The sequence below is a fragment of the Camellia sinensis genome, chromosome 14 (assembly GCF_055761805.1).
Source record: "Camellia sinensis isolate YWXY chromosome 14, ASM5576180v1, whole genome shotgun sequence".
NCBI lineage: Eukaryota > Viridiplantae > Streptophyta > Magnoliopsida > Ericales > Theaceae > Camellia > Camellia sinensis.
Window position 1 is genome coordinate 132,610,623 of NC_138974.1, and position 72,089 is coordinate 132,682,711.

Here is a 72,089-nt window from a genome sequence, read left to right on the forward strand (position 1 = left end):
CGTCATTAACAAAGATGGCATTTCAGTTGATCCCCAAAAGGTTGCAGCAATCGTGGATTGGCCACAACCTACTAACGTATCAGAAATTCGAAGCTTCTTGGGCCTAGCCGGCTACTACCGGCGCTTTGTGCAAAACTTCTCGAAGATAGCTTCACCATTGACTCAGCTAACTCAAAAGAACACACCCTTTGAATGGACGGAAAAGCAGGAACGTTGCTTCCAAGAATTGAAGGACAGACTCGTAACGGCTCCAATACTAGCGCTTCCCACAGAAGCAGAAGGATTTATAATTTACAGCGATACCTCATACAATGGTTTGGGTTGCGTTCTTATGCAAAACGGGAAGGTCATTGCTTATGCCTCTCGCCAACTAAAGACTCACGAAAGAAACTATCCAACTCATGATCTAGAATTGGCTACGATGATCTTCGCTCTCAAAATTTGGCGTCATTATCTCTACGGAGTAGCCTGCGAAATCTACACTGATCACAAAAGTCTCAAATATCTGTTTACACAGAAGGAATTGAATATGAGGTAACGACGATGGCTAGAATTTATGAAGGACTACGATATAGAGATCCATCATCATCCCGACAAAGCTAATGTAGTAGCAGACGCACTAAGTCGAAAAATGACCAAAAGTTTGGCATGTACCCTCATTCCTCGCAAGATCTATGGATTGCTCGCCAACATAATCGTGGAACCCGAGTTGATTGAAAAAATTAGAGCCCGCCAATGTGAAGATAAACTTTTGAAGAAAAAGTACGAGGAGCAAGGAAAAACACCTGATCCTGACTTTACAATAAGCAATGGGATGCTAAAATTTTGAAATCGAATTTGCGTACCCAACCTTCCAGAACTCAAGAAGAAGATATTAGTAGAAGCTCATAGCTCGAGGGTTGCGATCCATCCTGGCAATGCAAAGATGTATCACGATCTGCGGGAACACTTCTGGTGGACAGGAATGAAGAAAGACATAACAAACTATGTCTCCAAATGCCTGCGTTGTCAACAAGTTAAAGCAGAGCATCAGAGACCTACAGGTATGTTGCAACCACTCCTTATTCCCGAATGAAAATGGGAGCATATTACTATGGATTTTGTGGTCGGGCTACCGCACTCAGTCTCAAAGAATGATGCAATATGGGTTATCATAGATTGATTGACAAAGTCGGTGCATTTTCTACCAATCAGAATCATGTATTCCCTCTCTAAGTTCGCTACTCTCTACATTAAGGAAATCGTTCACTTGCACGGCACCCCAGTTTCAATCGTATCCGATAGAGACCCCCGTTTCGTGTCTCACTTTTGGACCAAATTACAAGAAGCTTTGGGAACCACTTTAAGGTTTAGCACGGCTTACCACCCGCAAACTGATGGGCAATCTGAAAGGACGATCCAGACTTTGGAAGATATGTTACGTTTGTGCATACTAGACCTCAAAGGTAACTGGGATGATCACCTACCCTTAGTGGAGTTCGCATATAATAATAGCTACCATGCAAGTATTGGAATGGCACCGTACGAGGCACTGTATGGAAGAAGATGTCGATCACCTCTGTGTCGGATGGAAGTCGGAGACAGAAAATTATTAGGCCCCAAGATCGTGCAAGTAACGAGTGATAAAATTCAACTCATCCAACAACGAATTCGCACTGCCCAGAGCTGCCAGAAAAGCTATGAGGATACACGAAGACGAGACTTAGAATTTCAAATAGGTTTAGAATTTCAAATAGGAGATCATGTGTTCCTTAAAATCTCACCGACAAGAGGGGTAATCCGATTTGGGAAAATAGGAAAGTTAAGACCACGTTACATCGGCCCATTCGAGATACTCGAAAGGATTGGTCCTGTAGTATATCGTCTTGCGCTTCCATTCGAACTATCCAATGTCCATAATGTGTTTCACGTTTCGATGCTTCGTCGATATCTTCGAGATCCAGAGCATGTTGTCGATCATGAGAACCTAGAAGTTCAAAAAGATCTCTCCTACGAAGAGTAACCTGTACAGATTCTCGATCGTCGTGATCAGATCCTTCGAAATAAAACTATACCCCTCGTAAAGGTCTTATGGAAAAATTATCGTGTCGAAGAAGCAACGTGGGAAACTGAAAGCCAAATGCGAGCCAAATACACACACCTCTTCGAAAACCAAGGTACGTCAAGTTTGGGGACAAACTTCTTTTAAGGAGAGGAGAAATGTGACACTCGAATGTTTTAAATTTAACATTACGATAATAAATAATAATAATAATAAAAAAAAAAGTGTATATATATATACATGTAGTGACAATAATAATAAAAAATAATAATAATAAATAAATGCATAATTTAGGAGATTGAGAATTTTATGATTAAAGAAATACGTTGTGAAATATTACACATTAAATATTTTAGTAAGTGGTAAGTAGTGATTTATAGTTGGGTAGTGAGGTTTTTAGACATGAACCTAACTTATCATTTTACGTAAGTTTTAGGAGTCATCTTGAATTACCAAAGAAGGTAATAACTTTTAAATAAAAAAAAATAGTCAAATGGTCAAAATAAGATGGTCAAAGAAAAAAAGATAAAATCAAACAAGATTATAAATAAAGAGATAAGGATGGACCAGAGACTTACACGCGTCAATTTACGAAACTCTCTGTAGCTTGTTACCTAAGAATTTTTGTCCTATAAATAGAGAAGATTGGTATGTTAAGGCAACGGAAAAACAAATAAATAGAGAGTAGAAAGAGGACGGCACGGGTGAGAATCTTGAGTGGTGGAAAGGAAGAATAAAGGAATTAATTTAAGGTGAGTTATATTATACCTTGAGTTACCAAAAAGTATTTTACTTATGTTTTGACTTACCAAAATCTATTTTATATAATTTATGTTTTATTAATATATTAATAAAAAGTTATGTTTTATAAAAGTTTCAACTACGAGGTTTTATTTCTGAACCCTATTTACTTAAAAGTGAAACACATGGATACGTTTGTTTTACTTTTAAAGAATATTTGGCTATGACCTTATATGAAAATATGTTTTGTGAGTACCACACGGGAGTCCCATGTCTTGGGAGACTTAAAATAATCATTGGCTAGTGTTTGACCACTTTGTGGTCCAGTGTTGTCATCGATCCATTGACCAGTGTAGTGATTGTCACTTAGTGATGTATCGTGGTTACAGTGATTATTTCAGTTTCTGGCACTTAATTAATTTGTGTATTTAACTCAACTCAATTTATGTTAATGTTTTAGCTTAAATAAATATCCATGGCCATTTTGTGCCCCTACACTCATAGTATGATATTTCTCATTCTGCTATGTGCTTATAACTGTTACCCCTTTGAGGTGACGAGGTTTAGCGAGATCAAGTTGGAAAATGAATCGCTATGTTATCTTATTTTCTATCTTTTATTATTAGACTCTTGTAGTACAATGAAGTTCAAGTAACTATGTTTTAATTTCTTTTAAATAAGCAGTTGGTATCTAGTTATTTATTTTAATTTATTTAATTTATCCGCTTGCGCTGTGACTACAGAATTATCCGAATTACATTATTTTTATTTTGTTACGACGCCGAGTCTTTGGATACCGGGTTTGGGTCGTGAAAAATGTTGTTTTGGCTGATAAACATGCTGCCCTGTAAACTAAGGATGAAGTTAAGTCCTAAGATGAAAGAATGATTTTGTGGAGCATTTTCAATCCAAACTTAAGATAAAGGAAACTATTCTATGTGTTGAGTTCGAGAAATGATTTTATAAGATATATATACATATATATTAAATTATAGGGTCATGCTTAAGTGTGCAACCCCCTTAAGGTTGCACACCATATGCAACCCAATTGTTAGCCGTTAGATTACAATAATTGATCAAGACCATTGAATTGTTTAATCCTGAAAAAGTTGAAACCGGGGCAACCGGTTAATGCTTGTATTTGCATGATTGCATCCCACTCACTCTCTGTATTTCGTCTCTATCTCTCTCTGTTCTCCTCTCTGTGTAAGGTTGAGTCAGTGTAACCGTTGATTTCCATTACAGGGAGAAGCCCCTGTTGGGTTCGTTCCATTGACGAAGCTCTGTAGGGAACAGTATAACGGGCGATTTCCAACAACAACGTAACTAGAAGGCTGTGTTGGTTCCATTGCTGAAGTGAAGCCCTTCTCTCGAACTAGATATGAGGTATGGAGCTGTGTCCCTCTCTCTGTCTCCCTCTCTGTCTCTCTGGCCCGTTCACTTCAGCTATTTTCCCTCAACTAAACCCCCATCCTAACTTCAACCGCTCTACGCTTCGCTCCAACGGAAACCCCTCCATTGGCAGCTAACCTTTCTCTTTCTGTTTCTCAAGCGAGTGTTTGTGTTTGCACAAACAGGTAACCCGTGTGAAAATGTCATGTTTGTGTTTGTGTTAACAATTTTCGGTCATCAAGTAATTGTTGGTAGTAATGTCATGTGCAGTATGGCCCCAGCGGAAGTTAAAAGGGAAGGTGATGGTTATGACATTCCAAATGAAGCAGATGACATCCGTTTGATGAATGAAAGTCGGGCAGAACCTGATCATGGTTGCGAAGCTGGTCCGAGCAATGAAGAAGCAACCAACATGAACGTTGAAGATGGCGGAGCCGATGTGAAAAAAGAAATGGTTGACGATGCTCATCGCAATGACATGGTTGGTGATGTTGAACGTGCTATTCTGGAACAGAAATTTGATTCGGTCGAAGATGGAGAAGATTTCTACAATGCGTATGCTAAAGCCAAGGGATTTAGTATACGAAAATCCAGATTTAACACAAATAAAGAGGGAAAGGTCGTTAGTAGGCTGTGGTTGTGTTCAAGGGAAGGTCAGAGATTACCAAAATACTTGGACCGTGTTGCTGAGAAGAGTAGAGCTCCCAAGGCACTAACAAGAGTAGGTTGCAAAGCCCAATTTCGCATACGGTACGATGCGGATGCTGGTGAAGGGGGAAAGTATGTTGTGACTCACTTCGTCGTAGACCACAACCATGAATTGGCGGAACAACACTGTGTGATGTATCTGAGGTCACATCGCAGTTTAAACAGCGGTGACAAAGCTCAAGCAATGGCTATGCGCAATGTCGGTGTGAAGACTAGCCAAATCATGGACTATATGGTAAATCAGTCCGGGTCTTATGAGAATGTTGGTTTCATCCGCACGGATCTGCACAACCATATTCAAGCCGAACGTAGAGCAGAAGTTGAGGATGGTGATGCGCAGGGTGCGTTAGTTTACCTATGCGCAAAACTTGATGTTGATGCACGTTTTTTTTACAAGTATGATGTGTGTAACGATAACAAGTTACAAAATCTGTTCTGGGCAGATTCGAAATCGCGGGCCGACTACGCAAAGTTTGGTGATGTGTTGATATTTGACTCAACTTACAGAACCAATGCATACAAGAAACCGTTTGTCATGTTGGCTGGTGTGACTAGCCACTTTAGGACCACGATATTTGCATGTGTTTTGCTAGCTAATGAGACAATTGAGACATACACATGGGTTTTGGAAACATTTATGGAGGCGATGGGCAATAAAGCACCTGTGTCCGTACTGACAGATGGGGATAAGTCGATGCGAGAGGCAATCAGAAGAGTATTTCCAGATACAAGACATCGATTATGTAATTGGCATCTTGGGAAAAATGCTGTTTCAAATGTTCACATAAGTGGCTTTGCACATGCTTTCAAGCAGTGCATGGACATGGAAACGGATGAGACAAAGTTTGAGCATGGCTGGACGACAATGGTCGAAGAATTTGGACTTCAAACCAACAGTTGGGTGTTGGAGACATATGAGAAGCGTCATATGTGGGCTGAGGCATATATGCGTGGACATTTCTTTGCTGGGATGAAGAGCACTCAGCGCTCGGAGTGTATGAATGCTTATTTCAATCCCTTCCTCCAACACAAATTGAAGCTATATGAATTTGTTAGGCACTATGATCGGGCTCTTGCAAGGATAAGGTATAACGAGGCTGGAGATGATGCTGAAACAAATAACACTTTTCCGGTATTGATTACTCCATTGCGAGATATAGAGAGACATGGAGCTGAGCTATTCACCCGAAATATATTTAGAATGTTCCGTGATGAAATCTTAGAAGAGGGGAAGTTGAATGTGAAGGATGTGTTCCCTTTGCCGGATGGTCAGAAATGCTACTATATTCATAAGTACAGAGTGAAGGACAGATCATGGATAGTAACACACAGTCCAATGGATGCTGCAATGAGATGTTCTTGCATGAAGTTTGAGTCGTTGGGGCTACCTTGCTGCCACATGATATGTGTTATGAAAGCTGAAAATTTAACGCAAATTCCCCCAACTTGTGTGCTGCATAGATGGACAAGGGCTGCAAGCAAGGATGGCCAGCAATGGCCTCAACCCTCAATTGATAGCACTACAACACAGACGGCCCGGTATGGGATATTGTGTTCTTCCTACAACGAAATGTGTTTCTATGCCTCGCAATCAACGGAAGGTTTCAAGGATGCTAGGGATGCATGTCTTCCAATGACGACCCGGATGAAGGAGTTATATGAGAGGAATTTGAACGGTGGGAATGGAGACAAAGGGAAACATTCATTCTGTCGACAATTTGGAGTAGAAGATCCTGATGTTGTGAAGACAAAAGGGAACCCAGGACGGGCCTCGTCCAACTGTCGAAGACCAAGAAAATGTGGGAATTGCAAATGCATTGGGCACACAAAGCGAACGTGTCCTAAGGTTCGGTTTAGCCGAACAGTGGGTAATAACTCAGATGCAGATACACCCCACATAACTGACCGTGAGTACAATGCGGAGTCATTGCCCGTTCGCTGCAAAACTGGGTTGGTGGATCCAAGTACACCGCACATTAAGCAACGGCGACTATTTTTTGATGTTTCTCCTGATTCCAAGCAGCCTGTGGGCCAATACGGTAGTGTTGAAGCAGCAGTGTGGAAAAATGATTCGAACACAATTGATGAGGTGAATCAGGTAATTGTATAATTTGTATGATTTACTTATTCCCTTAGCTATTGAAAACACATGGAAATAATGTATGTAGTTTTCATTTTGCACGGATTGCTGTACGTAACGTGTAAATAATTGGTTATGTACAATGCCAGGAAATGGCACAACGTTACTTATGTACAAGGCCATGAGTTGTAAATTTCCCATATTGTTTAGAGTGATGTTGTCATTTGTGTTTGCAGTGACTTGTCATTTTCAAAACTAACTGAAGGTGAGGTGAGATATATATGGGTTGTCTGTGTGTTGTTTTGGGTGGGAAATTGGCTTATGTCTGTATTCCAAGATTCCTATTGCGGGTTGCTTGTTTCTGTTCCATATTTGGTTGGATCTAACTGAAGGGTTTTTTTGCGGTGTGGTTTATCAACTAACGATGTGTTTCGCTTCGTATTGATTTGTTATGACTTGTGTCTGTAAATAAGTATTATATTTCGAGTAAAATACGAATTTTGTCCAAGTGGGTTTGCAAAATTACATACCAGCACATGCATTTTGTATATAATCCAAGTGGCAGTTAATTTTGGGTGTTACTTGGAGAAAGTAACCCAACGAACTCGTTACTTTATCTCCATGCCGATCGGTATATGAATTACGAGTTACGAACAGGAGTTGTGAAATTATTTAATGTTTACTATGGGTTTATTGTTAGTAAAATTATGGTGGGCCTATATGGACAGCAACGAAGCAGTAATTTAAAGTTGACAAGTTCAAGAAGAAAATCAAGCAATTGTGGTATTGGTTCAAATGCCTGAAATGGATGAAGACTTCTTTCGATGAAGTGATGGTAACAAAGTAGAAAGTAACAAAGTAGAAAGTAGAAAGTAGAAAGTAAGTTGTTGTGTTGTTGTGTTATTTGTAACAAAGTAGAAAGTAGAAGGGAAAAAACTACACAGAAGTTACAATGTAGAAAGTAAGTTGCCACCTGTCGAAGTGCATATAATTGAAGTTACCACCTGTGCCCAGGTCCTTTTAGCCTTTCCTCGACAGATACAGACTCCCAATTCGTTCATGTTTCCTGTTGGAGGGTGGCCACTAAATCCATGAGCACTGCCAAGAACTGCTCCAGCGTGTAAGTCAGGTGGCATGCAAGATTCAATGTTAGTTGAATGGAGCAGCTGTTGGGAGGATGTGGGAAAAATAGGTGCAAAGAGGAATTTTTAATCTAATATCCAATCAGAATGTAGGTGAAAATATGAGTGAACTTTTTTTTAAAAAAAAGTAGTTCCCATTTTTTGGATTATAAACCCGAGATGTATATTTTGTTTTTGATATAAACAAGTTGTGTATTTTCGTTACGTAAAATGTAGGACAACAATTGTGTTTAAGTCATTACAATACAGAAAAAGGTTATTTCAAACGTATTTTCAAGTTTACCGACATTGAATATATTTTGATTAAATTACAGGGAAAATTCAATATTTGGCAGAGTTTGATGATTCATAGTCAGGGGCAGTAACTGTGAGTGGCCAAGTGTTGCGGTTCATTGACCCAGTTTGCAAGGACTGTGGTTGTGTTTAGTGGACAATATTCTGTCGATTTTTGTCTCATAATGATGAGGGACATGCCCCACAATGGTGAAAAGGAAGGTCGACAGGGAAGAGTCAATATTTGGCAGAGTGGACTTGAAGATTCGAAGTCGGGGCAGTTACAGTGGCAGTTATGGTGTAGACGTGTAGGATCATGCAATGATGGGCCACAAAAACAGTATACGGATATCAATACTAAACCTCCACTTCTATCTGTCGAGCTCCCTTTTCTTGTGTTTATTTCATGGCCACCAACTGTTTTAAACTTCTGTCGACAGAGCAAGGCTCCTGCTTTGTCTCATGCTTCCTCCTGAAAGTGTGCCCGCTAACTCCGTGACTGGTGGTAAAAACTTCCCCTATCACTTCTAGGTGACCCACATGCAGAGAGCCCACTTTCAGGTCGTGGACATTCCTTCAGACTTGGCCACATGCCCTCGATTAAGTGGACCATCTGTCGACAGAGACTGGCAAAACTTGGTGCAAACAATGGCCCCCATGTTCAAGTTAAATATTGCGGAAGTGATTGAGACCCCCCCAATCACCACCACCCCCCACACACACACACACACGTGGGGGCTGCTGTTTGGAGAAGGAAAAAAAATAAGAAATTGAAAAAAAAAAAAAAAAAGTGGCCAATCAGAGAGAGAGGGGGTCATGGGGGTCCAAGTCATATGATATTTAACTTCAACGAGGGGGCCATTGTTTGGGCCCAAAACAAGCATAAAGTACAGCCCAATATAAGAGCTTTTAAATATACTGGCCCCATCATAAGCTATAAAAGACCCACCCTTTCAACTTCAAACCACTTCATTTCCCTCTGATTCGAACTCCCCAGACTGTACTCCTTCTTCTCAACCATTGCCGTTCAAAACCAGAGCACCACAAAACCCTAAGCCATGGCACCGAAAAAATCTCAACCATCTCCATCTGAGGAGAACAATGAAGACCTACTCCGCTTCCCGGACCCTATCAGAGCACTTATCGCTCCTCTAAAATTTGCTGCAACCCTATTGCCCAGCCCAAGCTCTGTCGCTAAGGCTACTCTAGGCCCTACCTTCGCGTCTTACTTCCCAGACGAGCTAGCTCCATACTATCCCCTTGGTAATGGTGAGAACCTTCTTCTCAACCAAGCTGGACTCAAGTGGACTAACTGGAATGTCAGCAAAAACCCACTCAGAGGGTGGAGGTCACCAGACTCTGATTGGCGAAGCTGGGCCAGGAGAATTGAAGGTCACGACGCCGAAGTATGGAAGCACCAGGGCATTGCTGAAGCAATTAGACTGTCGACTAAAATTTATGACGTGGAGAAAGGGCTGATTGCTGCTGCTGCATGCTTTTGGTCGCAGTCTAGTAACTCCCTACTCCTCAATTTTGGTATGATTTCCCCTACCATCTTAGATGTAGCTCACTTGACTGGTCTGCCAATCTTGGGCAATCCAATTCATGCTCTCCTTGAGCCTCCAAAAGTGACATTTACTTTAAACACTGACATGTGCTATACAGATTTTGCCAAAAAATACCAAGGCAAGCGTGGTTCCCCTGTCGATGACAAAGAAAGAACTGCTTTTTACTTACTTTGGCTTTGTGAGTTTCTTTTTTGTGTCCCTGGGTACAAGATCACGAAAGAATACCTCCCCCTTGCCTTGTGTATGCAAGACGGCCAACTTATGGCTTTAGCCCCTTATCTTCTTGCCACCCTTTACAAGGCCCTATTTTCCTTTGTCGACAAGAAGATTTCTGGCAACTGTGGTGGCCCCTTCTGGCTCTTCCAGGCCTGGTTGTATGCCTATTTCCCTGAGGCACAACCCCCACCACCTAACACCTTGAAACCTGTTTGCCACTCCTATGCTGAGCAACTGCTCACTTATAACAGCCATTCAAAACTCACTTTCACAAATCATCTTACCATGTTTTACAACCTTCCTTCCCAGAGACCTTCCAACTTGTACATGCCATTTCAAAACTTTGAATTCTCCTCCAGTAGACTTCGCTTCCTCTTCACAGACCCTTCTGATTTACACAATGAGCAAGTCCAAGAACAAAATGAGAGTTGGAGACACATTCTCACCTGTAGACATGTCTTGGTTGGCTGTTCCATATCCTCCGCCAAGCTATCCAGCTGCAGTTTTGAGACATACTGTCCCAATCAATGGTCCAGGCAATTTGGTCTTTCCCAGGCTATCCCTTATCCTTATTTCCACCCAACCATCCATGAGGAGATTGGGTCCAGAATCCACTTGAAAGATCCTACACAAGCTGAATCCATTCTGACAGAGAACACCAAACTTTTCCAAGATTTTGGCCCCTTCTTCTTCAAACCTGCTTCGGACTGCTCGGCTGCTTTTGACCATTGGTGGGGACTTATGACTGCCATTATTTTCTGCAAGCCACTTGAAAGCTGCCTTAACGATACTTGTATTCATATTCAGGGCCGCATATCCTCGCCTTCCAAGCTTAAGGCTACAGGTATCCTTCCTTCATATACTTCATATCCCTGACTGTGTCATGCAATTTGTTTTGTTTTTTTCTCTACAACACTAACTTGTTTAACCCTTGACAGCCAAAATTGTGCCTGCTGCTGAACCATTGGTTAGGGACCAACGTAAAGGCAAGGATCCAATGGATGCAACTACTCAGACAAACACCCCCTCAGTTCCGAAATTAATGGCAGACTCTTTCGCAGCCGCGCAGACACAAGCACAGAGAGGAGCTACCACCCGTACCCCTGCTGAGACAGAGGTCACGGCGAAGAAGAGAGAAGAGCCTTCCACTGCTCCTGCTCTAAGCACAGACCTAAGTGAGTGGGATATCCCTCTCAGCCAAATGGTTGGCGAAACAACATCAAATCCTTCAGGGCAGCTCTACCAAGTAAGCCTTCACTTTACATATTTACAGCATCTGAATTTGCATTCACGCCCGACTGATCACTTACTTTTGTGCAGAGAAAAAGAAGGAGATTACTCCTTGCTGCTGCTGATGATGACGATGCTTCCACTTCTCCTCAACACATTCATCAAATTTCCAGTCCAATCAGTAATGTACCCACAGAACCCACTGTACAACCAACTCCACCACCACCTGAAGCATCGCAACAAACTCCCTTACAACCTATTTCACAGTCTTTGCCACAGCAATCCACACAGTCTGCATCACAACATCCTTCCACTTCTCCTCAACACATTGTCCCTTCTGTCTCTAGCCCTCAACCATCACCATCCAACCCCTCCAATTCCCAAACGTCAAACAAAGAATCTCAGAGGATTGAATTTGACATTTCAATCAACAGCCAATCCTCTCCAACAGATGACAACACAAAATCCCCTCAACCAGAAGTTCACCACAACCAAGGTAAATAGAAATACAAATGTTACTGTTCGTTTGGGAAAAAAAAACTTCTCTTTAAGTAACTGGTATTGTTCTCCAATTTACAGGGATGGACATAATACAGGACTCATCTCCACGACCAATGGGCGAGACAGAACTTGAAGGTCCTCATGACTTTCCCCTGCTAGCAGAACCAGAGAAACACCCTCAAGGCGCTGATGCTGCCATCTCATCAGTACCAGAAACAACTCGTCCTCATGCGACAACCACAGCTGAACAAGGCCAACCGTCTGCGTGCACGTTATCAGGACAGGTACTACCATTTCCAACCTCATCCTATTTACTCTTTATTACTTGCAAGCATATATTCTCACCAAACTATTAATGTTCACAGGCCGTCGGTCCATGCCAGGATATTTGGGCCGAAGTTTCTATTCTTCAACAAGATCTAGACGAAATATCCCCATTGCCTCAAAGGCTACATCTGTTTGATGCTGAAACTCAACAAACCTTAACCACCTTCATCAACCTCATTAACACCCCAGTTGAAGAAATCATTCTCCACAAACCTGATGAAACCTTGGCCTGTCTTTCTGCTGTTGTAAACCTCTCCCCTAATCCTTTCAACCCCATTCAACTAAAGCAATTGGCCAAGATCATCACAGAATGGCCAACCCTTTCAGAGATGGTTCAGACTTGCTCGAAGGATATTCAAACCAATAAGGATTTCCTAAACGAAGCCCACACCATATCTACTTCACTCAAACTCAGCCAGCAGACCTCTGCAGCCATTCTTCAGCAACACTCAGCACTTGAACTTGAGGAAGCCAAACTCATGGCAGAACTTGCCTCTGTCCGGCAAAGAAAGGCTCATCTGCAGCAGCAACACGACCAGCTTAATCAAGAAGCAAGGATGATGCTCTCCCAAATTAGACATCGTTCTGCATCCATTCAGACAACTAAAGCTGAGTTGGACCAAGCCCAAGCCATGCTGGCAGATGCTCAATCAGAGTGGGGTGTTCTAGGCGTTCTGTTCCCCAAATCCTAGGCTAGTTTATATATGTATTCTTTTGTATTGCACACCTAGGAATGATTTGGAAAGGTAGGAATGATTGCCTTTTTAATGATAAGATTGTTGATGGGCCTGAATTGGCTGAGATGGTGAAAGTGAGGGTTGCACTTTGCTGTAAGCAAAGTTATAGAGGCCTACAGTATTCAGTGGACGACATATATTGTATTCTGGATAGTATCAAAGTCTCATTTAGGGGGTGGTGTTTGGTGTTTTTTGAAACTGGGGTGCAGGAGTTTGGTCAAGCTGTGGTATGCAGGATTTTGGTCAGTCTGTGGTATTACCATATCTTCTTGGTGGCTACTTTTGCTCTGCTGTGCTTCAATGTTGCTATGCTTTGCCTTATTTTTGGCTTGTTGCTCTGGCTTAGTTTATGGGGTCAAGCATGCTCATTTCTGGTTGCTGCTCTGCTGTGCTTCAAATCTGCTCTGCTATATATGTACTCTGCTGCTGCTATATGGGATCAACGAATAGGCTTCAGTCTGCTGCTGCATATTGGCCTTTTTGCAATTGTTTGAATGATGTTTTGGTGTGCTGTATTGGAAGTCTGTTGTTGGATTGGGAAAAGTTATTGGAGGTCTGCTGCGGGCCTTGTTGTAATTGTTGGTCTGCTGCTGTACTAATTTTTTTTTTTTGGAGGTTGAAGGATCAGGCTCAAGTCTCAATGGAGGTTGAAGGTTCAGGCTCAAGTCTCAATGGTGGCTGTATGGTCTGAAGTTTGTTCATGCTGCCTTGGAGTTTCATCTGGTTGCCCTATTATGTGGTTTTGTGAGGATGGGCTTGGAGTTACATTGTTATTGTTTTCCTTCTGTTTTTGTTTCTCTTCGTTGGTCTCCAACCTCCTCTTTGTTGATGTATCATTGACACCTTGTATGTGCTTTTCCATCAATACAGTTTTTTGTTTTGCTGAACAAAAAAAAAAAATTGAATATCAATAATCTGTGTTTTTAATGGTCTGTTGTATGGTTGTTTTTATTTTTTGTGCAATTTTTCACCGTTTGTGCATTTTTATGAAGTAATCAATTCCCCTTCAAAGTGCATTATAGTCACCGCCATTTGTTTCTTCTGTGGGCTTTTTTTTGCTTTGTTTTGGACAAAATCATGGCATTAAAAAAAATCGAACAAACATAATTCATGTGGTAAAAGCGAACAAACATTACTACTTTCAACTTGCATTGTTTGTTGGACAAATATCACATTGCACTGGACAAACATTAGTATAGTCATTTGGGCAAATATGACATTGCATTGTTTGTTCTGTACTGTACCCATAACATTGGAATTATGTGTATCACATTACGTACAGGCCACGATAAAACCAAACAAACATGACTACTTTCCCTCGTTTGTTCGAGTCCCAAACATTGGAATTATGTGTACAATCAATACGCGTGGGAAATTAGTATTATCACAGCTGCGACCTAAAAAGTTGTCACGACAAGCTGATGCAGTAATCCAGTTGTGGTTGGGCATCGAAATTACACTCGTACTGGCAGGCCATGATAAAATCGCTGCACTATTTGTTGTAATTGCAATCAATCACATGCACGAACGATACTCGCCCATCTTTGTATTGTTCACATCCATAACGAAGTCAAGCACCAACTTCCGGCGCACAGAAGGATGAAACTATGTACAGAAAGCGAATAACACAAATCAGGTACGGTTACAGCGGTAGGGAATAAACGGATTTATTTCGCAATTGGAAATTAAGCGGTACAATGTACCTTGTGTGGACCGCTGGGTATATCAGGCCGCTGCATGTACTTGATCACAAACATCCCACAGTCGAAAGTGCTACAAATGAAATGTAACATTCAGTCTCTCGTAAAATATAAGCAGGTTCGTTAAATGAGTGATTCAAGAGTGAAGTCAATGTGACGCAGGGTTTGTGGATTACTCGTCCAGCTGTTGTAATGGCCTTTGTTCTAACATGCGCACCTCAAAGGTACGCATGTCTACAGCATATTCATTTCCAAACTGTAGTTGCAGTAAGGCATGCATTGTTTGAACCTGTTGCAGAATGAGACGGTTAGTTTATGTGAAGGATGTGACAGTGTGGAAGTAGATTTGTGAAATTCAGCACGACATACCAACATTTTTGCTGTGTTCAGCTTGTTGGTGTCCAGTGTGGCGGATGCCAATGAGTCAAATAGGTACGCCACACGGTCTACCATATCTATTTTTAGGCACACCCAATGTACTCCTCGATAATTGAAAGGCATGTAAATCTACACATAAACATAAACACAAGCGAAGACATTGTTTAGAGGGCACGCGAACATGTACGCACTTTCATATTTACATTGACATTCAAGTAAATGGGATCGACATTCATATTACCGACGTCCATATTAAATCTACTCGCTTCAATGGGATGGACATTCATATTACCTTCTCACATGCATCAAGCACCCCAGTATATCTGTCATGTCCAAAATATGATTTGACCATATTTTCATGGTTCAGAGGTTGAGTTTTTTGATTTAGTATCAAAGTCTGCATGTTTAGTGTGTAAAGTTCAGTCAGCCAAAGTTTTCTGAAAATATGTCTTCTGCAATACACAACCGACCTAAAACACTTACTTACCGACAAATATACTGGAAAGAACCACGCAGTATGCCTACCGTCTTTGTGTACTTGCCGCTGTCCGTTAGTCAATTGAACCGCGACCAAGTTGATTGGCTGGAACATTGTAACAGACTAGGCAACTTGCGAAATAAGGTTTGCCATTTGTTTAAATGTAATACGAAATAACAATGTCCCTACATGGATATGTCCATCATGCAAATATAGTGGAAATAACATTGTCAGATGCCACGACTTACAGTGTCGGATAGCCATGCCCCTGGTTTCAGCGTGCGCATGTCACGTCGCGTAGCACATTCGCAAGGCATTTCATGCAGATTCATAGACACGACAATGTCCCTACATAAAACGTATACATCAATCAGTAAGAAGCAACCTACAGCCTAGTAAAACTTAAACGTATCTGGCTTAACTCTACAACATAAGATTAGTTTTTCCTGTTGTACAACTATGGCAGATATTCCTGATTCTACTAGGCTCCAATCCAATGAAGATTAGTTTTAAGTTTTTAAAAAACAAAATGAAAAGACAAAGTTTTAGATATTACAACTCATGACATGTCCAATAGTATTTGCTAAAATAATATGTGAAAATTGAAATGCTCATTTACAGGTCAGCAAGTTAAAAAAAAAGAAACACGTTTTTTACAAACTGGAGCCAACAATATCCCAAAATGATCAAAATGGAAAATGTAAGCAGAGTAGAAGAAAATAGGTAGGGAAAATTGCACTTCATTATAAGTTCTCAAAAAAATTTGCAAATCATTGGTAAACTTTATTAAGTTTCATAATTAAAATTATAAAGGTTTCCATGAATGTGTAAATATTTTTGTGAAAATATCAGTGGTTTGCAATTTTCCCAATAGGTACATGTGTGCAGGATAAGACCAAAAGAAGAAAACTTCAGACAGGAAATTTAGCCACTGATCTTTCCGTAGCCCACTGCATTAAATTCAAAGAGAATCCTACATACGACATGGATAAACCCATCATAAACCCATCATAAACCCATCAAAATCATAGAGAATGAAAAATTAAAGAACTGATACCTACAAGAATCAAATAAACATAGCACGACACATGAAAATTGTGGAATTCAAACTTATTTCACAAATACTACGGAACAGGTTAATTGCGAGTACTAAACTCATCCGTACCTTTCATTGTTTCTGTCGTCAAGTACAGAGTCAACAACTTCGTCTTGGGCCGCTGATAAAACCTCTCTGCTCTCCAGTGTTATCAAGTCCTTCTATCAATATAAATAATCAAGTAACATCAACTCCTCCTATTAATATAAACAATTAACTAACTCACCACTGTTCAGAAATGTGATTTGCAAAGTACATAACACATCCTTATGCATCTAAAATTGGTGAAGCGATGTCTAACCTCTGTATGGAACCGCTTGTCCAACCTGTGCAGTTTGGACAGGAGTTTGTCCGAAATCTGTAAGACAATTGTACAACATTTGTTACTGCAAACTTGCAGTAGAATGACAAATATTAAAATACAACACAAATAATGGTTCTATTATGATCAGTAATGCTGTCGTCATCAATTGGTAATGAAACATACGAAAGGTGAAGTGATGTGGCGACTTGGGAATTTTTCGGCAGTAAGTCGAGTACTTATTTTGCTATCGTTGCACGAATGCATATCCCCTACGTCTGTCGCTTCAACACCTCTTCCTCTTCCTCTTCCTCTTCCTCTTCCCTTTCGTGTGGCTGTTACAATTTGTCCCGCTCCCAATGTTTGGGCAACCTTACCAGCAGAAGGATGCACATTGTCTGCTTCTCCTCGCATTGGTGGCAAGGTTTGCAAATCATCAAACGAAGATAAACTCTGTTTTGCAACGTTCCTCATGGACAGAAACTGAACTGAAAGAGATTTGCTTTCTTCGCTTGCGTATGTTTCCTCCAACGCAAGGCGACGGTTGTTGTGCATGTCCCCAACTTCTTGGACGGTACGCAACTGTCCAACGTGCATATCAATTATCTCATTGGACAACATTCCATTCACATAATTGTCCTCCCAATCCACCCCCTGTAAATCTTGAACATTACCCTCATTTGGGCTACCATAATAATTTGGGAAGACCACGCCGCCATCATGCAACTCGACTCCCATGGTAGGGTCAACACCCTTTTCCTCTGAGCGAGCCAATTGTGCTGTTTCCGATAAACCTGCCAGCACTTGCTGCATCATTTGCTTCATTTCAGCAATGTGTGTCTGTTCAGTAAACGGTTGTTTCCCACACAATATAGCTGCAACCAGTTCGTTCAGCATTCCTTTCAGTTCACCAATGCTGGAGGATATGTTAATGTTACAATTTCTTTCAGTGGACTCCACCTAATCACACAAACACATACATTAACCTGGTACGATATTTCATCTTCAAGTAACCTCTGTGAACTGTGTGAAGCATGTGTACTGATTGCTTTTGCTTACCTTGGCATTGTGAACAGCTTCCTTCCCTCGGAAATTGAGCAACATCTCCCTTATTTCCGCATTGCTGTGAAGCACTTGCTTCATGGTTTCCTTCAGTTCACCAATGTCAGTCTCAACCTTGCTCAAACGAACATCATCAATCCGTGGTTTCTGTTTGTTATTGACATGGTGTGTGTCAATTGCGTCATCAATGTCGTTGCTTTCCGCTTTTGTTGGATGAAACTCCACCTAACATAGTTGTCAAATCGGGATTCAAATCATAAATGAAAATGGTAATGCACTGAATCGTTAATCGAGCTCAACTGTGAATCGTAAAGTTTCCGTCTGCTTTCTTAAGTTGCACACAACATATGTGTACATACACACTTTACATATTAAATATATCTAATAAAAATTAATTACTCCATTCGTCTGAAATGGAAAAAAAATGTTGTTGTAAATGATGCTCATCTGGTGTGGATAAAAACTTCACAGTCGATCCCATGTTTACCACTTTACCTTTTCCCAATTACATAAACAAAGAGAAACTTTCAATTACAAACTAACTAACAATAACTGAACGACAATGTTTTGACCTTTTTACAAGGTTAAAAAACCAAAATCTTCAAGCTTTTCCAAAAATCTGACTTCAGGGCTTAACGAAAATTCATTTCGTAACAGAAGTAGTACATAAAATTGAATTTGTAAGGCTACAACATCGTCCACATGGAAACTTCATATTTTCCCCCCAAAAGTTCGAGTATTTCAGAGTAAATAGGGAGGGACAAACTGAAAATATGACGTACGCTAAGGAATGGGTCACTGTTTGTCGGTGCTTGTCACCTAGTCATAGGAACACATATTCTGTCTGTCACCGTTATCCATAACACAGGTGGGGCAATGCTGTCAAATGTGCAGAACGAATGGGTTGATTACCTCATGTTGCTGCAACATTTGCTTCCTTCCCATAAGTCGCCTCGTCTCCCGTATTTCGGCATCACCCCAATCATTTAGCCGAGGGATGGAGCGTGTAGTAGCCGACGTACTCTTGCAGGGAGGGGCAAAACGATCCAAGTAAAATAGCTGCATTGTAAGGGGGAAAAGATATTTACTATACACTTCCGAGCAAAGTAATCCGTATTCGCTAACAATGCATACAACTTACAACACAATCATATGTATGTGTTTATGTGTCTCGATGGCAGAATCCCCATGCAACTTTCCGGTTCAAAAGATAAGCTTTTCGTGGTTACAAAAAATGTGGCCCGTACAGGTATATTTGTCATGCTGTTCAATAACAGGTAAGTTTGTATTTCGCAACGACTGCCATTTTATTGAACCATATGCACAGCAATGGATGAAATATGTAATCGGCATGGTACAAACAAACAACGGTCGATTACGTTACCATTAGAAGGAAAACACATCCAGTTGCCTGGCGCTGAAGTTTCATCTTATACTTCCGAACACCTTTCACAAGGAATTGCAGTGTCACCTTTGCCCAATTACATGCCCCCATACCGGTCACGTCCTTCACGGCATGAACGAACGACAGGCTCAACGCGGTCATTGTGGTAGGACACAACATGGCCCCCAACACGTACAGCGCAAACTTCCGCCGAAACTCGTCATCCGCACCATCACTCTCAGTCAGATAAACTCTCAACTGGTTCAAAGGAATGATTCCTTTAACAGCTCCAACCTCTTCGTAGATATTGGGATATGCGTCTATTGAACCAGTGAACTGCACGTCATTGCCTTCTGACCGTATACCCAATAAGACATGCACTTCCTCACAGGTGAGCCTCAGGTGACGGCCATGAACAGTCAACGAACACGTGTCGGGATCGAAGTTCTGTACCAACCATTGGCACATGTTGTGATCTATACGGGTACACTTTAACCCCAGGAGGCCACCGAACCCAATATCAATGACTGCCTGCTTTTGTGCTTCGTTACACCGGTTCACGATATCAAAAATTGCCTTCAATGATATGCGGACTTGCATTTTACTCTGCAATGTGATTAACGTGAACATTAATACAAAAAAGTAACCAACATTGTGTCGATAGCAGGTCCTCCCCAAATGCAGTTACGAAAACACTAAGCACGTAAGTACCTTTGCAGATTTCTTTGCAACTTCTTCGCCCAGTTCCTTGGCACTTGCCTTAGCCATGTCCTGAAACCTCTTCTTCTCATCACAGGGGAGTTCCTTCCACCTTTCCCCAATATCCTTTCGGCTCTGTAAGTGTTACACCAACGTGACGCACATACAGGACAAATAGGAGCTGTAAGTCCAAAATAATTGTCAGCAAAAGTTGTATCACTCGCAATGTGTGCACATTTTCTGGTATTTACATATGTTTGCACATACAAATTACTATTTCGCACACAGTTGAAATAAAAACGGACATGGAATTTTACAAATAATCGGAGTTTATAAGAACATGCAATATGGCTTCTATGACTGCTGGAAATCGCTGAATGCGACACAATGGAAGCACATGACTGGTGCGCGCATGGAATAGAAGTCCATACTTTGCTATCACAGCAGTCACGTGTTTCCATCACGGTACTCTACTTACTACATGTCTGCACACTAACCATATTCGGTCCGGGGTTGTCTGCTTCTCGTCTTTCCTTGAATTGTTCCTGGCTGCAACCATTGTCAATTTCGGCGCAAGTATATGTTAGATATGGATGGATATATATACATATACGTACACAATTTGTGACACAAACAAATTTGGTCCCAACTACATAATAATGCATCCGTAATGTCCAATTTTGGTTGCTAAAAATATAATAACCACATCATTTCTGCAACAAAAATTATAAATGGTCCAAATTATTTTGGCCCTTACTTTTGGTCTCTAAAATCTTAATTTCTTGTGAGTACAAACTGAAATCTGCACAGGCGCAAGCTATGAGTTCAAAATATGTAATGCAGAATTGTGCAAAAATACTGTCACATGTTTCTGACGAGAGGGATTCGTACTGTGAGCCGCTTTGAAGGACACGGATCGAACCTGTAAAAAATAAATGGCCCAAGTGGCCGCTTTCGACGAGGGGGCTCGGTAATGTCAACCCTTTCCATTCCTGAACCTTTGCCACTTGCCTTCAATGTTTTCCTTTGCCTGTAACAAATATCAGCGTAAATGAAATTTTGTTCAAGGCCAAATTACATCGGTGGTATGTACGTTTTGTGCATCCTATCATCTTCGTCGGTTAACTTTCAAGTTAGTCAATCTTGCCTTCCCATTTCAAAAGTTGTGCCATTTTCGTGAAATTGGTAACGTCGTTTTCCGTTGTCACCGAAAATGATGAACCGAATTGGTTTAGTATAACTCAGTGAATTATGGATTTCACAAATGCTCTCCGCAGAATACGCGACATGTGCCGTATGTGCACATATTCTGGTAAGAAATCGACACAGTTTTAATCCATTACACGAAATTCATGGTGCAATTTGAGGCTATCGCAAATGTGTCAAACTCAAATCGCACAACCTCCTGATGGCAGTACATAACGGCACAATATGCCATACACGAACAGACCGTGGTATTTAGTAGGTACAGGAAACATAACCTTGCAAACCTAAATGTATCAAATACTGAACGACATAAACTCACAGTTGCTTCGCATTGTCTGACATGTCGCCCATATCCAATTACGATAATTCCTGCAAAGAATTGCATGCAATATTCATAAGGATGCAGAAAGAACGTTACTCCCACATTGTAACAAAACGAAATTGACTGTTAACAACTTACAATCAACGGACCATTGAGTCGTACGTGCATTGTACGAGTGGTACTTTTCGTTTATTTTCAACTACGATATGTTGTCGTTAATTTATGCAGATATGGCATGCCACTGTTTTACGAAAATTAATTGGCCATATGTTGTACTCGTTTTATAGTATTTACGACTTGAATCCCGAATCAACAACCAATGCGCACACTTGAAACAGGGCCACATCGGACATTCAACCCAACAGCACCCATACGCAACTTACCTTCATGCAGAGAAATAAAAACCCGACTACACTGCTCAACGAAGACCGTCTGTCAGTTTGGAACTCCTCAATGGCAATATCAGTTTGTCACCCGTGTAGTTTGTATACCTAATCGTACGTATGGTTTCAATTACCTAAGGAGGAACAGTTTCATAGTTCATAAATGGTAATGTCGTGCGAGTGGAACACAGTAGGTCATAATAATAATGTGCTCCGAAATAAAAAATAGACAGACTCACACATGCCGGAGAAAATGGTGACTGTTACCGTCGGCGACCTGGCGCAGTCGAAATGGAGACACAGAGAGAGAGTGTGTTACTGGAGGTGGACAGCAAAACCGAAATGGAGAGAGAAGGAGGGACAGCAAAGTAGCCGAAATTTGTATGGGAAATGGAAATGAGTTGGTGAGATTAGAAAGGCTACGGCATGTGTGTCATCATGAAAAGTACTGCGTCTGTGGGATTTCAAAAGCGCTGTCTGCCGACTTTGGTTTTTGTTCCAAATTTGGGAGGGAAACGGAAACGTACGTGACACTACATATTAAGGCCAAGTTTGGCAAGTTGGGAAAAAACACCAAGGATCCTCTAGAGTGAAATTTCCCTAAAGTTTCCTAAAGTGCTACAGTGTATGGTTGAGATTTATTGGCAAGTCACATCAGAAAAATTGATGTGACTTGCCAGTAAATCTCAACCATACACTGTAGCACTTTAGGAAACTTTAGGAAAAAATCACTCTAGAGGATCCTTGCTCGGGAAAAAAAACCAAAAAGTCAAAAAGTTATTACTATTCACAGGAAGTCAAAAATTAGGCCTACACAATTCCGAATTCTAATTTTGCCTTACACATTAATTTATACAATTTTTTAATACACATTTTTTTATAAAAGTCAAAAAGTTAACCCAAACATCCATATTTTTTTCATCCACAAAGACAAAAATTGCACTTTTTTAGTCCAATTTTTTTCCTCACTTTTTAAATATAAATAAATGTATTTTTTCACTTTTTGTGAAATATGAGTTCCGTTTGGGTTAGGGGTTGAAATGATGTGTGTGACAGGTGATGTGACTTAAAATAATGTGATCAAAGTAAAAATATTGACTTTTTGACTTTTGGCTTTTTGTAAACATGCCAAACCAGCCCTAAAAGGTGGTTAGGAAGTTGCTATTTTTATGTTATTTTAGTATTTTCATATTTTTTAAATTTAATTTTTTGTGTTTTCAAAGTAATAGATTTTGTTGTACTTGGATATGATGTTTGTGACAGGAAATTTGCACTGATTATGTGTTAATGTTGTTCGTCCCAGTGTATGGATCAGACAGGTCTAAGCTCCTCCAGGCCGTGTCCAAATGATCAAGCCCACCAGATAACCTGCAGGCAAGTTCAACGGGGAACGGAGTAGTCCCCCAGTGAACTCTCGGACGAGCAAGTTGTTGGAAAGAAGCAGAGTATATGGGAGAGGATTCCAAATAGAGAACTTAACCTTTTTCTTGTCTACAACATTTGCTTATATCCTTTTCTCATCATTTCGTTGTCCCTTCCGACCTGCTCTCCTTGCCGAAAGCCTATGTTGTACCTTACCTTGCTCAGGGTAAGGGGGTCCTGTTCCGACGGAGAGGTGTTGTCGTAATAAATGCTTGCCTCAAAGGTCATGGAGGTGGTGCCAGTGGCGGCGACGATCGCCGTAGGGGGCGCAAAGGTCGTCCCCGAAAGGCAAGTGGAGGATGAGGCTGTTGGCCCTGGGCCAAGGAGGGAGGGACAGCCTCAGGGGGGTCTTCTACCTCAAGAAGGAGGAGTCGGTAGGACCGCAGGGCGGCTGGAGGGAGAAGAAGGCCCAGCCAAAGCAGGGGCAGATCGCCTTGTAGGGATTGTAGAAGAGGCAGCCTTGCGCTCGGCCTCCAGATTCAACGAGGCTGAGCTGCTAAGGGGGTTATACTTCGCTCAAATGGAGGTAACCACCTTAGCAGGGGCCCTGCTGAGGAAGGCGGGGGGTGGCAAACTCAAGGCAGATGAAGCCAAGGCCCAGCTTGCAAAGTTGAAGGAGAAGAGTGCAAGTTGGGAGAGTGTCCACACTGAGCTGCAAACGGTTCAAGCGGAGCTGGAGGACACACGCCGCCAGGTTGTGTCGCTCGAGTTCCAACTTGCTGGCGAGCAGAAGAAGATCGACGAGGCCCAAAGAGCCTGTGCCGCCGCGGTCGAGCGACATGAAGAGGCTATGAGCAATAATGAGGAGCTGGTCAGGCAGAAGGACGAGGTGGATAGCAGAGTAGGCGATCTCTAGAGGGAATTGGAGGGCGAGCGCGCCAAGGCAGGGAAGAGAAAGGGAGGCTCCATAGGGACTTGGAAGCAGAGAGAGTGAATATAGCGATCCCGGTTTCCCTTTTCTTTACTTGTTATATATAGACTTAGGTTCTGTGGAGCTGATTGTTGAGAGTATGTTGTTTGCACCCTTTAATCCTTATTTTCAGTCTTGGGTTGTGTTGGGAAGATTTGGAGTAGGTTGGTTGAGCTTAGGAACCCAGTCTGGTTGCCCAGATTTTGGCTTGTCCGCTCGAGCGGGGGTTTGGACGCTCGAGCGGGGAATACACCCATCCAGTATGTCCTGTGTAGTGTTGGCCGCTCGAGTGGGGGATTACACGCTCGAGCGGGAAGTCGTGAATAACGCTCGAGCGGGGAGTTGGGAGCTCGAGCGGGGACATGTCTGCAAAAACTTCTACGAGTGTGCATTCGCCGCTCGAGCGGGAGTTTGGCCGCTCGAGCGGGAGTCTGTGAGTGGCGCTCGAGCGGGGGTTTCCACGCTCGAGCGGGGCGACTGGTATAAAAATCCGAGATCCGACTTTCTGGATCATTTTTCATCTCCTTTTTGATTTTAAAACCCTAGAACCGTCTTCTCCCTCTCCCTACACACCTTCTCTCTTAGGTTTGATCTACTTAGAGTGTATTTCTACCCTAAGTCCTTTGTTAAAAAGATAGAGAGGGTCAAGGGCTTCCGTTTAATCTGAACAATCGTGGGTTTGGAGCACCTTGGTTTTCGTCATCTTTTTCATTCCAGTTCTTTTCTTCAAGGGTAGGGATTTCCTACTCCATCTTATAAGTTTTGTTCTAAGTTTTGGTATTTTGATATGTTGGAAATGCTTTGGTAATTTTGGGAAAAACCCTAGTTGTAATAATAAATTAATTTGTATAATTAATTTCAGGAGATTGGGGAATTTTGTTAAATTCATGAAATTGAGGAATTCATTGATTAAATGGAGTAGTTGTGTAATTTAAATCACTCACCTATTGAATTGTTGATATTGATATATTTATTTGCAGTCTAGAAATAACTGTTTTGGGCTATCGGTGGAGGATAGTCGTGATTGTTGTAGACATTGCATGTGGATTAGGAATAACTGAAACTAATCACATTGGTTAAGTCATTAATTTTTGACTATTGCATTGATACAGAAAATACGTGTATTGATTGAGCATTGCATTTGCATACATTGTTTTGTGTGGGAGGAGATAGGGGATGTACTCCACGGTTTAGGGGAAGATAGGGGATGGACCTCTAAACCGGATTTTGTTTGGGAGGAGATAGGGGATGGACTCCATTAGCATCACTTTTATGTGTGCTTATTTATATAGAAGTGTTTTATTGATACAACACTAAAATGTGTATCAATCTGGAAGTATGAAGTGTTTTGATTTGAGCTTGAGTCTCATTTGTTTGTTGATATTGGAAGAATGTGAATATGATATATATAATTCACTGTTGTAAATTTGGCCAGGTTCTGAGCCATGTTGATAAAGTTGGAAAGTAAAACGTATCTTAGACAATAGTGTCATGAGACTGTAAAATGAAGTAATTGATTATCTTGGTTAACCATCTGTTGAACGCTATTGCTTTATTCATTGCTTATATGTGGTTTAGTATATTTCTACTGGGCTGTGGCTCACCCTTTATGGGAACATCATTTTCAGGTTCAGGTGATAAGCTACCTCCAAGGACTTAGCTTGGAAGGACTTGGACTTTGAAGACTATTTCTAGTTATTTGTTTTATTTTATTGTTAGTACAAGTAAACACTCAAGCCTAGGGCTTTATTTATATTTGAGTTAGAACTCATACTTTTGTGTCCAAGTGTTGGCTTGGAAAGATGTAAGCCGTTAGGGCATTAAATTTGATGTTACATGTAATGTTTTTGTTTAGTAAGACTCTGATGAATATTATAATGAATTATTGAAGTGTTTTCTTTAAATAATGCATGTCATTGATATATATATAATGGGTAAATTTTTAGGGCGTTACAGTGAATAAATCAACTTGATTTTTTACAGGTATGATATACTGAATAAATCAGAAAATTTGAACGGTTTGGATTATCAAAATTGGGCCTAAAAGTAGGCCCGACGGCTCTGCAAGGACGGGCACAAGGAGGGGCTTGCAAGGAGAGGATCCTTGTACGGGGAAAGGGGGTCCCAGTCTTAATTCATTCTGTCTTTTGTTAGTGATTTTTTGGCTTATGGACTAAAAATTAAAATGAAGACTGTTTGGTTTGTTTTTGGGAGAGTTGTTTTTGAAAAAAAATTTGGGGAGAGAGTTTAAAAATTTTTAGGTTTGTTCTTTTAAATAACAACAGCAGCTCGACAAAATCAAAGCATATTGATATCAAGTTCCTAGTTGTAAAAGAAAGAGTGCAGAGTGAACAGATTTCCATAGAGCACATTGGGACAAACTCCATGATAGCGGATCCACTTACGAAGGGATTACCACCCAAGGTTTTTCATGAGCACACTGCTCAGATGGGTGTTGTTCTATTTGAGAACATTCTGGTTTAGTGGGAGTTTGTATTTATATTACTGCTTTATGTCAGCCTCGAGTTTTAGCTATGTAATTGGATTAATTTCTGCAGAAATGAAATATTCTGTTTATTACGCTCTGTTACGTATTGTGAAGTATTGATCTCAATAAAGTTAAGTAGGACCAGTTGGAAATAGGCATGTATGGATCACATCACATGTAATTTCCATGCTACGCATCCATGATTGATCTATGTCATTTAGCTGTATTAGTATACGTGACCATTGGTGGGTCGAGTTACGATTGATGTAATGAAGACCGCTTTGATCCTATATTAATATAGTTAATGGACAAGATTGTTTGGATACCCTCAAGTTATGATAACAAATTTCTGAGCTCAGTAAAGTTAAGCACATTTTTCAGGATACATATGTGGTCCAGTGGGAGATTGTTAGATAATGTCTCAATGGGACCACATAATTAAATGTGGTGTTATCATTTATAAGAAGCCTACAATTTAAGTGATTCAATTTAGTTAATAGGCTTAAGGGTATATGTGTTATGGACCTAATGTGTAGATACTAGCTAGTTGTATAATTTCTATTTCTATGATAGGCAGAAATAGAAATTAAAACATATTGGTTAAAATTGGTTTTCATTCCTTTTGAACTTCCACAACCTTTCAGTTTTGAAAACCAATAAATAGAAATTAAAACCAATAATGGTTAAAGTTGGTTTTCATTCATTTTTAACTTCCACAACCTTTCAGTTTTGAAAACCAATTACAACCTTTAAAAGGTTATGGTCCGTATTCCTTCCCAAGTGAAAAAGGTGAAAAAAGAAGATCACTGCCATTTTATTTTCTAAATCCTCTCAAGGAAAAACATAAGGCACCAAAGGGGAAAGGATTAGAAGGCAATAACATAATCAATAACAAAGAGTTCATTGATAATCACGCTTCCGTTTAACCGTTCATCAATGGATTCAGGTATGTCATTTTGTCTTGATTTCTTGATAATACACATGGTAAATGATCAAAAGTGTAAGGTTTATGTTCTGAAATTTATGTTAACAATGGTTGTGTATTTTGGGAGAGTTGTTTTTTTGGGAGTTTGGAATGATTTGGTATTTTGGGAGAATTTGAGTAGATGTGTGTGAGAGAAAAAGTGATTGGAAAGGAGAGAGAAGAGAGAAAAAGTGATTGATTGATATGTAAGTGAGAGAAAGTGATTTTGAAATTTTTTTCACAAAAACTAAAACCAAACAATTTTTTAGAAATTTTTTTCTTTAAAACTCGTCTCCCAAATGCAAACCAAACATAAATTTCCGTTTTCCGGCTCTGCTATACAGGTTATACAGAGTATACACCTCAATCTCATTCTCACTCCCCCTCACTGTCACACTCACTCCTCCTCCACCGAATCACTCCTCCTCCACCGAACCCAGCCTCACCGGCGACCACTCCCGACGGCCACCCACTCGTAAACCCAACCCACCGCTGTAGCCCTCATTTTCTCTGCTTCGCGAACCATAGCTCGACCGCGACCACCATCGGCTGTAGAGAAGGAATTTGTTGACGATAACGTGGGCTTTCAGGCCATAGATGAACCAGGTTCGTCCTCCAAACGCTGAAATAAAAAAGTTAGGGTTGTGATTCACAAAATATATTTGAAAATTACTGTTATGCAGATAGATAAATGGTATGCTTGAAAAATGCGGCACATATTGTGACGAACATTTATGCATTTACCTTTTAGAGTTAAAGTATAAATTTTGCAGAACGTAGTATGAATACGCAGAAACTGATCCAACATAAAATGAAAGGATCACATCTTTGCAGAACATAGTATGATTATGCAGATTGATAATTAGTTGAACGAATGCATATAGTTGTGTAATTTTCAATGTGTGATTGATAATGTGATTTTGCTGAATTTGTTGTCAATCACGCATGAATTGTTGTAATGAACTGCTATCAACTAATGTGTTAGCTGCGTGACTTGAATTAACTATTATCAACATTGGTAACTATTATCAAACTGAACTTAAATGTTCATAACTATTACTGATTTGTTGATAAGTATTTCAGTGTGCTTTGTTGAAAATCACATGTGTCATTTGTTGATAACTATTTCAGTTTGATAACTACTGAATCACAGTCTCCAACAATCTGCCCCTAATCATTTCACTTCAGCATGATTTGTTGATAATAGTTGTTTAACATGTGTGATTGATAATTTACTTGACATTGACCTGATATGTTTGTAAAACTGCCATGTTTGTTCAGATTGAAAATGCTATGTGTGTAACATGTCTGTAATTAATCACAAATGCTATGTTTGAAACTGCTGTATTTGTTCAGTTTCAAAATGCTACGTGTGTACATTGAGCTGCGATGTTTGTTCAAATGCTATTAACAGTTTAGTCTGTGTAACCTCTGTGCAAATGCTATTAAACATGGCAGTTTGAACAAATAGATGTTTTCAGTAAAGACACACTCTGTCCCTCAAATTAACCTAGACCTGCTATTAACCCCATCAAACAGAAGCATAGCAGACCATTACAAATTTCTCATGTATGCGGATTTTAAAAATGGCTTCTTCTTCTAACATTAGCAACATAAGATTACAAACGAGGCTGTGTAATTGTGGAAGAACCGCTGCCATACGTATTGTCAGAACAATAAGAATGGAAATGAAGGGCGTTTGTGCTTTGTTTGCCCATCAAAATATGTAAGTATGTATTGGAAATTTTAATCCTTTAGTAGTCACAGTAATATTTGTCGTATTCAACTAACTGATTGTCATGCATTGTAGAGTACCACTCCCACTCCCCATTGCAATTACTTCAACTTCGTGGCTGAAGATGATGAAGGCGTTATGTCCACAATCCCTTCCAACACTAGAGCTGGTGATGCTTTAACAGTAGAACACTTCAACGATGTAAGGACGAGGCTTCATGACTTGGGAAATGACCATGGTCGAAGGCTTGAAAGGATAGAAAATATAATCAAAGCGATGGTGTATTTCATTATTTTTTCTAGGGCCTTGCTACATGCCCCTAATTTTTGGCCCCCTAATCCTCCTAAATTTCAAACCAAGGCAAAAAAAAAAAAAAACGGTAAAAAAAAAAAAAAAAAAAAAAAAAAATTTGCCCAAAACCACGTCGTTTGGGGCATTAGGGGGATTAGGGGGGGGGGGCATTTTTAGGGGGACAAATCATTTTGCTATTTTCTATCATTGAGAAATGATTTGTCCCCCTAAAAATGCCCCCCCTAATCCCCCTAATGCCCAAAGCAACGTCGTTTTGGGCATGTTTTTTTTTTTGCCTTGTTCTGATTTTTCGGGGGATTAGGGGCCCCCAAATTCGGGGGATGTAGCACAGCCCTTCTATCATTTTGTACTTGATCATGTAACTTTCGTACTTGTTTGTATTTTGGGAAATTGAATGGAAGTTTGTACCAGTTTTTGTTGTATTGTACTTCATTATGTAAGTAATGTTTATGGAATGAATTTTATTATGATGTAACTTATGTAACTTACTTAATAGCTTTGTGGAATGAATTTTATTATGGAATGAATGTACGGAATGAATTTTATAAGTTATTATGATGTGACTTATAATGTTAGTCTGTAATGAATTTTGGGAAACATTGGTGTCATTGTAAGAGCTTTGTGGATGCTATTTGGCAGATCTGTGGACGAATTTTGTGGATGGTATGTGGATTCATTTTTGTGGATGCTCTGTGGATGAATTTTGTGGATGCTTTGTGGATGACTGAATTTTTTCGGTGCATTGTCACTTATCTGTGGCCTGTTTTCTGTTGCAGGTTCTCTTATCTGGGTGCATCAATTTTGGTTGTAATGAACAACTTCTGTTATGTGTTGCAGGTTTGTTTGTAATTAACAGATTTGGCAAATCTGTTATCTGTCAACTAGTATCTGTTTGTCACTTATCTGTGGCCTCAACTATTATCTGTTAGCAAGTTGAAAGCAGATGTAGGATGCGTGGTACATTTCTTCACCATCGTGCTGACTTCTTCATTAATGAATATCAATACTCTGTTTCTGCATGGTCTATTGTATATTTTTTTGTTTGAAGGGGAGCTGATTAGTTCATAACAATGCACAATGGGAGAAAAATTGGTAATGCACAGGTTGACCCCATGGGGTATGCTTCCACACAACCGTCGTCTTTGAAAAAACAAAACATTTTGTGCCCATATTGATGGTAAGAGTGTATGAGACCGTTGGCTGGTTGTGCACAATTTTTGTTTGCAATTACAGCTTGTGATTCCAGGCAATGATTCCGACACTTAAACCTTGTTGTCCATATTGAACGATTCACAAACATGAAGTAATCAACAAAACGTAGGTTAATGATAGTTTCTGATATCGGTCATTGACATTACAAAAATATTACCTTGTCATCGTACCAACAAAAATCATAAGACAGATTTTAGTCGAGGACGGTGACCCAAAAAAATACCTTCAACAAATCATTTTGATGAAGACGTTAATGCATGCACCGTTGCAATGGTTAGCAGAGTATGACGGTCTGTTAGTTTCTAAGTCGTTTATTTTCGCGCGACGATGCCATCTCACAAGACTACGCTTACTATGTCATACACATGTCCAGGTCTGCTAATCCTCGCTCAAATCAACAACTTCGGAGTCTGAGTAATCTGAAAGGTCAGGGTCCGACACCAGTGCAGGATCCTCCATTATAGCCTTTATCGCAGATGCCGGGTTCGATCCATTTATCTTCGACTCTGCCTTTGCGTCCTCTATCTGTGAGTTCCTAATGAGTCGACGAGTCATTTGATCAACCTCACTTTGCAAACGATGCCTAAGTTGGGAGTCGCTGACATGAGGGAATTGCCGCTGCATTTCAACCGATCGGGCTTTTGTGACCTTCAGGAAAGCACATCGACAGTGGTGTTCACACTGAACTCGTTTGGCAAACAGTGAAACTGGAATTCCAAAATACTTCCCCAGGCAAGCATCTTGTATTGGGGTGCAGTTGTAATCCCGTAGAGGTTCAAAACTCCACAGTGGGAACCCTGTTTCAAAGAAACGTCGATCACCGAAGGAATCAATATACCCACCTGCATAATCCAATTCTGGTGACTTCGGTCGGGAGCTGCCAGCCGTTGCAAGTGATTGTCCACGACCACGTTTACCGTGGTGTGCATCCATAGGTGTGAAGCTTCTTGATTGAGTCCAACTTTGTTTTCGCAGGTTCACGAAGAATATATGGACGCAAAAACAAACCCAAATGCAAAGGAAACAACACTGGTTGCAACCTTTTTGTGGTTGGTTGTAAATGTTAAATTACCTTCAACCCATAGTCATTAATACGTTGGTGGTAGGTTTAAAGACGTGAACACACTTATTGTTGTTTGGTGGCAACAACTACCCAAACTGCGTAAAAGCAACTTAATGACTGCGGGTATTGCATTTAAAGGTTCGGTGCAATTGGAACGGCATATGTATCTGATAAGAGCAATTTTGCTAACCTTTATGGATGAGTAGACATGTAATTGGCTTGGGGCACAAATACAAATGACGAATGTGACTGTATGATGAACTGTGGGTGTGGAAATCAATGACAGTGAGCTAGTACTGATGGAAGGTACAATGCATGTGTGTTGGAAATGCCAAATAATGGACGATCAGGGGTACTGAACGGATGACTTGGTGCATGCAAGAAGGAACGAATTTTTGCAAGATGAATTCGGCCAGTTTGAGAAATTAATACGATGTATGTCACAATGCACGAGGTCTTCTGCAAACATACAAGTCATGTACCATATATTACAAATACTTACAGCATAGTGTTGTGTAATATTATGAATCTGTACATTCCTTTAAAAAAGTAGTCAGTAAAATAAACCATACACATATTCCTACAAAATGTCCGATTCGAACAAGATTGAAGCTATTGTTGAAGCTCATGTTGCTCCTGTATTCCAGCAGTTGCAAGCTATCTACGAAAGGCTGAATGAAGTGGACACACGGTTGTCAAGTTTGGAGCGGCAAGTCGGCGCTATCAAGCAGAACGTTGATTGGCTGACCGATGACAAATTGGCGGCGGACGAAGCGAAGTCTGATAAGACAATGGATGAGGACAGTCAGTCAGACAGTACGGACAACTCTTCAGAAGACGCTGCTGATGATGCAGCAGATATGTAGATTTGATTTATTTTTTTTTTATCCTTCCCTGTAAGCCATGAAAGTTTTTTTTTGGCTGGAGTCATATGTGCTAATGGGCTGATATATAACTTACCTACGAAGAGTATTGAGTTTTCATTCATAATGTGGTTTCTTTCATTTTTGAAAATTAATTTTGCCTTTTTTGTAATTAAATTATAAATTAACTTCGGTAACAAAAGCAGCCGTAAATTATATACAGTTACAGTCGCATTCATCCGAACAAGAAACATGCGTAAACAAAACAGTACTAAGTCAGCAGCCACGTCGACATGTTTGATCCATGTTTACATCGACATGTTTGATCCATGTTTACAGTTGGTCCATATTTACATCGTCCAGCAAAAACAATACTGGGGACCCATAATTAACATCCATATTGAAATCAAAGAATAAAAAATTAGTTAAAGTCCTATTGCCACCCAAATTAGTGGCGTACTGGCAGCCCATTCCCATCACTGGCCTAGCTTGTGGCATTGCTCATATGAAGGCAGTCCCGGTACTCTGCGATCTTTGCATTATTGACATCCATAACGATGTCAACCAACAACTTATGACGCACAGAGGGAGCAAACTTTGTCCACAAAAATCGTAAGACAAATCAGTTAAAATTGGAGGACGTACGAGGAAGGATTTGATTGACAAATGGAAATTAAGCGGTAGAATGTACCTTGTGTGGACCGGGGCTTAAATCAGGTTGCTGCATGAATTTGATGACGAACATCCCACAGTCAAACGTGCTACAAAAATAATTTCACATTAAAGTTGTCGTCAATACGTAATAGGTTCATTAAGTCAGTCATGCAGCTTAGACATTAATGTGAGGGAGGGATTGTGGATTACTCATCCAGTTGTTGTACTGGCCTCTCGTCTAACATGCAGCGGTGGAAGGTACGCACGTCTGTAACATAATCATTTCCAAAGTGTAGTTGCAGCAAGTCGTGCATAGTTTCAACCTGTTCCACAAGGTTGAAGTTGGTTTACGTAAAGGATGTTCAAGTTTTTTGTAGTGTTCAGAAATGCACCAGAAGGACATACCAAAATTTTAGCTGCATTTAGCTTCCTTTTGTTCGGTCGGTTGGATGGGACTGAGTCGAATAGGTAGGCTACACGGTCCACCATATCAATTTTAACGCACAACCAATGCACTCCTCTGTAATTGAAAGGCACGTAAATCTACACGAAAACACAACGGCAGACCTTGTTTAGAGGCCATGCAAACATGTAATGGCTTTCATATTTTCGTTTTAATATAACGGGATGAACATTGATATTACCCTCTGGCATGCATCAATCGCACCAGTGTATCTGTCATGTCCGAAAAATGATGTGACGATATGTTCATGGTCCAGAGGTTGCATATCTTTATTTAGAATCATAGTCTGCATGTGTAATGCGTAAAGGTCATTGACGGAAACATTTGTCAAAATATGTCATACACAATACACAACGTAGCTTTAAACACTTACTTACCGACAGATATACGGGAAAGAACCAATCAGTGTGCCTCCCGTCATTGTGTAAATCCCTCTGTCGATTAGTCAATTGCACCACCACCAAGTTGATTGGCTGGAACATTGTATGCAAGACACAAGGCAAGTTGATTAGAAAGGTTTCTGAGTTAGGGGTACTGAAAAACGCAGATTCATATTTGTGCAGCCAACACTTACAGTGTCGGATAGCCACGACCCTGGTTTGAGCGTGCGCATGTCACGCCGGGTGCCAACTTCACATGCCCGTCCATGAAGATTCATGGAAACAACAATGTCCCTACAAGCAATAAATGATCCTTAGAACGATAGTTATTTCACAGTGGACTGTCATTGAAAATTTGCAAGTAGTAAATGAAACAATACATTTCATTTTTGCTATCGTCAAATACATAGTGAAGAAGTTTTTGTTCCTCCGCCGATAACAACCCTTCGCTGTCCAACATCGTCAACGAGTCCTACAAAAATAAACAGCCAACTAACAGTACACATTTCATAAAAGTATTGAAGCTTATATTACAAGGTCTGTAGTCATAAAAAAAACGTGAAATGATGTAAAAACTGTGAGCCCCAGAGTTTTCCCAACTTGTGATGTTTGGTGCGGAGTTTGTTAGAAATGTGTACTAACATATGGCAGCAGTCATAACTGCAAACATGCAATTCTTTGACAACTAGTACAATACAACACAGATGATTGTAAAATTACTGATTCACATTATTGATGTGGGCATGAATTGGGTATTCACAACTTGTGGGGCATTAAAGGCAGTATTTGTACCTTGTTCACGTTGTCCACACCATCAACATCCACAGGTGAACTGCTGTCGTCAACTCCACTATTTGTTTTGCTATCGATGCACAATTGCATATCCCCGACCTCAGTGGCTTGAACTCCACTTCCGCACATTTTTCCTTTTCCTTTTCCTTTTCGTCTTCCCTTTGCACTTCTTCTAACGATTCCAGTTGCTCCCAATGGTTTGCCAAGCTTAGTAGGAGAAGTATGCACATCGCACGCCACGTTCTTCACGCCCACTGACTGAAGGTCAGGACTGTATTTATCTTCAGTTTCATATGTTTCCCCTGACTGAAGGCCTCCCTTCTTGTTGTTGTCGCCACCTTCTTCGATGTTCAGCTTGTGCCCATCATGCAAATGACTTTTGTCCCTTGCCAAGGTTCCCTTCAAAATATGTTGTTGGTGATCCACCCCTTGTACATCTGAAATATTACACTCCATTGGGTTAACTTCGTCCGATGGTTTGACCACGCCATCCTCATGCGCCTCGACTCCAACAGCAGGGTCCACACCCTGTTTGGCCACGCCTGCCGGTTGCGGTGTAGAGAATATACCTTCGATGAGGTGGTGTAGCATTTGCTTCAGTTCACGTAAATTGGTTTGTTCAGTGAACGGTTCGTTGCAGCCCAAACTGAAACGTTGAAGCAGTTGCTTCAGCATGTCCTTCAGTTGAGCAACATTGGAGGAGAGGTTAATGATACACACATCATTGCCTTCCACCTAATTATACATACACATTCGTGAACTTAGTCTTACAAACCATCTTCAAATGATGTGGCTCAACTGTGTGAAAATTGCGTAATGCTTGGATGGATTACCTTGTCATTGCGAACAACTTGCTTGCCTTCGAAATGTCGCAACATCTCCATTAAATCTGTTTGGTTGTGGAGAACTTGCTTCATCATTTCCTTCAGTTCACGAATGTCGGACTCCAAATTGCTCATACGGACTTCATTGTACTGTCCTGTTTGTTGGTTCTCGACATGGCATGCATCCATGTCAGCATCATCGGCGTTACTGTAATCAAACTCCACCTAATCATAGAAACGCATAAATGAAGTCTGACATTGTATGTTGAAGACAAGTGGGTCGATGGTGTGAAATGTGCACAGTGGTAGGAGTGCTTACCGCAATTGTTGGGAAATTTTGCTTCCTTCTGATACGTCGCAGCGTCTCCCGTATTTGGGTATCACCTCAATAATGAAGCCGAGGTGTGGACCGCGTCGTAGTCGAGCTCAGACAAACACAATCAAGGTACAACAGCTGTGGACATTAAGGGGCATACCATAATTAAGTTGTTCTTCCCACAGAAATGAACTATATTCAGTAACAATGACATTCATTATTCTCAATTTTGCAGTGGAACGTACATAGCATACCGATTTTGTTGAGGATGCTGTCAACTTTATAGGCACATATCATGCAATGTTTTTTGGGGAAAAAATTGTACAGCACACCAAGGACTTTATTGATGAAACCAAGAAAAATTTTTTATGTACATGTTCCCCTCTTCGCAACGTAGTTTTAATTGGTTCCTCCATTGAGGTTCAGCATACTTTTTGCCCTGTACTCTTTGTTCTTAAATTCATGACGGTAGTCACACAAAATTTATTTCTGCAAGTACCATACTTGGTCAGGAAGAGTGCTGTTTGTCGTACTCACAAAGCAGGTACCATTGTATGTCCCAATCAAGGCCAATTTGTTGAACCATGACAGAACAATGCATGAAACACATGAAGGGGGGAATGGAAAAAAAAATTCAAGGTATTGGCATACCATTAGCAGGAAAACACATCCAGTTGCACCGCGATGACCTTTATACTTGCGAACACCGTTGTGAAGGAATTGCAGTGTCAACTTTGCCCAATTACAAGCTCGCATACGATTCACGTCCTTCACGGCATGAATGAACGATGGCTTCAACCCGGTCATTGTGGTAGGACACAACATGGCCCCCAACACGTACAGCGCAAATTTCCGCCGAAACTCGTCCTCCGCACCAGCAGTCTCGGTCAGATAAAGTCTCAACTTGTTCAAAGGAATGACTCCGTTAACAACTCCAACCTCATCGTAGATATTGGGATATGCTTCCAATGACCCAGCCAACTGCACGTCATCGCCTTCACACCGTATTCCCAATAAAACATTAACTGCCTTACACGTGAGCCTGACTTGACAACCATGGACATTCAATGAACTACTGTCAGGATCGAAGTTCTGTACCAACCATGCGCACAAGTCGTGATCTATACGTGTACACTTCATCCCCAGGAGGCCAGCAAACCCAATGTCAATGACTGCCTGCTTTTGTGCTTCGTTGAACCGGTTAACTAGCTCAACAATTGACTTCAATGATATGCGGAGTTGCCTTTTACCCTGCACATTTTTTACCCTTAAATTAATAAAAAAATACAACCAACAATGTCAGCAAAGCAGGACCTAGGCAAATGCATTTACGAAAACATGAAGTACGTAATGACCTTTTCAGACTTCGGTGCACATGGTACTACTTTGGCGTGTTCCTCAGCGCTCGCCTTAGCCATTTCGACAAACCTCTTTTTCTCATCAGAGGGGAGTGCCTTCCACCTTTCCCCAATCTCCTTTCTAGTCTTTAACCAAGAAAATGACAGACGTACAAGACAAGTAACAACTATGAGTCCGAAATTACTGTAACTACAACTTTATGCCAAACGCAATCCGCGTGCATTGTTGCTAATTAAATAAGATTGCAAATACAAATAACAGTTGCAGCAAAAAGTCAGCGACGAAACGTAGCTGGACTTTTACAACGAATTGAAATTTACAAAAACAATAGGAAGGTGACATTATTACATGCTACAATCCTACAAACGCGAAACAATCACAAGCCCACTACGACCATTCAATACAACGTGTGGATAGCAACCCAGCGATGTGTTTCCATCATACTGTATTATAGAGAATACAGATTTCAACACTCACCATTTTTCGTCGAGTGTTGTCTGGCCCTTGCATTTCCTTGAATTGTTGCTGGCTGCATGCAAGCATCGTCAAGCTTATCATCACTAAATGTGAAATATGAATACATATATATATATATATATATGCAAGTTTTTATGTCACGCTGGCCCTGAAATCGGCATAAGACAGCTTTCGTACATCCGGGACTGAATCGACACCAAGTTAAACATTTTCAGACATGCGGAACAAAACCAATTTGAAACATCACAAACTGAACTTCGACGAGGCGCGTAATTTCAGTACGAAATATGTAATTCCAGATTGTCAAAATAAAGAACTAGTACCTGTAACAAATGAATGGTGCAACTGGCCGCTTTCGACAAGAGCCAGCGATAGTGTCAGACATTTGGATATGTTGTTCGGCAATTGTCTTCAATCTTTTCCTTCCCCTTATGAAAGAGCAAATCATACAAATTAGATTGAAGGGAAAATTACAGGGGTGGTGTACACATTTTGTCCGTCGTCTAATTTCGATCGATGCACTTTAAACTACCTAAATTGTGACAGTCCATTTCAAATTTCGTGGACATTTTCGGTCAAATTGCTAATGCCGTTTGTCATTTTTAAAACAAAGATTGTAATGTCAATTGATTCAGATTATGTAAGTTCAGTAAAGTTATAAGTTGACTACAACAAAAAATACAGTTGCCACGTATATGCATATTTTCTGATACAAAACAGTGAAGAGTTGAAATCAAATGGACGTAATTGAAACAAAAGTTCAAAATTGATGGTGCAAAGCGAGGCCATTCAAAATTTGTGCAAAACAAATAACACAAACACAAAAGTACAAGGGCTGCTGTAAGAATTGATCCGGAAAAAAATCAGCGTATTCCTTGGTGATGGATTTCGTTTGTTTACAAACATATGTACCAAACCAACTGGTAGCAAGTCTTTAAGGAGAAAACTAACATTGTTGGTGCGAGGTGACCAATATCCATCAGATGCAATGACGACAACTCCTGCAAAGTATTGCAATCAATATTTACAGGAACACAAACAAACGGCTGCAACATGTGGCTGTTAACCTTAAAATTTTGCGTAAACACAGACAACAACACGCAGAATTTCCCAACACATACAGATTTTGAAACAGACAAAAGAAAGGGCACACATGGAAATTTTGCATTTCTTTCACACAGCTTACAATTAAAACAATTATGTGTACAAGCGATAAATGCATAATTTCACAAATATTCAAGAGGAAGGACTACATTGTGTTTTTCATTTAGGGCTGAAGGACTACACACACATACTTTTATGAAGGCCCGCCTACAAATGACAAAGAAGCAACTGAACTATTTCATGACGGGGTTAAACAATCAGGACACGATTCTTCTGTGACAGAAATTGGTGCTCATCCTAGGCACAAAAACCAGATGAAACCCCATCCATCAAGTTGAGGGCTTCAATTTCCTACTGAGCAACTTGGTTGCAGAGAATCGAGGTGGCTGCATCGTGGCCCGTGCTCCATTACCTTTGGGTGGTCAGACAGTGGGCAGATCAGAGAAGAATACTTTTCTGTGGTTGACGTGTCTGTAGGTGAAATCTTTAGGAGGGATCTCAACTGTGCGTGCACATACAGTGTGCTCCCATCGCAAGTGATGTTCAACTGCTTAACGAAGTTGTTCAGTTCTTCAACTTCACGAACTGTCGTAAGGGTGAGGTGAAGAAATTCAGAGAAGTCAACAAGCCCAAGCAATTCACGAAGAAAATCTAATTTGTAGAAATGGACAACCTTGCCTGTCATTGCACGCAACTTTTGAATGACGGTTACCTTTCTGTTGAAGTTATCATCTTGCATATATATACAGCAGTTACATTTGAAGAGAAAGGTAGCTGTCATTCATGAGTTGCGGGCTGTTTGAACTTCATTGAGCGTAGAAATGAAATGCGTACTCTCATTTGTCTTTTTTATGACCTTCGTACAGAATGAGAATGGATGGGTACGTTAGTAATATTTTTTGGCAGGCAGTGGCAGTCTTGCTTGTTTCATTGTCGCATACAATTGATGAAACTTGTTTGTCAACCACAGAAAAGTATTCTTCTCTGATCTGCCCACTGTCTGAGCACCCGAAGGTAATGGAGCACGGGCCAGGATGCAGCCACCTCGATTCTCTGCAACCAAGTTGCTCAGTAGGAAATTGAAGCCCTCAACTTGATGGCTGGCCTTGCCAACAACTTAAGCGGCCGGAGAGTGCGTGCACACTGTATGTGCACGCACAGTTTAGATCCCTCCTAAAGAGTTCACCTACAGACACATCAACCACGGAAACAGAGGGCATTGACGATGCCCGGATGGACCACATCTTAGAAAAGTTGGATATTAGACAAGGACTGAAGGCAAACTTCTTCCTTAATCTGTTAGGGTTCTCCGACTCAGGTGGGGAGAAGGTATTGGTTTTCAGCCATCGTCTCCGGCCACTTAAGTTGTTGGCTAGGCCAACCATCAAGTTGAGGGCTTCAATTTCCTACTGAGCAACTTGGTTGCAGAGAATCGAGGTGGCTGCATCGTGGCCCGTGCTCCATTACCTTTGGGTGGTCAGACAGTGGGCACGATGCAGCCACCTCGATTCTCTGCAACCAAGTTGCTCAGTAGGAAATTGAAGCCCTCAACTTGATGGTTGGCCTAGCCAACAACTTAAGTGGCCGGAGACGATGGCTGAAAACCAATACCTTCTCCCCACCTGAGTCGGAGAACCCTAACAGATTAAGGAAGAAGTTTGCCTTCAGTCCTTGTCTAATATCCAACTTTTCTAAGATGTGGTCCATCCGGGCATCGTCAATGCCCTCTGTTTCCGTGGTTGACGTGTCTGTAGGTGAACTCTTTAGGAGGGATCTAAACTGTGCGTGCACATACAGTGTGCACGCACTCTCCGGCCGCTTAAGTTGTTGGCAAGGCCAGCCATCAAGTTGAGGGCTTCAATTTCCTACTGAGCAACTTGGTTGCAGAGAATCGAGGTGGCTGCATCCTGGCCCGTGCTCCATTACCTTCGGGTGCTCAGACAGTGGGCAGATCAGAGAAGAATACTTTTCTGTGGTTGACAAACAAGTTTCATCAATTGTATGCGACAATGAAACAAGCAAGACTGCCACTGCCTACCAAAAAATATTACTAACGTACCCATCCATTCTCATTCTGCACGAAGGTCATAAAAAAGACAAATGAGAGTACGCATTTCATTTCTACGCTCAATGAAGTTCAAACAGCCCGCAACTCATGAATGACAGCTACCTTCCTCTTCAAATGTAACTGCTGTATATATATGCAAGATGATAACTTCAACAGAAAGGTAACCGTCATTCAAAAGTTGCGTGCAATGACAGGCAAGGTTGTCCATTTCTACAAATTAGATTTTCTTCGTGAATTGCCTGGGCTTGTTGACTTCTCTGAATTTCTTCACCTCACCCTTACGACAGTTCGTGAAGTTGAAGAACTGAACAACTTCGTTAAGCAGTTGAACATCACTTGCGATGGGAGCACACTGTATGTGCACGCACAGTTGAGATCCCTCCTAAAGATTTCACCTACAGACACGTCAACCACAGAAACAGAGGGCATTGACGATGCCCGGATGGACCACATCTTAGAAAAGTTGGATATTAGACAAGGACTGAAGGCAAACTTCTTCCTTAATCTGTTAGGGTTCTCCGACTCAGGTGGGGAGAAGGTATTGGTTTTCAGCCATCGTCTCCGGCCACTTAAGTTGTTGGAAAGGCTAGCCATGAAAGTGAATGCTGCAACTCTTGATTCAGAATTGGGTGTGGGAACGAATAGCTCTCTACAAAATTTGGAAATCGTCATCCTCATTTCAACTCTTTCAATTGGCTTTCCTATGTTTTAAGTTGAATACCGTCAACTATGCATGAACTTCAGCACTGAAAGAAAGAGTTGTTTACTGTGTTACACGGACTCGGGTACGGGTCCCAGGTGCGGTATGCATGTACAGGTCCGACTCATTATATCTTAACCCTACATTCAATGGTACACGGTGTGGGGAAAAAATATCATATTTTTAATCTAATATGTGCCATAAAATGGTACTATATGTAACTCACGGTGTCAAAATCACATTTATAGTAATTTCACAATAATTTGCACATATAATAATTGTGTTTTATACAATTATATAAGAAGTGTCCGTTGAAAAGTATCCGACACATATCCCATACCCTTGTCCGACTCTCAGGTGTCCGACACGGGTATTTGATCTATTTTGAAGAGTCCGTGTACCACAGATTGTTTCTAAACATAAGTTCCGGCAATATAAAATCACCGAGTACAGCAAAATTTAAAGCACAATTCAACCGAGTGTGCTACCTGTTGCGGAAACAAGATTAGTCATTGTTTGTTTATCGAGTTTCTTATTTTTGCTTTTTTGGCTACTCGAAAAGAAAAAAAAAATTTGTTTTTCCCGTGCCAACATTACACAAATTTCTTTTAAAGTCTTCTTTCGTTATATATAACCCAACATAACAAGTTCGCCATGTAAATGCAGAACACCTTTTATTCTTGTTGCTAACTACTATCATACCTATGTTCAACTTGCAGCACTGATAGCAGAGGGAAGACTTCCTATTCGGAAGGGAGAAAATACAAAAAATCGAGTACAGAACAGTTCCTATTGGGTTCATTTCGGTTAGCAGAGGGAAGAGTTCCTATTCGAATAGCACAAAATACCAAAATGGAGTACAGAACAGTTCCTATTGGGTCGATTTCGGGTTGGGTGTGAAGGTATATGCGAATGATAGAAGACAAACAAGGAGACAGATAATGTACCAGCACGAAATAAAGGAAATACCAACCGGATCAGACGAACCGACGGTGGTGCTCGATTAACCCTTGCAGTTGTGCTCCACCGACAAAAATCAACTCAAAAAAAGTATTTACGCATCCACTTCCATGGCTAGCCTTCCCAAGAACTTAAGCTCAGCACTCAAATATTGTTCTCTGTAAAACCCTACAGCTACGGGGAAATGGAACAACGGAGAGACGGGCAGACAGAAAGACAAACAAAGAGAGAGGTCCGAGATGGAAGAGAGATGGACGGGCCGACGGAACTTACACCTCTTCTGAACACTTCGGCAATTTTTTAAGTTTTATACTTGTTCTGACAACCTACACCTTTTAATGAAAACTGACATCATTTATAAATTAATTTTCTTCATAAAAGTTACACCTTGGAACTTTATCTTTACATTACATTAATTTTCTTAGTAAAAGTTACACCTTGGATCTTTTCCAAAAACGAAACATTCAGCTTTAATTCGGATTGGTCTTCTTTGGGAACTTATATCTTTTGTAAAAACGAAACATTCAGCTTCGATGGTTGCTCTTATTTGGGAACTTGTACCTTTTGTAAAAAATCACAAAGTTTACAACTATTCCTAAAGTTTACACCTTTCCTAAAAATTTACACCTCCTCTCGGAAATATTTACAACTTCTTGAAAAATGACACATTTTGTGGAAAAACCTTTTTCGTAAAATTTACACTTATTATTTCAAGTTACACCTTTAGTGAAAAACAAAACTTACATCTTTTCTATGGTCATTTACACCTTCTACGGACAAACATACACCATATTTGAAAAGGTTATACCTTTTGTCAAATAATTTCTTGGTGTGTTTGGTAACGTTTACGTTTTCAGTTTATATTTACAAAAAATTTATAAACTAGTTTTTGTTTATTTTTTGAAAAACATAAACTACAAACGCGTTTCGTAATTGACAAAATGTTTTAAAAAAATTTAAAATATAAAAAAGAGTGAGAAATGGCGAGTGGTGGCAAGTGGCAGCGGAAGACGGTGGTGGAAAGTGGTGACGGTGAGTGGTGGGTGGTGGTGGTGGTGGTGGTGGGTGGGTGATGGTGGCAGGTGGTAGCGAGTGGGTGGTGGTGGTGGTGGTGGTGGTGGCGGGTGGTGGTAGCGGGTAGGTGACGGGTGGTGGTGGTGAGTGGATGGGTAACGGTGACGGGTGGTGGGTGGTAGCAAGTGGGTGGTGGTGGCAGGTGGGTGGCGGATGGCGGGTGGTGGTAGGTGCTAGGTGGTGGCGAGTGGTGATGGTGGGTGGGTGGGTGGGTGGGTGGGTGACAGCGGCGGGTGGTGGGTAGTAACGAATAGGTGGTGGTGGTGATGGTGGCGGGTGGTGGTGGCAGGTGGGTGGCGGATAGCGAGTGGTGGCGGGTGGTGATGGTGGGTGGGTGGGTGACGGTGGCGGGTGGTGGTGGCGGCGGGTGGTGGTGGCATGTGGGTGGCGGATGGCGGGTGGTGGTGGGTGGTGGCGGGTAGGTGACGGATGGTGGTGGTGGTGGTGGTGGTGGTGGTGGGTGACGGTGGCGGGTGATAGGTGGTAACGACTGGGTGGTGGTGGTGGTGGTGGCGGGTGGCGGGTGGTGGTGGCAGGTGGGTGATAGGTGATGGTGGTGGTGGGTGGTGGGTGGTGGTGGTGGCAGGTGAGTGGCAGGTGGTGGTGGGTGGCTAGTGGTGGCAGGTGGTGGTGACAGGTGGGTGGTGGCAAGTAGGTGGTGGTGGCGAGCGGTGGATGGTAATGGCAAGTGGTGGGTGGTGGCGGTTGGATGGCAGGTGGGTGGTGGGTGGTGGGCAGTAGTGGTGGTGGTGGGGGTGGGGGTGGGGGTGGGTGGTGGTGGCGGAGGCGGAAGACGGTGGTGGAAAATGGTAGCGGGTGGTGGCTAGTGTTGGGTGGTAAAAAAAAAAAAAACTGAAAGCTCAAAATGGAAACACATTTTTTGTGTTTTTATTTTTTGGCCAAATTTATAAACTGAGACCACTGATTTATAAATCAAAAATTTTGCCAAACAAGTTTTTATTTGAGTTTTTTAAATTTTTGTAAATATAAACAGAAATTTTACTCCTTCTGTGTTTACGAATATTTTGAAATGAACGCTTTGTTACTCCATTTGTGGTTTTGAACACTTTGAAATGTTACTCCTTCATACTTTTCGTGAAAATACTTACACCATTTTTGAAAAGTTACTCCTTTAAGTTTGTGAGCGACAACTTAAAGCTTCGTCAGAAGTCACTTATAGCATTTGTGATAAAAAAAACAAAAAATTTACACATTTAGCTTATGCTTACACCTTTTCGTGGCAGGGCTTACACCATTTTTGAAAAGTTACTCCTTTTGTGTAAGAATTTTTTTCATAACATTTATACTTTAACTTCCAACTTACACCTTTTGTGAAACCCCAACTTAAAGCTTTATTCGGAAGTCACTTACACCTTTTGGGAAAAAAAAAAATCATCAAATTTACACCTTTTTCTTAAGCTTACACCTTTTCGAGAAAATACTTACACCATTTTTGAAAACGTACTCTTTTTGTGTAAGAATTTTTGGCATAACATTTATACTTTTTCTTCCAACTTACACCTTCTGTGAAAGATTGTATAAGCACAGAGTAAATGTTATGACAAAAATTCTTACACAAAAGGAGTACATTTTCAAAAATGGTGTAACTATCTTCCCAAAAAGGTGTAAGCTTAAGCAAAAGGTGTAAATTTCATTAATTTTGTTTTTCACAAAAGGTATAAGTGACTTCCGAAGATGCTTTAACTTGGTCTTTCACAAAAGGTGTAAGTTGGAAGAAAAAGTATAAGTGACTTCCGAAGATGCTTTAACTTGGTCTTTCACAAAAGGTGTAAGTTGGAAGAAAAAGTATAAGTGTTATGCCAAAAATTCTTACACAAAAGGAGTACCTTTTCAAAAATGGTGTAAATATGTTCCCAAAAAGGTGTAAGCTTAAGCAAAATGTCTAAATTTTATGAATTTTTTTTTTCACAAATGGTATAAGTGACTTCCGACGAAGCTCTAAGTTGGGCTTTCCCATAAGGTGTAAGTTCGAAGACAAAGTATAAATGTTATGCCAAAAGTTATTACACCAACTGAGTAACTTTTGAAAAATGGTGTAAGCACTTCCACGAAAAGGTGAAAGCTTAAGGAAAATGTGTAAATTTGATGAATTTTTTTTTCCACAAAAGGTGTAACTTCGGAGCAAAAGTATAAATCTTATGAAAAAAATTGTTACACAAAAGGTTTAAGTTGGGCTTTCACAAACGGTGTAAGTTCGAAGAAAAAGTATAAATCTTATGCCACAAAGAAATGTCAGTAACTTCGCAAAACGTCTAAGTTCGGTTTTTTCCCCCGAAAACCTGTAAGTTCCTAAAATCGAATCACACTGTATTTGTCTTGTTCAGATAATGGCAATGTGAGAGAGAAGGGCATTTCGGAGGGCTTGGCCTTTCTCCCAGTAGAACTCCGTTTCATACAAGACGAGTCTGGGAAGGATTCCAATAGCGACTCCGAGTCCAAATCCAACCAAGTATGTCAATGTAAAAGAGAACCGTTGATAGACTGAGGTCAACAGACATAGAGACCTAGATGGACACTTATCGACAGAGGGACCGAAATCGACAGAGATCGACAGAGAAGAGACCCACGCTGGAGACAGACCGAGATAAACAGGGATCGACAGAGACAGACCGACATCGACACAGAGAGTCCAAGATCGATAGGCAATCTTTCAAAAAATCTTTGCTTTGCGGCGGCGGTGCAAGTGGAGTTGCCGATCTCAGAAGGCTGTGAGGACCGGAGCCCACCGACGCTTGGGTGGTCAGCGGGGGTCACGAACCCTTTGATTTGTTCAGTGGTTGTGTCAATTGGTTTATGAACACTTCGAAATGTTACTCCTTTTGTGTTTACTACTTTGAGATGAACATATGTTACTCCTTCTGTGTTTACGAACATTTTGAAATGAACCCTTTGTTACTCCTTTTCTGGTTATCAACACTTTGAAAAGTTACTCATTCATTAATATATTTACACTATTTTAGAAAAGTTACTCCTTTTGTGTAAGAATTGTTGGCATAAGATTTATACTTTTTCTTCGAACTGACAGTTTTTCTGAAAGCCGAACTTAAACCTATTTCGGAAGTCACTTATACCTTTTGTGAAAAAAAAAATTCATTAATTTTGCACCTTTTGCTTATGCTTACACTTTTTCCTGAAAATACTTACACAATTTTTGAAAAGTTACTCCTTTTGTGTAAGAATTTTTGGCATAACATTTATACTTTTGGGCTTATATACTCTTTCACAGAAGGTGTAAGTTTGAAGAAAAAGTATAAATCTTATGAGAAAAATTATTTCATAAAGGAGTAACTTTTCAAGAAAAATATAAGCAGTTTCATGAAAAGGTATAAGCCGATGCAAAAGGTGTAAATTTGATGAATTTATTTTTTCACAAAAGGTATAACTGACTTGCGAAAAAGCTTTAAGTTGGGCATCCACAAAGGTGTAAGTTCGAAGAAAAGCTATAAAAGTTATGCCAAATATTTTTACAGAAAAGGAGTAACTTTTTAAAATAAATATATGCACTTCCACGAAAAGGTATAAGTGACTTGCGAAAAAGGTTTAAGTTGGCCTTCCACAAACGGTGTAGGTTCGAAAAAAGGTATAAATCCTATGCCAAAAATTCTTACACAAAAGGAGTAACTTTTCAAAAAAAATTATAAGCACTTCCACGAAAAGGTATAAGCTTCGGCAAAAGGTGTAAATTTGATGATTTTATTTTTCCACAAACGGTATAACTGAATTCCGAAAAACCTTTAACTTGGGCTTCCACAAAAGGTGTAAGTTCGAAGAAAAGGTATAAATCTTATGCCAAAAATTCTTACACAGAAGGAGTAACTTTTCGAAAAATATATAAGCACTTCCACGAAAGGTGTAAGCTTAACCAAAAGGTGTATATTTGATGAATTTATCTTCTCACAAAAGGTATAAGTGACTTCCGAAAAGGGTTTAAGTTGGCCTTTCACAAACGGTGTAAGTTCGAAGAAAAGATATAAATCTTATGCCAAAAATTCTTACACAAAAGGAGTAACTTTTCCAAAAAAATATAAGCACTTCCACGAAAAGGTATAAGCTTAAGCAAAAGGTGTAAATTTGATGAATTTATTTTTTCAGAAATGGTATAACTGACTTCCAAAAAAGCTTTAAGTTGGACTTTCACAAAAGGTGTAAGTTCGGAGAAAACGTATAGATCTATGCCACAAAGAGATGTAAGTAACTTCGCAAAACGTCCAAGTTCCGTTTTTTTTGTAAGTTCCTAAAATCCAATCACACTGTATTTGTCTTGTTCAGATAATGGCAATGTGAGAGACAAGGGCGTTTCGGAGGGCTTGGCCTTTGTCCCAGTAGAACTCCGTTTCAGAGAAGACGAGTCTGTGAGGGCTTGGAATAGCGACTCCGACCCCAAATCCAACCAAGTATGTCAATGTAAAAGAGAACCGTTTTTAATATAGCGCAACGGACAGAGAGAGAGAGAGAGAGAGATAGACTGAGATCGACAGACATAGAGACCTAGATGGACACTGATCGACAGAGGGACCGAGATCGACAGAGATCGACAGAGAAGAGACCCACATGGACACCGACAGACCAAGATCACTGGAGACAGACCGAGATATACAGGGATCGACAGAGAGAGACCGACATCGACACAGAGAGACCAAGATCGATAGCCAATCTTTCAAAAAACCTTTGATTTGCGGCGGCGGTGCCAGTGGAGGTGCCGATCTCAGAAGGCTGTGAGCACCGGAGCCCACCGACGCTTGTGTGGTCAGCGGTGGTGACGACCCTTTCATTTGTTCAGTGGTTGTCTCAATTGGGTTTATGAACACTTCGAAATGTTACTCCTTCTGTGTTTACTACTCTGAGATGAACATATGTTACTCCTTCTGTGTTTACGAACATTTTGAAATGAACCCTTTGTTACTCCTTTTCTGGTTATCAACGCTTTGAAATGTTACTCCTTCATACTTTTCGTGAAAATGTTTACACCATTTTTGAAATGTTACTGCTTTTGTGTAAGAATTGTTGGCATGAGATTTATATTTTTTCTTCGAACTTACACCTTTTGTGAAAGGCCAACTTAAACCTATTTCGGAAGTCACTTATACCTTTTGTGGAAAAAAAAAATCATCAAATTTACACCTTTTTCTTAACCTTATACCTTTTCGTGGAAGTGCTTATATTTTTTTTTAAAAGTTACTCCTTTTGTGTAAGAATTTTTGGCATCAAGTTTATACTTTTCTGGTTATATACTCTTTCACAAGAGGTGTAAGTTTGAAAAAAAGTATAAATCTTATGACAAAAATTATTTCACAAAAGGAGTAACTTTTCAAAAAAAATATAAGCACTTCCACGAGAGGGTCAAAATGTGTAAATTTGATGAATTTATCTTTTCACAAAAGGTATAAGTGACTTCAGACAAAGCTTTAAGTTGGCCTTCCACAAACGGTGTAAGTTCGAACAAAAGGTATAAAAGTTATGCCAAAAATTGTTACACAAAAGGAGTAACTTTTCAAAAAATTATAAGCACTTCCACGAAAAGGTATAAGCTTAAGCAAAAGGTGTAAATTTGATGAATTTATCTTTTCACAAAAGGTATAATTGACTTCCGAAAAAGGTTTAAGTTGGCCTTACACAAACGGTGGAAGTTCGAAGAAAAGGTATAAATCTTATGCCAAAAATTCTTACACAAAAGGAGTAACTTTTCAAAAAAAATATAAGCACTTCCACGAAAAGGTATAAGCTTAGGCAAAAGGTGTAAATTTGATGAATTTATTTTTTCACAAAGGGTATAACTGACTTCCGAAAAACCTTTAAGTTGGGCTTCCACAAAAGGTGTAAGTTCGAAGAAAAGGTATAAATCTTATGCCAAAAATTCTTACACAGAAGGAGTAACTTTTCGAAAAATATATAAGCACTTCCACGAAAGGTGTAAGCTTAACCAAAAGGTGTATATTTGATGAATTTATCTTCTCACAAAAGGTATAAGTGACTTCCGAAAAGGGTTTAAGTTGGCCTTTCACAAACAGTGTAAGTTCGAAGAAAAGATATAAATCTTATGCCAAAAATTCTTACACAAAAGGAGTAACTTTTCCAAAAAAATATAAGCACTTCCACGAAAAGGTATAAGCTTAAGCAAAAGGTGTAAATTTGATGAATTTATTTTTTCAGAAATGGTATAACTGACTTCCAAAAAAGCTTTAAGTTGGACTTTCACAAAAGGTGTAAGTTCGGAGAAAACGTATAGATCTATGCCACAAAGAGATGTAAGTAACTTCGCAAAACGTCCAAGTTCCGTTTTTTTTGTAAGTTCCTAAAATCCAATCACACTGTATTTGTCTTGTTCAGATAATGGCAATGTGAGAGACAAGGGCGTTTCGGAGGGCTTGGCCTTTGTCCCAGTAGAACTCCGTTTCAGAGAAGACGAGTCTGTGAGGGCTTGGAATAGCGACTCCGACCCCAAATCCAACCAAGTATGTCAATGTAAAAGAGAACCGTTTTTAATATAGCGCAACGGACAGAGAGAGAGAGATAGACTGAGATCGACAGACATAGAGACCTAGATGGACACTGATCGACAGAGGGACCGAGATCGACAGAGATCGACAGAGAAGAGACCCACATGGACACCGACAGACCAAGATCGCTGGAGACAGACCGAGATAAACAGGGATCGACAGAGAGAGACCGACATCGACACAGAGAGACCAAGATTGATAGCCAATCTTTCAAAAAACCTTTGATTTGCGGCAGCGGTGCCAGTGGAGGTGCCGATCTCAGAAGGCTGTGAGCACCGGAGCCCACCGACGCTTGGGTGGTCAGCGGTGGTCACGACCCTTTGATTTGTTCAGTGGTTGTCTCAATTGGGTTTATGAACACTTCGAAATGTTACTCCTTCTGTGTTTACTACTCTGAGATGAACATATGTTACTCCTTCTGTGTTTACGAACATTTTGAAATGAACCCTTTGTTACTCCTTTTCTGGTTATCAACGCTTTGAAATGTTACTCCTTCATACTTTTCGTGAAAATGTTTACACCATTTTTGAAAAGTTACTGCTTTTGTGTAAGAATTGTTGGCATGAGATTTATACTTTTTCTTCGAACTTACACCTTTTGTGAAAGGCCAACTTAAACCTATTTCGGAAGTCACTTATACCTTTTGTGGAAAAAAAAATTCATCAAATTTACACCTTTTTCTTAACCTTATTCCTTTTCGTGGTAGTGCTTATATTTTTTTTTAAAAGTTACTCCTTTTGTGTAAGAATTTGTGGCATCAAGTTTATACTATTGTGGTTATATACTCTTTCACAAGAGGTGTAAGTTTGAAGATAAAGTATAAATCTTATGACAAAAATTATTTCACAAAAGGAGTAACTTTTCAAAAAAAATATAAGCACTTCCACGAGAGGGTCAAAATGTGTAAATTTGATGAATTTATCTTTTCACAAAAGGTATAAGTGACTTCCGACAAAGCTTTAAGTTGGCCTTCCACAAACGGTGTAAGTTCGAACAAAAGGTATAAAAGTTATGCCAAAAATTGTTACACAAAAGGAGTAACTTTTCAAAAAAATATAAGCACTTCCACGAAAAGGTATAAGCCTAAGCAAAAGGTGTAAATTTGATGAATTTATCTTTTCACAAAAAGGTATAATTGACTTCCGAAAAAGGTTTAAGTTGGCCTTCCACAAACGGTGTAAGTTCGAAAAAAGGTATAAATCTTATGCCAAAAATTGTTACACAAAAGGAGTAACTTTTCAAAAAAATATAAGCACTTCCACGAAAAGGTATAAGCCTAAGCAAAAGGTGTAAATTTGATGAATTTATCTTTTCACAAAAAGGTATAATTGACTTCCGAAAAAGGTTTAAGTTGGCCTTCCACAAACGGTGTAAGTTCGAAAAAAGGTATAAATCTTATGCCAAAAATTCTTACACAAAAAGAGTAACTTTTCGAAAAAAATATAAGCACTTCCGCGAAAGGTGTAAGCTTACGCAAAAGGTGTAAATTTGATGAATTTATCTTTTCACAAAAGGTATAAGTGACTTCCGAAATGGGTTTAAGTTGGCCTTCCACAAACGGTGTAAGTTCGAAGAAAAGGTATAAATCTTATGCCAAAAATTCTTACACAAAAGGAGTAACTTTTCGAAAAAAATATAAGCACTTCGACGAAAGGTGTAAGCTTAAGCAAAAGGTGTAAATTTGATGAATTTATCTTTTCACAAAAGGTATAAGTGACTTCCGAAATGGGTTTAAGTTGGCCTTCCACAAACGGTGTAAGTTCGAAGAAAAGGTATAAATCTTATGCCAAAAATTCTTACACAAAAGGAGTAACTTTTCCAAAAAAATATAAGCACTTCCACGAAAAGGTATAAGCTTAAGCAAAAGGTGTAAATTGGATGAATTTATTTTTTCACAAATGGTATAACTGACTTCCAAAAAAGCTTTAAGTTGGACTTTCACAAAAGGTGTAAGTTCGGAGAAAACGTATAGATCTATGCCACAAAGAGATGTAAGTAACTTCGCAAAACGTCCAAGTTCCGTTTTTTTTGCAAGTTCCTAAAATCCAATCACACTGTATTTGTCTTGTTCAGATAATGGCAATGTGAGAGAGAAGGGCGTTTCGGAGGGCTTGGCCTTTCTCCCAGTAGAACTCCGTTTCATACAAGACGAGTCTGGGAAGGCTTCCAATAGCGACTCCGAGTCCAAATCCAACCAAGTATGTCAATGTAAACGAGAACCATTTTTAATATAGAGCAACGGACAGAGAGAGAGAGAGAGAGATAGACTGAGATCAACAGACATAGAGACCTAGATGGACACTGATCGACAGAGGGACCGAGATCGACAGAGATCGACAGAGAAGACACCCACATGGACACCGACAGACCAAGATCGCTGGAGACAGATCGAGATAAACAGGGATCGACAGAGGGAGACCGACATCGACACAGAGAGTCCAAGATCGATAGCCAATCTTTCAAAAATTCTTTGATTTGCGGCGTCGGTGCAAGTGGAGTTGCCGATCTCAGAAGGCTGTGAGCACCGGAGCCCACCGCGCTTTGGGTGGTCAGCGGGGGTCACGAACCCTTTGATTTGTTCAGTGGTTCTCTCAATTGGTTTATGAACAATTCGAAATGTTACTCCTTCTGTGTTTACTACTCTGAGATGAACATATGTTACTCCTTCTGTGTTTACGAACATTTTGAAATGAACCCTTTGTTACTCCTTTTCTGGTTATCAACGCTTTGAAATGTTACTCCTTCATTAAAATATTTACACCATTTTGGAAAAGTTACTGCTTTTGTGTAAGAATTGTTGGCATAAGATTTATACTTTGGACTTTTTCTTCGAACTGACACCTTTTGTGAAAGCCCAACTTAAACCTATTTCGGAAGTCACTTATACCTTTTGTGAAAAAAAAAATCATTAATTTTGCACCTTTTGATTAAGCTTACACTTTTTACTGAAAATACTTACACCATTTTTGAAAAGTTATTCCTTTTGTGTAAGAATTTTTGGCATGACATTTATACTTTTGTGCTTATATACTCTTTCACAGAAGGTGTAAGTTTCAAGAAAAAGTATAAATCTTATGAGAAAAATTATTTCACAAAGGGAGTAACTTTTCAAGAACAATATAAGCAGTTTCACGAAAAGGTATAAGCCGAAGCAAAAGGTGTAAATTTGATGAATTTATTTTTTCACAAAAGGTATAACTGACTTGCGAAAAAGCTTTAAGTTGGGCATCCACAAAAGGTGTAAGTTCGAAGAAAAGGTATAAATCTTATGCCAAAAATTCTTACACAAAAGGAGTAACTTTTCGAAAAATATATAAGCACTTCCACGAAGGTATAAGCTTAAGCAAAAGGTGTAAATTTGATGAATTTATCTTTTCACAAAAGGTATAAGTGACTTCCGAAAAAGGTTTAAGTTGGCCTTCCACAAACGGTGTAAGTTCGAAGAAAAGGTATAAATCTTATGCCAAAAATTCTTACACAAAAGGAGTAACTTTTCAAAAAAAATATAACTACTTCCACGAAAAGGTATAAGCTTAAGCAAAAGGTGTAAGTTAATGAATTTATCTTTTCACAAAAGGTATAACTGACTTGCGAAAAAGCTTTAAGTTATCCTTCCACAAACGGTGTAAGTTCGAAGAAAAGGTATAATCTTATGCCAAAATTCTTACACAAAAGGAGTAACTTTTCAAAAAAATATAAGCACTTCCACAAAAAGGTAGAAGCTTAGGGAAAAGGTGTAAATTTGATGACTTTATTTTTCCACAAAAGGTATAACTGATCGACAGACTGTTATCGACAGATATAGATACCGTTTTTAGTATAGAGCAACGGACAGAGACATAGAGAGAGAGAGAGAGAGAGAGAGAGAGAGATAGACTGAGATCCACAGACATAGAGACCTAGATGGACACTGATCGACAGAGGGACCGAGATCGACAGAGATCGACAGAGAAGAGACCCACATGGACACCGACATACCAAGATCGCTGGAGACAGACCGAGATAAACAGGGATCGACAGAGAGAGACCGACATCGACACAGAGAGACCAAGATCGATAGCCAATCTTTCAAAAAACCTTTGATTTGCGGCGGCGGTGCCAGTGGAGGTGCCGATCTCAGAAGGCTGTGAGCACCGGAGCCCACCGACGCTTGGGTGGTCAGCGGTGGTCACGACCCTTTGATTTGTTCAGTGGTTGTCTCAATTGGGTTTATGAACACTTCGAAATGTTACTCCTTCTGTGTTTACTACTTTCAGATGAACATATGTTACTCCTTCTGTGTTTACGAACATTTTGAAATGAACCCTTTGTTACTCCTTTTCTCGTTATCAACGCTTTGAAATGTTACTCCGTCATACTTTTCGTGAAAATATTTACACCATTTTTCAAAAGTTACTGCTTTTGTGTAAGAATTGTTGGCATGAGATTTATACTTTTTCTTCGAACTTACACCTTTTGTGAAAGGCCAATTTAAACCTATTTCGGAAGTCACTTATACCTTTCGTGGAAAAAAAAATTCATCAAATTTACACCTTTTTCTTAACCTTATACCTTTTCGTGGAAGTGCTTATATATATTTTGAAAAGTTACTCCTTTTGTGTAAGAATTTTTGACTTCCGAAAAGCTTTAAGTTGGGCTTCCACAAAAGGTATAAATCTTATGCCAAAAATTCTTACACAAAAGGAGTAAGTGTTCATAAAAGGTGTAAATGATTTATACTTTTCAGTAATCAGTTACGCCTTTTCTGAAATTCCTTACGCCTTTCTTGAGACCATTTACACCTTTAGTCATATAATATATTATTTTATTAATTTACCTGGAAACTGACCTGCTTAGCAGGTCACCAATGTGTAAGTTTCCAAATATTTTGATATAACCCAATACATATAAATGTGTAAATGCAAAATGGAAGGGTGTAACTGCCTTGCATACCATATGCAAGGCACACATGAGAAAAGTCCTAAATTATAAGATTGTAAAATAAAAAAATTTCTCTTCTGGCAATGTCCGCTCTTCATTGCTTATCTCTTCTCTCCATTTGATTTTATCTATTCAATTCAATTTGTATCTAGTAGTAAAAAAATTAATAAAAAATCAATTTATGTATTATTTTTTTAATAAAAATCCTTAAGTCTCTAAAATATCACCTCTAAATTTTCTCTGATGACGTTAGTTGTTACTCAAGTAAAACCCAACCTCTTACCACATTAGCTTACCAAATGAACATGAATAAATTTATGGATTATATTTTAAGATTTTCAAGCATTACTCTATTTTTTTTATAAGAAAGAAAGAAAAAAAAATCATACATAGATCTATTCAAATAATTTTTTATTTTTATTTTCATTTTTGATAACATCAATTACAGCTTACTCAACTCATAGTAAGATTAGCAAAGTGTTTATCCACAGATGCAACCTTTAGATTCTGAATCACGAATACCCACTAAGACAAACCTAATGCTCTGAATCATGAATGTTTGACAAAAAAGAAAAAAACTGTGAATGCCTTCTTGTAATTATCGTGTTGATCTAAGAATTTCCATGTTTCAAATACTGAAATTAATTGAAATGTTATATTTTTTCCATACAAGTGAGACCAAGACACAGCAATGCCCACTCTGAAAAGCAATTTTGTCCTTGATGGGTTGGTGTCCATACATACAATAATAATGTATAAAAAAAATGAAGCCAATTTTGTTGCTTTCAATTCTATCAATTCAGCGATTAAAGAAAGGAAACAACCATATAGATATATAATTTCATCATCCAGTGGAAGATTCATCCATTGAATCTCCACTTTTTACTTCTTTTTCTTTTTCTTTTTTCTTTTCAATATTAATAGAAATATGTTACTTTAAAATGACAGGACTGTTGCTCTTTAAAGCTACCAATCCAATCAAAATTTCTAAGTGAGTGAGTGGTAACATTGTATGTTAATTTTATCGACTAATGAGAAATTTTATAGTATAATTGTGGTGATATATGATTGAGTTGATGAGAGATAAGCAGTGTTTCATCTCGTCTAATTTTTGTTGATATATTAGAATTGAGAAATAATTAAACTCGTAATTTTTTAATAAAATACAAGAAGGTTGCAAGTTCGCTCTCATCTTCTTGAATTTGTTGTTATAATATGATTTTGATCCTATCAATTCTTCTAAGTGGATAGTTTTGCAATAATGTCCACATTTTTTTTTTATCAACAGTAGTATTATATATTTCTTTATGCATTGACCCAGATGATCTAATTTTGCATCTTAGGTCTAATGATAACATGAAAGCATTGTGAATCAAAAGTTAAGATTCGAATCTCATCAATTATTAAAAAAATTGATACATCTTTATTTTATTTTATTTTTTATAATTTATAATAATATAAAATATATAAAAATATTTTATTTCTATTAGAGTAGTAGTAGTAGTAGAAAATAATTGAGTTATATGATGATGATATGCATTATAACATTTGACTGTTAAGTGAAGGCTCATTCAACGGATCACCATTGAAATTGCTTGGAATATTTGTCATCATTATTATTGCATTTGCCAGATAAGAAATTGAATTATCATTTTACACTGCTTTTGAAAAGGTTTTAATATATATATACCACAAGCCATCCCTAGTGGGGCTGCCAGTATGCTGTGTCGGATTCATGCTCTCTAGCTATCCAAAAAAGCATAATTTGGAGCAACTGACTTTCCATCTCCTAGTTTAATAATATATTATTATGTTTTATCACACTTTTATCATATTTTATTTAGAGTAAAATTACAATTTTACATTATAAAGTACGATCTATTTCTCATTTTATTAACACTAAGAACACAAAATTAAAACAAAGAATAGGAGTGTAATGGTTGATTGAGATTAATTTTGAATATAAACTCTTTATAATTAAGTTTAATCTCATCCTTTCATTACATTGATTCTCATTTTAGTCTTAAAGAATATATTCTTTCTGTTGAATTCACCCCATGTGAAGGGGAAATTGTCTTGTGAACACACCTTGGTTGGTCAACAAGGAAGTAGGCTACCAACCATGTCAAAGAAGGAGGCTGCCGAAGTCAAGCATGGAGGCTACCCAATGGCACTCCCACCTACTCCAAGGTGTATAAAATGGAATGGTGATGGTGAGTTGTAGACAGGGCAAATGGCAAAACACATTGCTGAGAGAAAGGCACAAAACAGAGAGAGCTAGTGAGAGCTATTTTCTGTTTGTCAGAGAGTGTGAGTGAGTGTGTTATATAGAGAGACAGTGAGTTGAGAGTGTGTAATCTCCTCCATTTGTTGATATATAACAACATCGCTCCCGTGGACGTAGGCCGGTTTGCCGAACCACGTTAAAACTCTTGTGTTTTTGCTTGTGAGTGTCCCCTGGTGTGCCCACGATCCGCAACAATTGGTATCAGAGCCCGGGTGGAGAAAAATCGAGTTTTTTCCGAAAGTGTCCAGATTTCGAAGTGGTCGAAATCCACTTTTGAGCATACCAGGAGGAAGGCCAGGAGGAGAGGAGTCCAGAACAGCAAAAACAGAGCCCAGAAGCCATTCCACGCGCCCTCACGCGCTCCTAGAAGTTGGCGCGTGAGTCACAGTCTCGACACGCGCCCACACGCGCCGTTAAGGCACCCGGCGCGTGGTCCCACTCTCATCCACGCGCCACACGCGCTGACGGAGGAAGAAGACGAGTGGGGGAAGGCGCGTGTAATACACGCGCGTACCACGTCAGCCGACACGTCAGCCACGTGTCAGACACGTGTCAGACACGTGTCAGCCCAGTCAGCCTGAGCCGCTGACCAAGCCGGGTTGACCAGCCGTCAAGCCGCCGTTGACCGCGCCGCCTGCGCCGTTGATCGAGCCGTTGACCTGCTAATCCGGAGGAATTATCTGGTGCTTCTCAGGCGCACCAGATTCAGCAAATCTGAACCGTTGAAACTGTTTTGGCTAGATCTAGGCCATTCGGAGTCCGTTTTTGGCGATCCAATAGTGAGTCCCAACTATTTGGAGTATTCCGGACACATCCGTACGGTTAGTTTTTGAATCGGAGGCATTCAAACTCTTTTGGCTAGATCTAGGCCATTCGGAGTCCGTTTTTGGCGATCCAATAGTGCGTTCCAACTATTTGAAATATTCCGGACCCATCCGTACGGTCAGATTCTTAAATCAGAATTTCTTTAAAAAGGGAAGAAATTTACAATGGCAGGAAAAGGCGCAAGTTTCATGATTGAGCCTTTTAATGGTAGTAATGACTTTACCCTGTGGCAGCAAAGGGTGAAAAACATTTTAACACGAGAAGGTCTGGTGAAAGCTCTTCTCAAAAAGTCCAACAAACCGGAAGACATAAAGGATGACAAGTGGGAGGAGTTGAGGGAATTGGCAAACAGTACAATTCAGTTGTATCTCGGGAACAACACACTCCGGGAAGTCATCAGTGAAGTAGATCCGGCGGAGCTATGGGCAAAGTTAGAGATGAGGTACAAGTCAAAATCTTTGACAAACCGGTTATCTCTAAAGAGGCAGCTATATACACTTAGAATGCCAGAAGGTGCGAACCTCACAGAACATCTGGACGAGTTCAATAGGATCACAATGGAATTGGACACCATTGGAGACAAGACCCAGGAGGAAGATAGGGCTATGATCTTGCTGGTCTCTCTACCTGCATCATATGAGCATCTCAGGACAACTCTATTGTACGGGAAGGATGCTCTTGGACTGGATGAGGTGATTGCTACGCTCATTTCTCATGAGTCGATGAAGAAACAGGAAGGTAGCAGTAGCAAACACCCAGAAGGAAATGCCATGGTTGCCTCAGAAAATGAGCAAGGCAGAGGTAGGTCCAATGATAGACGGGGTAGATCCAAATCAAGAGGACGTTCGCAATCAAGGTCAGGCTTCAGGAGAAAGTGTTATTACTGTGATCAGGAGGATCACCTCATAAAAGACTGTGCAAAGCTCAAGGAGGACAAAGCACAAAAGGAACAGGCGAGCTCATCAAATGTCGCTGCTGCAGTAAATGCTAAGGATGAGTATGCATTTACAGTTTCGTCGAGTATGACGAAACCTGACTGGATCTTAGATTCCGGAAGCACATATCATATATGCATGGATAAGAAACTTTTTTCTACCTACCAAGCCAAGGATGGAGGTATTGTTCGAGTGGCTAACAACACTGTGAGTAAGATTGTTGGCATGGGAACAGTACGGCTGAGAATGGAAGATGGAAAAATTTTCACGTTGGATGGAGTCCGACACGTGCCAAGACTGAAGAAGAATCTAATTTCCTTAAGTATGCTAGACATGAAAGGTTATAGCTTCACATCTAGCAAAGGAAATCTCAAAGTCATCCATGGAGATACGGTGATGCTACATGGACGACTGGAGGGGAATCTGTACAGGCTTGTGGAGAAGGTTGTGACAGACGGAGCTACTGTCACTTACCGGGCAAGACGTACAAGACATGCACAGAAGAGACATAGGGCCCAGCAGACATGGCAACCAAAGTGTACAAGAACGCATGGAGGCAGTTCGGAGGTGCACAAGACGGAGCCATTGCGGCCAATTTTAAAGACAGCTCAGAGCAAAGAGACCAAGACAGCAAAGCATGTCCCAGGAAAGAAAGTTTCTTTTGCTCCTGAATTAGAGACATATTGGGATCTCTCCAAGACTGGATGGAAGGGAGAGATGCCATCTCAAAGAGTTGCAAAGTAAAGCTTTGCATGGCACCCCAGTGAGGGGGTGCCGGGCACTCCAGGCAAGGGGGTGCAAGCATCTCAGTGAAGAGATGCAGACTTTGTTGAATTTGGGCGTGACAAGATTAGCAGCAGTGTGTGCAGTGGATCACCTCACATGGGTTGAGGGGGTGATTTGTTGAATTCACCCCATGTGAAGGGGAAATTGTCTTGTGAACACACCTTGGTTGGTCAACAAGGAAGTAGGCTACCAACCATGTCAAAGAAGGAGGCTGCCGAAGTCAAGCATGGAGGCTACCCAATGGCACTCCCACCTACTCCAAGGTGTATAAAATGGAATGGTGATGGTGAGTTGTAGACAGGGCAAATGGCAAAACACATTGCTGAGAGAAAGGCACAAAACAGAGAGAGCTAGTGAGAGCTATTTTCTGTTTGTCAGAGAGTGTGAGTGAGTGTGTTATATAGAGAGACAGTGAGTTGAGAGTGTGTAATCTCCTCCATTTGTTGATATATAACAACATCGCTCCCGTGGACGTAGGCCGGTTTGCCGAACCACGTTAAAACTCTTGTGTTTTTGCTTGTGAGTGTCCCCTGGTGTGCCCACGATCCGCAACACTTTCTACTTTGATCACTAGACTATCTAACTATGCAATTGTAATAGATCTAAATGGTGAGTTAAAAAAATTGTAATTATCATTACATAAACAATTTTTTTTGTATTTTTATTGATTAACAATACATTACTTATGTTATATTGAAACATTTTCTCTCTATACATATTTTAGATCGAACAAAGAGAGCACAATAAAAAAATCAAAAAGAGTTAGAATTACACATTCACATAATTAATTCCCACAATGTCACCCACCATGGATGGCCTCAGCTAATTGGGTGGATCTTCCTTCAAATCCGAGTGTTTGCAAGAGCATTAGCACATTGATTTGGCCTCTCTTAAAATGTGCTTGATTTGAATTATTACATCTTTCAAATCAGGAGTTTTGAGTCTTCAACTAGATCCATTAGATTGCACCACTGACACTGCAACAAAAGTAATTTATGATAACAAAAAGTAGTGAGGAAAATAAATTTCGTCACTAAATAAGAATAATTTGTGACGAATTATAAAATTTTGTCACATATAATAAAAAAATGAAGCTAATAGGTGACAATTTATTTTCGTCAACATATATTTCTTTTTAGGTGAGGAAAAATTAAATTTCGTCACCAAAGGTTTTCCCGCTAATTTTTTTTTGTGGCGCCAAAATTTTGAGATTTTTGATGAGAAAAAAATTTGTTACCAATTATAAAATTATTAATGAAGAATATATTTTCGTCACCAATAATTTTATATATATATATATATATATTGAGAAACTTGATTTTAAATATTTTAAGATCATTTGGTGAGAAATATATTTTTGTCAATAATAATTTTTAATATTTTGAGATGATTAGTGAGGAAATTATTTTGTCACTAATTTTGGAGGAAAAATTTTGACATATTGGGTGGTAATAAAAAAAAAATAGACTACTATCTTTTTTCTTTTTTTTTGTTTATCAATTTTCCTCTCCCTCTCTCTGTCTCTCTCTTAAAACAAAACACAAGTTAATTATTAGCTCTCTAAGAAACTTATAGTGACAAAAAATAATGAAGAAAATAAATTTTGTCACTAAATAAGAATAATCCGTGACGAATTATAAAATTTTGTCACATATAATAAAAAAGTAAAAATAATAGGTGACATAATTTATTTTCGTCAACAAATACTTTTTACGTGAGGAAAAATTATGTTTGTTCACCGAATGTTTTCTCACTATTTTTTTTAGGTGGCGCCAAAATTTTGAGGCTTGTGGTGAGAAAAAAATTTGTCACCAATTATAAAATTATTAGTGACGAATATATTTTCGTCACTAATAATTTTTTATATATATTTCTTTCAAAAACTTGATTTTAAATATTTTAGTGACGAATTTTTTGAGAAATATATTTTTGTCAGTAATAATTTTTAATATTTTGAGACTTTTTAGTGAGGAAATTATTTTGTCACTAATTTTGGACGAAAATTTTCACATATTGGGCGGTAATGAAAAAAAATAGACTACTAACTTTTTTCTCCTTTTTAAAATTTTTTTTTATCAGTATTGCTTTCCTTTTTCTCTCTCTCAAAATAAAACACAAATTAATTAGCTCTCTAAGTAACCTACATTATAGGAAATTACACTTTTGGCGACCAAATTTGGCGATTACAAAAAAAATTTAATCACCAAAAGTTGTGGAATTGACAACTAACAATTATATTAGTTCACAAAAGTCACTCTACAAAAATACTTAAAAATCACACTTACAGAAATTAAAACATGACACTTTCAATGAAAGTGTGATTAAAAAAATCAAATTAATATTTTAATCACACCTAATTTAATTAAGTAGGATAATATTTATTTTTTAAGTCATTTTTTAATTAAATGTGATTATATATATATATTTTAATCACACTTTTAATTAATGTGCGATTATATATATGTATATATATTTTTATATCTAATATTTCCACATCCTTATTCTGAAGAATAAGAAGCATCGTTTGAAATGTCTACAGCCTCTCCCTCTCTCTTTTCAAACCTTTATTTTGAATTTGAGGAAATCGATCGACTCACTCACTCTTTCTCTAAACCCTAATCTATCTCAACCGATCGAATCAACAATGATTCATCTCAGTGGGGTGAGAGATTCATCTCAGTGATTAATCTCTCTCAACCGATCGAATCAACAATGAGACCTATTGCTGTTGCCACTACTCTCTGTTTCATCTCTTCTTCTCTTTTTGACTTCATCTATTTCCTTTCCTTCTACTCACACACGAAAACCACTTCTACCGACCCAATGGTTTAGTCAATTCAAGGGTTTCCGAACCCAAAACCTCAAAGGAAATGATGATAAGAAAGATAGGGTTTTCTCAAGAGAGGTCGAGATTGAGGATTTGCAGAAAACCAGATCCAAAGGTTTTCGTTTCTTCTCATCGGTACATCCCACTTTACAATTATTCTCTTTCTCTCTTTTTCTTCTTTCTCTATTTTGTTCCATGTTTCTTTTCTTGCGTTTTGATCTGAGGATTTTTTTTTTTTTTTAATATGTACCTTGTTTTTGGAGCTATATATTATATTTTCAATTCTCTTTTCTTTTTTCTTTTTTCCCCCCCTTTGAAGGCTGCAATGGAGTGCATGCTACTAATAATTTTCAGTGATTTGCAGGTCTAGAAGGTTTGAATTTGAACCACAATAGAAAAAGAAGAACAACAGCTAGTCTATGAAAGTCTTTTTTGGGGGTAATTTTTAAGCTTTATATATCTCTCTCTCCAGGTTTATATGTATCTGTTCTAAGCTTTATATATATTATTCTTCAAATTGAATGAAAGGTGGATTTTTGGTCGTTTTGTTTCAGCTACAAATGTTGCAATCTTTCTCTTTCCATTTGTTGAAATCAACTAGATTTAAGTTGTTGTCCTATTTGTTGCAATAGATCAATTTTATGTTGATTGATAATTGGAATTTTATGGAACAAAATAGCCTCGAAACTTGGAATCAAACCGATTTCTATAGCTCATATACATATCTTAAATGGTCTAATTCCAATCCAAAATTTATGGAACTGTATGGACCGGTTCAATCGTAGGTCCACTCCAAAATCAAATCAATCTGGTCCACGAAAACCCCTAGTTACTATAGTACAATTTATAACCCCAAATAAAAGTATTCAAACCTAAAACCCTAGCCCATCAATATCCTAACAAAATCCTACCTCATGGCATTCAATCTAATACCCAATCCTCTCAAAACGATGGTTGTCCAGAAATTCTAGTACCTAGTCTTTGCGAATCAAGCAAATACAGCCCTTCTTAGAAACCCAATAACCTTTCTCTACTATATTTACAAACCATAACCTCACAAGGTTTCCATAGTAAAATCAGAGTGGGTGTCTTCTCCTTCAAACTCTTTGATTTCAAGAGAATTCTCTCTTTCATGCACCATGAATATCAATAAACGTTAATCTTATGTGTTATGAGAGTAATTCTGATATATTGAATTGAATGAATAATACAATAGCAGAAGCCTGTATATATAGGCTGATAAGAAACCTAGATAGGTACATAAGAAGATAGAGATACAATGAGATTGAGATAAGTATAAATAGAGATATATCTACAATACAAATAGATAAGTATAATAATATACAGCTAACACCCCCCTCAAGCTCAAGGTGGTAAGGCAAATATCAACTTGAGCTAGGAGAGGAGATCAGAGAAGCGGCCTGGAAGATGAGCTTTGGTGAAGAGGTCGGCAGTCTGATCAACAGAGGTAACAAAGAGAAGACGAACAAGGCCACTAGTAATATACTGGCATATAAAATGGCAATCAATCTCAATATGCTTGGTGCGATCATGGAAGACATCATTATGTGCAATCTGAATAGCACTCTGATTGTCACAATAAAGATTGGTGGTAGTAGAATGAGAAACTCCCATGTTAGAAAGAAGCCAACGAAGCCACACAAACTCTTGAGTAGTGTCAGCAAGAACACGATACTCAGCCTCGGTACTAGAATGAGCAACAAGAGTTTGCTTCTTTCTACGCTAGGAAATGAGAGAGTTGCCCAAGAAAAAATAGAACCCAGTTGTGGAACGACGATCAGTAGGATCCCCGGCCCAATTGGCATCAGAAAATGCATGCAGTTGTAGAGAAGAGTGAGAGGAGTAATGAAGACCATGAAACAAAGTTTCTTTGAGATAGCGCAAAATGCGAACCAGAGCATCATAGTGTGGAGAACGAGGGGCAGCCATGAACTGACTGACAATGTGAACAGCATAAGCAATATCAGGACAAGTAACCGTGAGATAGACAAGACTGCCAACTAGTTGACGATATAAAGTGGCATCAGTCAGTAGGAAACCGTCAAGGGGGGTAAGACCAGCTCGAGCCAAGAGATCAGAAGTGTACTTGGCCTGGGTAAGAAAATAACTAGAGGAATCTTGGAAAGTTTCTAAGCCAAGGAAGTAACTAAGCAAACCCAAATCTTTCATCTCAAATTGGCAATTGAGAAACTGTTTGAGACTAGAAAGACCCACTGTGTCATCTCCAGTGATAATCATATCATCCACACAGAGGAGAAGGAGAATAGTACCACGCTCCGTCTTACGTATAAACAAGGCAGAATCATGGGCACTAGAGGAAAAACCAAAGTCACGAATGGTGGAGCTGAACTTGGCAAACCAGACACGCAGAGACCAGGCACGCAGAGCTTGTTTCAAACCATACAAAGCACGGCGAAGTTTGCAAACTTTGTTTGATGAAACAGAAAAATCAAGAGGAGGTTGCATATAAACTTTCTTAGTGAAGTCATCATTGAGAAATGCATTCTTGACATCCATCTGAAAAAGACTCCAGTGGCGAGCAGCAGCAACGGCAAGTAAGCTGCGAACTGAAGTAAGACGAGCAACATGAGCAAATGTTTCCTCATAGTCAATCCCATATTCTTAAGTAAATCCTCGGGCTACAAGGCGAGCTTTGTAACGCTCAATGGAACCATCAGAATGAGTTTTGAGCTTGTAAACCCATTTGCAATTAACAGTACTCTTTTCGGGAGGAAGATCAACCACATCTTATGTATGAGTTTTATCGAAAGCCTGCAGTTCATCAGTCATAGCTTGTTGCCAAAGAGGGTTAGAACAAGCTTCTTGATAGGAAGTAGGGTCATGGGTGGAAAAGGTAGTGGAACCAATAATATAATCACGGAGAAGAACAGAAGGTTGCCTTACCCGTGTAGAGTGACGCTCTGGTGGAAGAGGAACCTCAATGAGAGGTAGAGATGGAGAAACCTCCACAAGAGCTGGAGAAGGCGTAGGACCGTCAGCAGACACAGGATCCTCAGGATGGACGATAGGCGTAGGCGACTGTGGAAGCATGGAGCTAGAATTTGCATCAAATTCATTAGAAAAACAAGTCTATGGAAATATCGGTAAAGGCTAGTGAGTGAGTGGACTGTGCTAGTTGAAACTTGGAAAGTGTGGAGAACATTTTGTGTTCCCAGAAGACCACATGAGGGGAAATATGAAGGTGCTTGGAGATAGGATCCTAATAACGAAACCCTTTATGTTCTATACCATATCCCAAAAAACAACAAAGACAAGAACGAGGTTCTAGTCTAGTGTGTTCATGAGGCTGGAGTAGAATAAAACAAACAGAACCAAAAACTTTAAGAGTGGTATAGTCAGGAGGAGAACCATACAAGCGCTCATAAGGAGAAGTGTTAGCAATGACAGGTGTAGGGACACGATTTATGGTGTGAATGGCAGTGAGAGCAGTTTCCCCCCAAAATTTTTCAGGACAAGAAGAGGAGATGAGAAGAGCCCGGGTAGTGTCGAGAATATGACGGTGCTTCCGTTCGGTTCGGCCATTTTGTTGGGATGTGCCTGTACAAGATCAATGAGATAGTGTACCATGAGCTCGATGAAAGGAAAGAAAATCAGAATCCAAGTACTCCTTGGCATTATCAGAACGAAAAATCTTAATAGTACGAGAAAATTGAGTGCGGACCATGGCAGAGAAATCATAATAAATTTGCTTAAGTTCAAAGCGATTTTTGAAAAGAAAATGCCAAGTATAGTGAGAAAAATCATCAACAAAAATCACAAAGTATCTTGACCCCCCATGGTTGGTGTGGGGGAAGGTCCCTAAATATCAGAATGTACAAGATCAAAAGGAGCAGTAGAAATAGAAGTACTTTGATTAAAAGGTAAAGCAGGTTGTTTAGCAATTTGACAAGATAAACAATCGACATCTTCAAGACGGACAAGACTTAACTGACCACTAGAAACCAAAGGTTTCAAACGACTAAAAGAGACATGTCCTAAGCGACAATGCCAGAGATGAAAAGAAGACATAGTAGATGCAGCAGTAGAGGAAGGAATGAAAGCAACAGTAGAGGCTTTGTGTGGAATGCGAAGATGTAGAAGCTCAAACAGACGTCCATGCTTACGGCCTATCCCAAGGATCTGTCTCGTCTGAGGGTCCTGCACCAAACAACCATTAGCAGAAAATGTAACGGTTAGACCAAGTTCACATAACTGACCAACAGAGATAAGGTTCAATTGAAGAGCAGGAATGTGATAAGTATCAGAAAGAGACACAGTGGAAGTAGAGATTGGGCCAATGTGACTAACAGACATATGAGAACCATCAGCAGTGTGTATAGGGGGAACAAAAGATGATGATAAGAAAGAAGAAAACATAGTAGAGTCAGAAGTCATATGATTACAACATGCGAAATCAAAATACCATGAAGAGTTACTTGATGTCATTGAAAGAGCTGTAGAGGGGGGAATACTAGATTTGGCGAGCACCTGGTTGATGATGGACTCAACATCATTCATAGAGAAGGAAGGAGTAGTGGAATCAATAGAGTGGTGAGTAGAAGAACCCTCAGAGGCAACAACAGTAGAGCGTGAACCTTGGCCATAATTGGACTGATGTCAAGAACGAGAAGACTTGGTCTTAGAGGAAGCAGTAGAAGGAGCTCGAGGACAACTGCTTTTGAGATGACCTGGAGCAGTCTTGCGACACGTCAAGCATTCGCGAACCTGGCACTGAACAAGAGAGTGATTGGCTGGCAAGCCGTGGTTGCAACAATAACTGTATAGACTAGATGACAGAGAGATGAAGAACTTTGAGATGATGGCGTTGCAAGAACAGAATCCATGGTTGGAGATTTGAGAATCCCAAAATGGGTCTCCTCTGATAGTAGCTCAGTAATGGCTTGCTCTAAAGTGGGCAAAGGCCAACGATGGAGCAAAGAAGCATGCACGGGCTCAAAAGTGTTATGAAGAGCCATAAGAAACTGCAATAGCCGCTGATGATTCCGATAGGTAATAAATAATTGCGCATCATCAGAATGAGCCTATGGAGGTTCAGAAAGAGCGAGCTGGTCCCAAATAGATGACATTTAGGATAAGAAGTCATTGAGAGATTGACCGGGTGCCTGGCGCATGTGATGAAGAGTCTGCAACAATTGATACTGATGAGCATGTTCAGTGGTCTGATAACGTTCTTTCAAGAAATCCCAAATTGCTTTGGCAGGAGAGGCAAGGGAATCATCTTCCTGAAAGCGTCCAAACTGAAGTTGGATGGAAGGAACTGAGGTAGCCCGGAACCATGTGATAATCTGATAATTCTTACTTTCCCATTCATCAAGACGGTCATTGAATGCAGTGTCAGACTCATCCTCCTTCTGGTTGGGTTTGAGAAGAGCACCAGTAATGATCCGCCAAAGGCGTTTGCCTTTGATAAAGCTAGAGAGAGCTTGGGCCCAACTATCATAATTGGACCCATCAAGAATAACATAAACATATTGGATGTTCTCAGTACGATCCATAATTTCAAAAACGGAGGTCACCAATAGAATCAGAAGGCTGGAAAACCTTAGGGGTAGCTAGGGCTGATGTCAGCACTGTGGCTGTGAAGATGTCAGCAGAGAGACAGTGGCTGAGTAGGGCTGAAGTCAGCGGCTGATGAGGGCTGACGTCAGTGGCTGAAGATTAAGGGAAACGGCTGAGGAAGCCGGGCGAAAGCCGAGGCAGGGGGTACGCGGCTAGGAGAAGCCGGGCGGAAGCCGATGAGGATTCGGCTGATGTAGAAGCCGATGGTGGCTGATGCAGAAGCTGACGGCCAAGCCGAGGAAGGATCGGCTAAGGCGGAAGCCGAGGGAAGCCGACTTTGGCTGAGATACGTGCAGAAACGTGCTGCGAGTGGAAGCGACGTCAATCGATGCGCTTCGCTTTGGGAGGCGTGTGAGGGCTTGTGAAAAGGCTAATCGTGGTGATTCTGGCGTCGTTGTTTTCGTTTTAAAGAGTTGAAGAGGCTGGTGTAGTCCAAATGTGAAAACTGTGATGGACGAGAAACGCAGAACCCAATAAAAACCAACGGGAGACAAAATCAAAGCTGCCAGATCAATAAAATAAAATAAAATAAAATAAAATAAAATGTGATAAAGAAGAAGAAGAGACTAGGAGAGAACCCTATGCTCTGATACCATGTTATGAGAGTAATTCTGATATATTGAATTGAATGAATAATACAATAGCAATAGCCTGTATATATAGGCTGATAAGAAACCTAGATAGGTACATAAGAAGATAGAGATACAATGAGATTGAGATAAGTATAGATAGAGATATATCTACAATACAAATAGATAAGTATAATAATATACAGCTAACATTATGTAACCCAAGGGTACTCTTGCTTTTACTCCCCACTACAAATGGACCAAATCATAATATAAAAAAACTAAGATCAATGATTAAATGGATGTTTCTTACATTAATTATCGGCACAGATGGATTATGGTTGTAGAGGGGAGGGAAAAAGTTGAGCTACTTATAATTGCACTTCCCTTAGTTGCACAAAGCAAGAGCAGGGGCAAAGGCATACAGAAAAGTCTAAGGTTGAGAGTGTCTATGAAAACATTTATGTATTTTATATGTAGATGTATTGTAAGAATTTTTAGACATTGTTGTGGAAGGAAAAAAAATGATAATATTTTGATTTATTCGTCATTTTTTTTCATTATTTCATTCTAATGTAGATTGATATGTTTATTTGTTCCTACCGCATGTACTATATATTTGTTCTCCACATATTTTCTTGTCCTGGCAGTTTTTCCTTTATTTTTTAGGAATTCATATAAGTGGTTCCATCCTAGTTAGAACCACAATTCTATTTCAACAGGAATGCAACTTTAACTTGATTATTCCTCTAAATTGCAGAATTCCAGTTTTCGAGAAGAAATGTCACCGCCAATATGCGTTTCTTGTGACTAATTTACTTATAAACAACCATACAGTCCCAAATTCTCTTCTCTTATAAGTGACCGTTGCCTAAATAATGATGACTCTTGTCCTCCCTTAAATAATGAAGCAAGCAATGCTCCTCTTGTGTTGGGAAATATTAGGCAACCTTCTCTACCTCCTATTCTTGCTCAAGTACATCCAGATTTTCTTCCAATTTCTCCATCAAGAGTTGCAGATCTGAGACCTGGACCAGCAAAACCTTTTCAGGATGGGATGATTGGCTCTAATTCTTATTAGCATTTATACATTGAAGGTTTTGTGTACTGAATTTTGATCATAACTCTAATAACACAATTCCCACAGTTTTTGGCAATTTTTGTTTTGATTACAATTTTATGCCTACATAACACTTTATGTTGATTTTTTATTCTTGTTGTACAAGATGTTAGTTTTATTTAACTTTCATTGTAGCCAATAAAAATGATGGATGATTTTTTGAGATTGGCACAAGAAAATACTGCAAAAAATTTAGAAACATGTGGTGTTCTTGCTGGTTCATTGGTAAGTGGTACAAGATTTGTGAATACAAAAAGAAAATGATAACTATGTTTGGATATTTTATACTTGTGGTTACTTATGTACTTGATTGCATTTTGAAGAAAAACAGGGTGTTCCATATCACTACACTGATAGTCCCAGAGCAAGAGTCAACTTCAGATTCGGTAAGATAATTTTTCTATAGTGTGTTAATTACTGTGGTGCTGTTAGTTCTCCTCTGCTTTCTCTTATTCTTCTTTTTTTCTTTTTAATTTTAAGTCTTGTATATTTCTGTCTTGATATTTCAGCTTTGTCAGTTTTTGATGTTGTCAACTTGAAACTAATGAATAGCTAATTGCAAATGGAGTACAACTTTGGTATTTTTTTTGGTAAAGCTAAGGTTCTATGATTAAGTGATATGATATCTAACAATGCCATAATAGTCCCATTTTCCATTTTGATATATTTTTCATGCTTTTGCCACCGATACAAATGAAGCAACATTCCTCACTGGGTAATGTGTCCTAAAATGGAGGTGAGGTGGTTATGAAAGAAAGCAATTTAAGTTAAGGGTTTGGATGAAAATAGTTTTTGATAAGTTGCAATTTTAAAACATGGGCAAAATATCTTGGTTAGGCTCAAAATATCGTGATTAGTCTCTTGATATTTGAAAAAAAAAAAATAACAGTAGAATAAATTTTGTTGTTGTTGTTGTTGTTGTTGTTGTGAAAACATTTAAAAGTCTGAGGGAACTCTCAGTAATAGCCGTTCCATAGCAGTGGCATCAAATCTTATAGAAATCTTCCGTGTGTGTCATTGATGTCAAGTCGTGCCCCATACATGCAGTATGTCATGTAGTGTCCATGTGGGCCATTGGTTTCACGATGGCAGTTTTTTATTTGTAGCTACTAATAATTTGAATGATACTTATCAATACATTTTTTAATGTTTAGTGTCAGACCTTGCATAAAGAAGAAAATTTTGAAGTCCAAGACAAATATTCGCTTTTTCCTCTTGGGTGGATCCATGTAAGTGTTTTAGTACCTTGAGAAAGGAAAAGCATCAACTTGAGAGTAGGGAAGAAAGCTGTAGTTGTATATGTGTAGTTGCTGCTAGTACTGTTTGTTTGTGCAAGGCTTTTCTTGGGTTTATTCTCTAGTTTTGCTTGCTTTTTCTCTTATTGTTTTTGGCTACTCTATTGAATATTCATAGCCCTTGTTTCCTCATGTGGCAAACGAACATTCCTTTGTGTGGTTTATTTTAGGATGATTCTCTTTATAGTTTATTTAGTTTAGTTTATCTGTTTGGTTTTGTTTATCTTGTATAGCTCTAGTTTTTTTAGTTTGCTTTTGTAAGGACAGGGGAATGCCCCTTCTATATATCTAATGTTTTCCT

The 72,089-nt window shown here is 39.5% G+C and overlaps 4 protein-coding genes across 4 annotated transcripts; 2 read left to right on the top strand and 2 right to left on the bottom strand.

Annotated features, from left to right (window-relative positions):
• The first annotated feature begins 3,815 nt into the window (after positions 1-3,815).
• On the top strand, positions 3,816-7,352 carry LOC145807301 (protein FAR1-RELATED SEQUENCE 5-like). Its single transcript, XM_082905272.1, has 3 exons — positions 3,816-4,168; positions 4,445-5,278; positions 7,199-7,352. The coding sequence occupies exons 1-3, from the start codon at positions 4,164-4,166 to the stop codon at positions 7,350-7,352; spliced, it is 993 nt and encodes a 330-aa protein (XP_082761398.1). The 5' UTR covers positions 3,816-4,163.
• Positions 7,353-9,435: 2,083 nt separating this feature from the next.
• Positions 9,436-13,472, top strand: LOC145807302 (uncharacterized). Its single transcript, XM_082905273.1, has 6 exons — positions 9,436-10,005; positions 10,312-11,005; positions 11,100-11,407; positions 11,482-11,887; positions 11,971-12,176; positions 12,258-13,472. The coding sequence occupies exons 1-6, from the start codon at positions 9,436-9,438 to the stop codon at positions 12,909-12,911; spliced, it is 2,838 nt and encodes a 945-aa protein (XP_082761399.1). The 3' UTR covers positions 12,912-13,472.
• A 20,335-nt stretch (positions 13,473-33,807) lies between these two features.
• LOC145807784 (uncharacterized) lies at positions 33,808-36,409 on the bottom strand. The gene is made up of 5 exons (XM_082906622.1): positions 35,224-36,409; positions 34,812-34,903; positions 34,626-34,725; positions 34,233-34,524; positions 33,808-34,131 (listed from the first exon to the last, which is right to left on the bottom strand). The coding sequence occupies exons 1-4, from the start codon at positions 35,896-35,898 to the stop codon at positions 34,360-34,362; spliced, it is 1,032 nt and encodes a 343-aa protein (XP_082762748.1). The 5' UTR covers positions 35,899-36,409; the 3' UTR covers positions 33,808-34,131; positions 34,233-34,359.
• A 339-nt stretch (positions 36,410-36,748) lies between these two features.
• On the bottom strand, positions 36,749-37,845 carry LOC145807785 (uncharacterized). The gene is made up of 2 exons (XM_082906623.1): positions 37,719-37,845; positions 36,749-37,614 (listed from the first exon to the last, which is right to left on the bottom strand). The coding sequence occupies exons 1-2, from the start codon at positions 37,779-37,781 to the stop codon at positions 36,847-36,849; spliced, it is 831 nt and encodes a 276-aa protein (XP_082762749.1). The 5' UTR covers positions 37,782-37,845; the 3' UTR covers positions 36,749-36,846.
• Between the last annotated feature and the right edge of the window lie 34,244 nt (positions 37,846-72,089).

Coding starts and splice junctions, on each gene's coding strand:
- LOC145807301 (XM_082905272.1), top strand. Junction 5,279..7,198: donor GATGCACGTTTTTTTTACAA/GTATGATGTGTG, acceptor TTGTGTTTGCAG/TGACTTGTCATTTTCAAAAC.
- LOC145807302 (XM_082905273.1), top strand. CDS start 9,436: ATGGCACCGAAAAAATCTCAACCATCTCCATCTGAGGAGAACAATGAA. Junction 11,006..11,099: donor TTCCAAGCTTAAGGCTACAG/GTATCCTTCCTT, acceptor AACCCTTGACAG/CCAAAATTGTGCCTGCTGCT. Junction 11,408..11,481: donor CTTCAGGGCAGCTCTACCAA/GTAAGCCTTCAC, acceptor ACTTTTGTGCAG/AGAAAAAGAAGGAGATTACT.
- LOC145807784 (XM_082906622.1), bottom strand. CDS start 35,898: ATGCTGAAGCAACTGCTTCAACGTTTCAGTTTGGGCTGCAACGAACCG. Junction 34,726..34,811: donor GACGATAGCAAAAATGAAAT/GTATTGTTTCAT, acceptor TATTGCTTGTAG/GGACATTGTTGTTTCCATGA. Junction 34,525..34,625: donor GGTCGTGGCTATCCGACACT/GTAAGTGTTGGC, acceptor ACAATGTTCCAG/CCAATCAACTTGGTGGTGGT.
- LOC145807785 (XM_082906623.1), bottom strand. CDS start 37,781: ATGGCTAAGGCGAGCGCTGAGGAACACGCCAAAGTAGTACCATGTGCA. Junction 37,615..37,718: donor GTGCACCGAAGTCTGAAAAG/GTCATTACGTAC, acceptor AAAAATGTGCAG/GGTAAAAGGCAACTCCGCAT.